A 51,427-nucleotide genomic window follows, 5' to 3' on the forward strand; every position below is an offset into this window, starting at 1 on the left:
CTTTTCCTTCAGAGGAAGCTTCTTGAGTGCTGCCAATTGTAACTTGCATTTCAGTCAAATGCTGAGAGATCATATTGACCCGTTAGGTCAAGATCTTGTTCTGAGCCAATATGGCATTCAGAGTGTCTACTTCAAGAACTCTTTTCTTCTGAGTTACCCCATTATTCACAGGATTTCTCTCAGAAGTGTGCATGAATTGGTTGTTTACAACTATCTTAATGAGTTCTCTTGCTTCTGTAGGTATTTTCTTCAAGTGGAGTGATTCACCTACAGAGTTGTCCAATGATATTTTGGACATCTCAGAGAGACCATCATAGAAGATGCCTAAGATAGACCATTCTGAGAGCATGTCAAAAGGACATCTCCTGATCAGTTGCTTGTATCTTTCCTAAGCTTCATAGAGGGATTCACCTTCTTTTTGTCTGAAGGTTTGAACTTCTACTCTGATTTTGCTCATCTTTTGAGGTGGAAAGAACTTGGCCAAGAAAGCATTGACCAATTTTTCCTAAGAGTCTAGGCTTTCTTTAGGTTGAGAGTCCAACCATATCCTAGCTCTGTCTCTAACCACAAAGGGAAAGAGTATAAGTCTGTAGACCTCAGGATCCACTCCATTGGTCTTAACAATGTCACAGATTTGCAAGAATTCAAATAAGAATTGATATGGATCTTCCAGTGGAAGTCCATGGAACTTGCAATTCTGTTGCATTAGAGAGATTAATTGAGGCTTAAGCTCAAAGTTGTTTGCTCTAATGGCAGGTATGGAAATACTTCTCCATAGAAATCAGAAGTTGGTATGGTGTATGCACCAAGAACCTTTCTTGCATCTCCTTCATTATTAGGCTCGGCTACCATGTTTTCAGCTTCTTGTTCGAAAATCTCTGTGAGGTTTTTTCCGGAGTGTTGTACTTTAGCTTGTGTAAACACCTCCTTAGAGTCTTCTCAGGTTCAATATCAAAATTAAAGAGATGTTCTTTATCTCTGTTCCTGTTCATAAACAAGAAAAGAGAGCAAAGAAAGATAGAAGACTGGGAGCTCTATGTTCAAGAACAGAGGACTCCCTATGAGATGTGAAGAAGAAAGAACAATGGAGATAGAGAGAAGAGAAGAAGATTTCAAATAAAAAGGAAGAAGATTTCAAAAATTAGAAGTAAAAAGAGAAAATATTTTTATTTTTATTTTATTTATTAATTAAATTCAAAAATTAAAGCTAATTAACTAAAAAATTTAAAAATTAAACAATGAATTTCAAAAAAGAAGAGAGAGAAATAGAGAAGATATTTTCGAAAATTAGAAGAGAGAAGAATTAGTTAGGAAGTTTTGAAAAAGAAGAAAGAGAAAACAAGTAACTAATTAAGAAAGATTTGAAAAACAAGATAAGATAGAAGATTAGAAAAGATTTGAAATTAAAATTTAAAATTAGAAAAGATAACATAGAAATTGAAAAGATTTGAAAAAGATTTGAAAAGGATAAGATTTTGAAATATGATTTTTGAAAAAGATTTGTTTTTGAAATTTGAAATAAGATAAGATAAGATTCTTTGAATTTTAAAGAAAGATAAAAAGAAAAGATAGTAATTTGAAAAAGATATGATTTTTGAAAAGATTTGAATTTGAAATTTAAAACTAAGATAAGATAAGATAATGATTTTGAAATTAAAATTTGAAAATTTTGTTGTAATTTTCGAAAATTAAAGTAAAAAGATAGAAAAGATATTTTTTTATTTTTTTGAATTAATGAAGAAAGAGAAAAATAATTAAATGACACTAAACTTAAAATTTTTAGATCTAAAGACACTAGAATTCAAAAATTTTAAAGAAAAACACCTAAAGATACCAAACTTAAAATTTTAAAGATCAAAACAAGAAGAAAAACAAGAACAACTTGAAGACTAGGAAGAACACCAAGAACAAACTCGAAAAATTCAAGGTAATTAAAGAACACACAATAGACACCAAACTTAAGATTTGATACTAGACTCAAACAAAAGACACTATTTTTGAAAATTTTTAGAAAAAGACTCAAGAAAGTTCGAACTCCAACAAGAACAAGAACAAAAGACTCAAACAAAAGATAAAGATTAATAAAGAAAAGAAAATAATTTTGAAATTTTTTTATTTTTTCGAAAAAGAGAACAAAAGACTCAAACAAAATTAAAAATAATACCTAATCTAAGCAACAAGATAATCTGTTAGTTTGTTCAAACTCGAACAATCCCCGACAACGTCGCCAAAAACTTGGTGCACGGATTCTCACACTCCGTACAACTGAACTAGCAAGTGCACTGGGTCGTCCAAGTAATACCTGAGGTGAGTCAGGGTCGATCCCACGAGGATTATCGGCTTGGATCAAACAGTGGTTATCTTGTAAATCTTAGTCAGACGGATAGAAAAGTTGTTTAGTTGTTTAAATGCATAAAAGTAAAATAAAGATAACGTTACTTAGTGGTTGTGAATCTAATGATAAGAAGATGGTTGAGGCCTCGGAGATGCTTTGTTCTTTTGGATCAATCCTTTCTTACTGTCTACTCCAACTATAAATGATTTCTTCTATAGTACGCTGTATGTGATCAACGCCGGTTTGAGCGGCCGCCAATCTTTCTCTAGGCTGAACACCAGGTTTAATGCGCATCCAGTCTGAATGAGGGTGAAGCTCCTGCAGTTCATTCCCTTGGTGATCCTACTTAAAACGCCACAGACAAGGTCGAATCTTCTGGATCAGAGAATGTTGTGCCTTGATTCTAGCCTTTACCACAAAGACCCTAATCTCCTCGTACCTCGATTAAACTGATGTCTCGAGAAGTCCCCAACGAAGTCGTGGATTAGCCGTCTAAGAGAGGTATCCTCAAGCTAGTGGTTCATTGATATCCGATGAAAGACGCTCGCTGAACCCATGTAGAATAGAGATAACTTTTGACGGTTCAACTCATTCATAAGGTTGAAGAACAAAGATACATCTTAGGAGAGAATCAAACACGAATTGAAATAGAACAGTAGTACTTTTATTAATCATAAAACTCAACAGAGCTCCTAACCTTAACCTAGGAGATTTAGGGGCTCATACTGTACATAATGGTGTTTGAAAATATGATATGCTAGAGAGTGATCAAGTGTCTAACAAAGGGTGATCTTCTCCTATAAATACTAACCTAATAACTAAGGATTACAGAAATATGATAGGCTTAGGCTTGTAGTGCAAAAATCCACTTCTGGGGCCCACTTGGTGAGTCTTTGGGCTGAGCTAAGGATGTCTCCACGTGCTAGGACTCCCTAGGGGCGTTGAACGCTGGTCACCTCTCTGTGGGCGTTGGACGCCAGGACTGGGGTAGATAGCTGGCGTTGAACGACTATTTTGGGCCTTCATCTCCAAAGACAAGTATAGACTATTATATATTGCTGAAAAGTCCTGGATGTTAGCTTTCCATAACCATTGAGAACGTTCCATTTGGATATCTATAGCTCTAGAAATGCTTGCTTGAATGCACGAAGTTCAGATCCTGACAGCATCTGCAGTGCTTTCTCTGCCTCTGAATCAGACTTTTGCTTCAGCTCCTCAATTTCAGCCAGAAAATACTTGAAATTACATAAAAACACACAAACTCAAAGTAGAATCCAAAAATGTGAATTTTGTACTAAAACTTATGAAAACTTGATAAAACTTAAATAAAACATAACAAAAACTATATGAAAATGATGCCATAAAGCGTATAAAATATCCGCTCATCAGTGAAGACACGGCTGGAGCCTCGCCAGCGACGCACCAGGTGATTTGATAGGAAGAGAGAGAGGGTCACAGGTGGAAACAGAGGCATGGGTGGGTGCAGCGACGCGGCTGGAGCCTCTTCGGTGACACACCAAATGATATGAAAGGGAAAAAAGGAGGCGCGAGTGAAGACAGATGCGCGGGTGAAGACAGAGGTGTGGGTGGGGCAGCGACGCGGCTAGAGCATCGCCAGTGACGCACCAAGTTGTTTGAGAGGATGAGGGGGAAGGAAAGTGTCTGGGTGATGCAGGGAAAGTGACTGGGTGAGCGAGGTGAGGAAATGACGAGGGAGGCACTGGAGTAGTCAAAAATTAGGTTTTCATATATATATATATATATATATATATATATATATAGGAGGACATTTACGTAATTTCATATAAACGGATATCCAAGGGGTGGGTACCTCTCCCCCCACCCCTCCCTGTTAATTAAACTGGGACCCGTACCCGCCTCCTGCGAGGGAAAAATATCCCCCAATTCTGTCCCTCGGCAGGTAAATTCCCACGGATACTCGCCCTGTTGGAGGAAATTGCCATCCCTTAGTCTATGGTAAGGTCTCTCACTTGCCAGTGGAGTTGGAACACAGAGCATATTGGGCAACAAAGTTCTCGAACTTTGATAGCAAGGCTCCAGGAGAAAAGAGATTGCTCCAACTGAATGAGCTTGATGAGTTTTAAAACTTTACTTATGAGAATGCCAAGCTCTACAAGGAAAAGACTAAGATGTGGCATGAAGAAGATAGCCACAAGAGCTTTTGAGCCAGGCCAGTAAGTGTTATTGTTCAATCCAAGGCTCAAGCTCTTTCCCGGGAAGCTGAAGTCCCAGTGGTCAGGACCTTTCATGGTAACCAGAGTGTCACCATATGGTCATGTGGAACTTCAGGAAGCAAATTTTGATAGAAGATTCACAGTTAATGGCCAAAGGTTGAAACATTATCTTGGAGGCAAGATTGATCGCCAAAGGTCCACTCATCTGCTGACTTAGCAGAACTAACCGTCAAGCTAGTGAGGGTAAAGAAGCGCTTGTTAGGAGGCAATCCAACTATAATATTCTTTGATTTCATGCTCAGTTTACTTTTCTCCTTTATATTTATCTTTTGATGATAACTCTGTAGTTTTCCTTTGTTTTATGTATATTTTGATCATGCAGAGTGATTAGAACAAGAACAGGTACAATCAGAAGGAATTTTGGCCACCCTGGAGGAGTTTGGTTAGAGTTGGGTGGCGCCAAACTTGACCAGTCCAAGTTTGGCGCCACATATGAAGCAAATTGGAGCTATTTTCCTTGGAGGGGTGGTTCCAAACTTGAAATTTCCAAGTTTGGCGCCAGGTGCTACGCAACATTTGAGAAGTTTCGTTGGAAGGGTGGCACCAAACTTAAATTGCTGGAGTTTGGCACCACCAATAAAGGAAAAAAGGCCAAATTCTATGCCAGGGTGGTGCCAAACTTGGCCCCCCTGGCGTTTAGCGCCACCTACCAACGTAAGGAGAAAAAAATGGCGTTTCAGCGCCAAACGCCGCATCACTGGTGTTTGGTGCCAGGAGGGTTGTCTTCAAGTGAAATGGGCACTGGGCATGCAGCGCCAAATGCCAACTTCCCCAAGTTTGGCAATAACTCCATTATTTTTACCCCTTCGTCAAAATCTTTGGGATTTTGCAAACGAATCTCAATGATTCGTTCCCCAACCCCCCGATAGTTGCATATTCCCCAAATCTCCTCCACAATCCCATCCAACCTTCTCTTTTTCCTTCCCTAAACTCCATCCACTCCCATCACAAACCCCTTTCCAACACCCCCACTCTTTGACCGAACTCCCCCCACCAATCCCATCCCTACACTATACCCCCAATCTCTATATAAAGCCCCTCCCCCTTAACCATACCCACACTACCCACACTTTTTCAAACCCCCTTTCCCACCCTAGTAGTGCAAGAAAAGAAACCCCATCCCCTCCTTCTCTCCCTGTAGTTTGAAGTACCCACCCCCTCCCTTCTCCTTATTTTCTTTATTTCTTATATATCTTATTTCATACACATTTTTTATTTATTTCTTATATATCTTCTCCTTCCCCTTTTTATTATTATTTTCTTTTCCTCTTCCTCCCATAGACCCTTCCACCATCCCTCTCATCATTCTCCCCTCTTTCTTCCTCCTAACTCCATTTTATTTTGCTCGACGATGAGCAAAGGTTCAAGTTTGCTGTTGTCGCTTTGCTTGTTTTCTGTTTAATTCTATGACACCGAAGGCCGCTAAGGCCTCAAGAAAGAAGAAAGGAAAGAAACCGGCCACCGGTTCTTATGATTCAAGGAGATTCCACTCTAAATTACATCAGTAGCATTTTTATGAGGTCATATCCAAGAGGACTGTGATTCCAGAAGTGAAAATTGTACTTCAACCGGACGAGTATCCAGAATTATAGTTTCAGATTCAGAGACGAGGTGGCAATTTTTGTGCTATCCACACATTGAGGTCGGAGAATTGATGGTTCAAGAATTTTATGGCAATCTTTGGATCACTTATAAGGATGTTGTCAAGGTCAATAAGAAGAACCACCAAAGCTTTGTGAGAGAAAGAATCCTTGAATTAAGTCCAAGGAGCATCCGACAAACACTCCATTTGCCATCCCCTGATCATATGGCAGAGTGCTACAGCAAAAGGGTGAATCGAGATCAGCAATTAGACCAAGTGTTCGCTGAGATATGCATTCCGGGGGCCCAGTAGAGAATAGGTTCGAAAGGGAGACCGTACCAACTTAAGAGCAGTGACCTTCATCCGGAGGCCTATCGTGCCTACTAGCAACCGGTCCGAATGTACTATAGACCGAGCTATTATGATTCACTGCATTATGATGAGAGAAGAGGTGGAGGTAGATGGCATCATTGCACAGTAAATTTATAGCATTGCCTCTAACTCCTCTTCACATGCTAGGCTGGGCTTCCCACATCTCATCTACCGCCTCTGTGAAACCGCTAGGGTGAATGTGGAAAATGATTTTCCTGTTCTAGTTGAAAGGCCTATCACCAAAAAGACTATGGAATATGTTAGGGAATACCAAAGGATTCACATAGGAGAGCAAGCCGAAGAAGAGCCTCAGTAAGACCAGCCTCCATCACCTCAAGGATACTATTTTCCGCCTCAGGAGTACTGGCAGCAGCTCACATCCTCTCTTGAGCAGATGAGGATGACACAGTATAGCCGCTGGGAGCAGCTAGGGGTGGCAAGCGGGGAAGTCCGCCCCGCCCCACCCCACCCCGCCAGAAGCCCACCCCGCCTAGTGAGGCGGTCCCAGAATCCCAGCCCGCCAAATATCCTCTTTTTTTTTTTACTTTAACTATTAAATAATATATATAAAGGAATAAAAAAATCTCTTCCATTTTTACTTTTAACTATTATAATTTCTAAAAGTATAAACAAATTATAATTTTTATATTCACAAATATTAAAGTCTTTGTAATTATAAATATCTAATAAACATAATTATAAACCAAGTTTTCATCCAAAACATAATTATAAATATTGTTTCCAAAGCAAAATAAACATAATCCAAAACATAATTATAATATTGTCTCTAAAACAAAATAAACATAATCTAAAACACTTAATTTTCATCTTCATTCTCTTGTAAGTTGGGTTGGGGGAAGTTGGATTTTGGCAAAAAAAATTGTAAAAATACCCCTTGCCAAAAAAAATACTAAGCCCGGGGGGAAGCCCGCCCCGTCCCGCCAAAACCCGCAGTGCGGGTTAGGCGGGCTTTTGCTATTTGGCGGTCCCAATTTTTTAGCCCAGCCCACCTTTTTTGGCGGGTTACGCGGGCCAAGCCGGCGGGTTTAGGCCTGCTGCCACCCCTAGGAGCAGCTTACTTCCTCCCTCGATCAGATGAGGGCAGTACAGGACAGTTAGAGCACTCTTCTCCATCAGTTGGCGGCGGAGCAAGATATTCAGCGCCATGAGCTTTTTCAGCTAAGGCATGACTTTGGACACTTGAGAGGACTATATGGACCGCAACCTAAAGAGAGAGAACCTCACCTGGAGGACTGAGGTAGTTTAGTTCCTTTTTCACTTCCTATTTCCTTCCGTTACTGTTATATTAAATTCCTGTTTTCTGTTGCTGTGCTTATTTTGTTGCATGATCTTTAGTATTTTCAATCTCAAGATTTTAGTTTAATTCAGTTGTTTATTTTTAATTTGAGAAGATGTCTCATGTATCGCTCACGGAGCTTGAATCTAAAAAGAAAAAGAAAAGAAGTGATGTATTACATGAGGAATTAAGTTTATATTTAAGAGTAGTCTTATTTACTTAAATGTAGTGGTATTATCTATGACTTTGAATGCATGATATGAACAATGCATATTTGAATTTGGATCAAAGGATGTTGATGCATGAGGAACAGAAATTTAGATAACTATTATGAATTCTTTTAATTAAACAAGAAATTGATCCTTGAAGCAAAAGAAACAGCAAAAAGAAAAAGAAAATAAAAGGCAAGGTCCAAGGCTCTGAGCATCAACTAGGAAGGTCAAGTATGATTTAAAGCTCAAAGAGTTATTTTCCTTGCCATATGCTTGTGGTGTGAATGTGTCAAGTAATCCTTGAGACAGAGCACTAAGAGTCGAGACCAAGTGCAAATACAGAGTATGCCAAAGGCTTTGAGCACTACTGTCTGGGAGCAACTAAAAGAGAAATTAGAACTCAAAGATTTCCCCAGTTAAGTGCTTGTGGTATTTTTGTGTCAAGTAAAGCTTGAGACAAAGCATTTAAAGTCACAGCTAGGCTTAAGGTGCAAAGCACCAGAGAAAAGAAAAGAAAAATGCTGTGTTCAAGGATTAATCCGAAGTAAAAAGGCAAGATAATTTATAATGTTATCCGGATTCTAATTCCGAATGACATTAACACTCCTAAGATTCAAAGGATAGTGATACGCCGAAACTATTCGGTGTTTCAGTATTATTAACCCCACTTTGAGACAAATAGGAGCTTAATTGAACACTCAACTCATGCAAATTCACATCTTAAGCTTATATTATTTTCGGTTGCTTGAGGACAAGCAATAATTCAAGTTTGGTGTTGTGATGCGTGAGCATCTTTCTTATCTTTTTCTACTGAATTTGCATTTGAATTTGTTAAGTTTAATCAAGATTTAAGAATTTTAAGCCACTATGAATGCTATTTTGAGTTGTGTGCAATTTGGTTTATTTCAGGTAGCATTCAAACGAATTTGACAGAGTTTAGAAGGAAGAAACAGAACCTGGACAACACAAGAAGGTGGCGCCAAACTTGACAACCTCCAAGTTTGGTGCCATAATCATCAAGGAAGGCTTCCATTCATGCTGGCATGGTGGCACCAAACTTGGGAATTCCAAGTTTGGTGCTAGGATCAATCATTGACATGTAACTCTCGCAGGTAGGGTGGCACCAAACTTGGCCCGGCCCAAGTTTGGTGCCAGCTTCAGATTCTTTGGTGGTCCCCACATCTCAAAGAGTCCAGCAACGTGATCTTCTAAGGATTTTGATTAAAACTTTATTTTGTTTACAATAAGAATATATATTATTTTGTTTTAGAAAATATATTTTACATTAATTAGGATTAGATAAAAAAGGAGAAGAGATCTTAGCCTAGGATTTATTCTTTTCTTCTTCCGCACTTTTCAGAATCGGACACTTTTTCTCTACTAGGGTTTACTTTCTCCATGAGCAACTAAACCTCCCCTATTAAGTTTAGGAGCTCTGTTTATTCTATGGATTAATACTATTGCCATTCTATTTTGATTAATGTATTTGTTCCAATTTCAAGGATTTGTTTTCCTTCTTCATCTTAGGGATTTGGGTATATCGAAAGAATAACCTTTGTTCTATTTGAGTTCTTGTTAAATCTTGGAAAAGTAATTTACTTGAACAACAGCTCAAAAACAATTCCTCCTAAACACTAATTATCTGGACTTAACGGGATACGTGACATATAATCCTCTTATATTTGCGTAATTAGGATTTTTGTGGTTAATAAACTAGAACTGGACTTAAACCTCTAATCAAAATTAAGTGACCAAGGAATTGGCGATTAACTAGGTTAGAGGAGAATAAATTACTAAGAAATAGGATTTAGTCAAATATAGTTTGCCATGAATTAAATCTTGTATGATTAAAATAGTTGGTAAGAAATAGAATTCCAAAAAATAAATAACTCTGAAACCTTAACTGTTTTCTCTCATAGTTTTCACACCAAGTTTACTGTTTGCCTTCCAATTCTCTGAATTTACTATTTAATGCAATTAAACTCTCAAAATATCATTTTCTGCTTGTTTGACTAAGTAAATCACTCAATCATTGTTTCTTGATCCATCAATCCTCGTGGGATCGAACCTCACTCACCTGAGGTATTACTTAGTACGACTCGGTGCACTTGTCGGTTCAGTTGTGGTATTCTAATTTCGCACCAATAATGTAGACAGATAATAATAACTTAGGTAGTTGCAATTTTGTTAAAGAAATGGTGCAAAAGATTAATAAAGTATAATCACATATATCTAATGTGTAGGACTTGTATTACGTAACTTATTTGGTACAATAACTAGTGTAATCATAGAAGAAGAGAACAGAAGATGGACCACACTAGGCTGGTAAGTTTTATAAATCATATTTTCTTAGTAATTTAGGCTGTAATGGCCATAAACAAGAGGAAACAAACCGCCTGTAACTAGTGAGATAGTTTTCTAAAATACTTAATGTAGTGTATCAGCAGCAATGTCGAAGTTAAATAATAGTGTAACCTACATATTGAGAGTCTTATAAAGTACGAAAAGGATGTATATATTCATTAGCTTCCAACTGCCAAGAAGGTTTGGACCATATGGATTGTCACCGGTCTGAGGATGACAACCTCGAACACTCCAACACATCCGAGCTTGAAGTTGCACAAGCGAGCAAAATCTGCCCACACTCCAGAAATTACCCCAAAGCTACTGTCTCTTCTACAACTGTATCTGGTGTAGCGTGTTGTAACCTCAATGTGGCCATGTGCAAGTTGGATTGAGTGCTTTTGACATGTGAAATGACTCAGGTGCGGCATGTTTGGCTGATTGCAGCACAAGAACAAATTAGTAACAGATAGATAGTAAAGCAAAAAGCACATATATGAGTATAAATTAGTGTAGGCATACAATGTAAAATTAGTATTAAAAAAAGAAGTTGTGGTTAGTTTGACTTACCAACAAGTGTGAGCACAATATGGAGCTAGTTAGATCCATTACAAAGAAGAGGCATTTGGTGTTGAATTTTACGACAATAGCTTTAGCCCTCTCAGATGAAGGATTGATGATACATTTGCTACCCTTGAACTTACCTCTAGTTTCAGAGGGTTGTCCTTCGAACTGGTGGGGCTGGTAGGTATTTTCGAGACTACCAAAATTAAAGATACAGATTTGGAAATCGGAGTTGCCTTTGTGATTAAAAAAGAGAATGGAGTCTTGAATGATTTGTTACATTCGGTAGAACTATGACAAACCTCACGTCAATGCGATGTTGCCATCTTCCTGTAGTATCCAGTAGTACTAAATATGGATACTCCTTCCATCAGGGACTACTAGGTTAATCTAGGGGTTCCAGTTCGGTAGCGCATCTAGAGTGATCAAAAGGGACTGTTCAACAACATACAACTATGGTTAAGACATTGAGCATTGTAGGAAAAACTAATTTTGTTGTGAAGTAGCTTAGCAGGTCATACCAAAGCAGTTTTGGAGGGGAATTACGGTTTGGGGTTATGGCTTGCCAGTTTGAAGGAGCTTAACTTGATTACTGGCTTTAAAAAACACAGATGATCTTATTGGTGGTGACTTTGAACACTTGTTGCTGGTTGCTTACCGCTAGAGGAAGACATGTGCACGTAATACAAATCAGCATGAGAATGGAATTCAAGATCTACTGAAAGCGTAAGAAAAATAAGGAAGGAAAACTCCCGTTTTATTTTTTCAAATAGTGCAATTTGGATTTACTAAAAGCATAAAAAAAATGAGGGAGAGATCCCATTTCATTTCTAAAACACTGCAATTAAGGTTTACTGAAAGTGTAAAAAAAGAAAGAATACAAACAAACATACAACTAAAAATGACTATTGTTGATTAAAAAAAACTAAGAATGAGCCATTATATGTCATATGGGGTTTTGTTTTTTCAATTCTCTATGAAATGGACATGGAGACGAGAAGAGCACAACGATTATGAGATATTAAGTGAGTAAAGCAGCATGGATTACCTGATCAATCGTAGGTGGTGCAGTTACAAAATGGCATCAAGGAGAGTCTAAAAGACTTTTTGGTGGGAGGCAAAGCATTGAAGTAGACTCTTTAGGTGATGAAGATTGTGGATAAAGACAGATAGTCAAAAAGGGGGGCAAGTGTATATAGATTCTCTCTCTTGTGTAGTCTATTCCACTTTGCGTTGTGGACTTGGGCCGAAATAGTTGGTTGTTGGTTTTTTTTATTTGATTTTCACGGGCTTCCTTTTATCGTAGAAAAAAGGCTTGAGCAGACAGCATGAAACCCATTATCTAGTCCAGATAGTCCTAAGAACAATGAAGTGTGTATGATAATTAAAATTTTCTATTAACAATAATTTAAATTAAAAGAAAAAGTAAAGTTGTGACTAATCTATATGAACAACTGTAATGGAGTAGGTAGATTAAACAACTTTTTTTTGTTCTTGTATTTCTCATTTTGTGAAATACTGAGAAAAAGCATTAGTTATAAACTCAAGATAATGTTGAAAGTGTTCCATAAATTCCCTCGGGTTGTACCCATTGTGTATAAACTTTCTTACCACAAAAGGCTATTTGTGAATCGGTCCCTCCTTTTAAAGTAAATTCAATTTGTTATTTGGTCCTTCTGAAGGGCTAAATTATACTTTCATCACTGAAGAAAGCTCCATGAAGTTTTAAACAAAAGATTCCTATCACGTTAAACCAACTCCGTACCAGAATTACCTAATCACCAAGATAAAAACTAAAGAAGTAAATGTTAGATTTTCTTTCTAATCTCTCTTTCTCTTATAGCTTTTTCATGTTTTTCTCATATAGTATATTAGCTTTTTCTTTGTATAGAAAGAAGGAGAAGAAGAAATCCTAAAAACCTAAGACATAAATCAAAAATGAGATTTTTTTAAAATAAATATTTTAAATATTTTATTTATCGATATAGGTAATTTGGACACAATTTATATTTTTGTATTCTATTATTTATTTCATTTATAGTGTAAACAAATTAATTATGAATATATCTCGTTTATACATTATATCTCATTTACACTGTAAACGAGTACAAATTTTAGACAAATAAAAAGGGTGCACCCGTAATATGTGGGAGTTAATGTACTCAATATATCTCTTTTACCGTTTATATTGTAAACGAGATATATGTATTTATAGGTATAAAAATTATATTTTATAGGTATAAAAATATAATTTTTCAAAATTATAAAAAAGTATTAATAATTTAATTTGAATCAATTTAAAAAGTAAAAATCGATATATTTTGTTACTATTTTGAATCTGGTCTAATTTGATCGCGAGTGATTTTTTGTAAGTGAATTGTATCTCTTCACTATTTTAAAACCAGTGATTTGAAACTAGCACATTATTTTCTTATAAACCAACACATTTGAATTAGTATTTAAAAAGAGTACATAAAAATTTTTAAATTAAATTATAAAGTAAATTAAATTGATTTAAATTAAAAAAAAAAGGAAGAAAAAAATGTTCAGGTTCCATGATAAGAAAGGAGTGTGATAATTGTAGCCACTCTTAAAAATTAAAAGATTTAGTGAGTGAAAAAAAATAAGGGGTAGGAAGTTATTAAATTGAATGAAGCGCGAGGTTGATGGGGTAAATAAAATAGAAAAAGAGTGGAGAGTAATAATCTTGTTTTAAAAGAATGAGAGTATGTAGAAACTACTTATTTTTTTAGTACTAATTGCTCAAATATATCCATCGTTTTAATCTCTTCCACAAATTTTTATATTTTTAAGTACTAATTGGATTAAACAAAATTCAAATTGAAAATGTTTTATAAAATTAAATTGTATTGAAACACATAATATAATCATTTTAAGATATTAGTAACTGTGTTAAGATATTAGTAACTACATGCTAAAAGTTTGAATTAATTTAAAAATAAAAAATAAATTGATATTATTTAAATCGTAAATTTTTTTAATAATAATTCACATATTTCCTTTACAGTGTAAACAAGATATTTTTTTCAAACTCTATATATCTGGTTGCAAATGAGATAAAGCTAAATAAAATTATGACTTATCTCGTTTACGCTGTACATAAGATAAATAATAGAGTAATTATTTAAATTAGTCCCCGAAGTTTTTAAGATCGAATACTTTAGTCTCCCAACTTTTTAAAAATGCAAAACAACTTCCTCAAGTTTAACTCCAGCAGACAAATCAATCGCTGGTCTTTTTCTGTCAATGACAAATGAAAAAAGCTGACATGGAGGCATGAACACAAACATATGGCACTTAGTTATCCACGTGTGCAATATGACAAATTAGTCCCTAGGCTTAGGACTTCAAAATTTTATAGTTCTTCCTCCATTTTCCTCCCGGTCACCATTCTCACTTCTGCGGCTCTTTCCCTTATCCAGCTATCTGTTCCGCCATTCTTCCTCTCCCTGAACTTGAAGTCGCGATTTCAGTTCTAGTTTACTGACCTGCAATCGCTGTCGCCTTCTCATCGTCTTCCTCTTCACATCGCGCTCGCCTCCAGACATACCTTCCAGTTCTAGATGTCGCTGCTGGGTTCACGTCATCTAGCCACCTGAATAGGAAGAACATAACAGAAAGATTTTTCGAATGTGGCTTCCCATCTTCCTCCTTTTCCAGCCATTACCATCAAAGCCTTCTTTCTCATGTAAGCCTAACTTCTCGTTCCTTTCCTTCCTTAAGTTTCTCAGAAAGATTTTCAATTGAATTTTTATTTCGTTTTCTTGGGAATAAAACACCATTCCCCCTTGAGAAAACACCTTTGACAGAGAAATAAAATGGACACAATCACAACACAAGAATTTAACGTGGAAACTCCAATTACCGGAGAAAAAACCACGGCCATTGTCAAATGACAACCAGAGAATATCACTATGTGAAAATTGTTACAACACATAGACTTCTTTCTCTCTAACACCGGCACCCCAGTACACCCACACTCTCTCAAAGCAAATATCTAACTACACCTCACAACACTCTCTATTCAAAGAGTACAGAGGAAAAGAAAAATCAGATACAAGCTTAAAGTGTTTCTGACTGGTGCAAAAACAAATGGAGAACTTAGCCTCATATTTATAGCCTAGGCCACCCACTCCATTTGCTATCCTAAGCAATGTGGGACTAATTCAACCAAATCCTAACAATCTCCACCTTGATTGAAATAGTCACACATCTTCAGCTTCCATTGTCAACACCGACAATTCTTTGCTGCCATTGTCTATACCGACAATCATAGTTCAGAGAACTATCATACTCCACCATGAAAGTATACTCACTTGGAATTAGACCACTCCAAGCATTTCACCTTGGTACAGATCGAAACCTTGCTGAAAATTCATGGTGCAACTTCCAAATTGGCTTTTCCTGGAAGTTCTTCAGCCATCGACCTAACTCCGCCACACACCTTGCATCTCAACGCCAACCAATGTCCGTGTGCAATTGTGGACCCGATTGTCACAACTCATCCTTATCCATGGCAGTGCGGTAATACCATGAGGATACTTCTTGTCTTCTAGAGAACATCATCTTCTCTCATAGAGAGAGCAACCAGAGATCTTCTCCTTCAACGCCTTGTGCAAACCTGATTGTATCAACACATCCTTGACTTGTATTTGCCACAAGCCAAAATTGATTCTTCCATCAAATTTCTCTATTTCAAGCTTCACAGCACTTGAATATCCTGACATTGTTGCAACCGTATACTGGAATAGTATAACTCAACCGTGCACTAGGAAGGGTCCCCAGGAAAGAGAGGTGGGTCACAATGGACACACTTAAATATCAAGTCTTTCCTTAGCCAGAACCTTTCCAAACTGCACTCTCACAGTGTCACACTGCCTTCCAGCAACAACAACAGCAACCAAAGATCAACCTCAAGCCACAGGACAAAATTCTTTTCTGATGTGGAAGGTCAGACTAGGCTGCAACTACAAAGCATACTAAGAATAAATCCCACCGAACCGAAGCTCTTGATACCACTTGTTGGGAATAAAACACCATTCCCCCTTGAGAAAACACCTTTGACAGAGGAATAAAATGGACACAATCACAATACAAGAATTTAACGTGAAAACTCCAATTACCGGAGAAAAAACCACGGCCGTTGTCAAATGACAACCAGAGAATATCACTATGTGAAAATTGTTACAACACATAGACTTCTTTCTCTTTAACACCGGCACCCCAGTACACCCACACTCTCTCAAAGCAAATATCTAACTACACCTCACAACACTCTCTATTCAAAGAGTACAGAGGAAAAGAAAAATCAGATACAAGCTTAAAGTGTTTCTGACTGGTGCAAAAACAAATGGAGAACTTAGCCTCATATTTATAGCCTAGGTCACCCACTCCATTTGCTATCCTAAGCAATGTGGGACTAATTCAACCAAATCCTAACACGTTTTTAGTTGTTGATCGGTGGTGATTGCTTGTTTTAAATTGGTTTTTTATTTCTCACGTTAATTGGTGGTGGTTGTTGTATTAGTACTTTGGTTCATTAGTTGTTTCTTTCATTCAAATGTCCTTGTGGTTTGAAAGAGCTTGAGTTTGATGGAAGAGAAGTTTGAATTTATGACAGTGAGATTGGTTTCAGAAGAAAATATTTGATTATTAGAAATGCAGAATCAATGAACGAAGGGTGTTATTATCTTTTTGAGAATGAAAAAAAAAAGCCTAATAATTTGAGATAGATTAAAAACGACATAGTTTTGAAACCTTAAGTTTAGGGACTAATTTATCCTATTTGTATATGCAAACAATTGAACTGTCTATGTGTGCTTATTCATGCCTCCATGTCAGCATTTTTGTTTGTCATTGATGGAGAAACAAAGACAAGAATTAATTTATCTGGCAAAGTTAAATTTGGGAGAATTTTGTATGTGTTTTAAAAATTGAAAGGCTAAAATATCCAATCTTAAAAATTTCGAGAACTAATTTAAGTAATTATTCTAAATAATATTACATAAATTAATAAATATTTCCTAAATTACATATATTGATAAATAATATAAAAAAAAAAAAATTAGCCCTCAAAAAATTAGCCCTCACTTAATAACTTAGAAAAAAGAGGAAGAATGACTCTCATGTGGAGTGTGCTTTAAATCCTGTGTCTCTTCTCAAATTTGTGCTGTTGTTTTTGCTGTTAAGTAACACTCCAACAGTTTCTTTTCGTAATTCAAATTCTGTTCCACAACTCTATCTTTTTCCATTGTTATGCCAGCAACAAAATCACCAATTCTAATATCATTGTTTCCGCTTGATTGGTGCCAAGTGTACTATCTTGATTTCCGATCCCCTTGTCTTTGCTAATGATTAGTGCTCTAATTCTATCATTTTCTTTTCTTTTTCACCAAGTTGGAACTAATATAATCTAAGCCATTATTTTGATCACATTATTGTTGCTTCGTCAGAATGAATTATCTAACAGCTCTTCTCATGAACTTAAGTCATACCTGTAACCTGTTACACTTAACACACACATTAAATCACAAAATAATTTGGGCTATATTCTTAATCCAACAATTATATTTGTCATCACAACAATTATTTCTATAAACTAAACTACATAAAAGCAAATTTGGAAAAAGAATAATGTGAATGGATATGATAAGATCTTATATGCCAAGATCTTAATAATTTTGGAGTTGACTTTGTTGTATCATATATTGTCTTTTTATACTGTTGCATGATTCTCAAAGTTTTGTAATACAAAAAATATCTGAATTCATAACATCTTTTGTTAAAAATTTTGTTACAAAATATACTTATTTTTAAAATATAACATCTTTTTTGTAACAAGAGATTTTTAATTTGTAATAAGGCTTATGTCAATAACTTTGTAACAATTTATTTTTAGTTTTATATATGATGTTGATTCTTGAACATCTAAGGTTTTCAACTTGAGTCTTTTAGCCTTAAAAGTGAAGAACTCAGTTTGACTCGTTATTGTATAAAAGAAATATTAGAGAATTAGTAAAATTTATTTATTTTTTATTAGTAATTAATTAATAATATTTAAAAATATAAATTAAAAATATATTGTTAGATTATTAAATAAAAGAAATTAGATCATTAACTAAAAATGCTAACAAAAAATAATAAAATCTGTTGGCCATTTAGCATTATTAGTTATATAATTCATTAAAGATCATGTCTATATAAATGAGTTATTAAAAGTTTCATATAGGTTTCATCATTATTTTTTTCTACTTCCTTCTTTAGAGATATGTGAATTTGTAATCATAAAAAAAAACATTTCATCGATATTTTTTGTTTCACTGTTATCATATTGGTAGAAGATTAGAAACCAATTTTTAATTAATAATCAACTAATATTTCTTTTTTTTTTTTTTTTTTTTGCTACTTATTACTTTATGCTCATTGTTAGTTAAAGAAGAGTTCACTCTCTATTAAAACCGGATTATATTATGAAAAATATTAGAATTAATTTTTTTTATCAATATTAATGAATATTTTGAATCAATATTTTATTTTTATATTATTAAAATTTATAATTAATTAAATATTGGTTAAAAATGATAAATTTTGTTGATTCTATTGTATTACTCTTTTATACTAACATTTCATGAGTAAAGACCTAGCTTGCGGTTTGTTTTCACAAAGTATAAGGTGTTTATTGTTTATAAAAAAAGGGATATTTCGATCTTCTAACTTTTTTATTTTAGGATAATGTGATTCTTCTGTCAAAATATTTATTAAATAATAATGGAAATTAATTTTGTAGAAGTTTTATTTGTAATTTGTGGGGAGTTTTAAATCTTCCACAAATATTTTTTCAATGATATAATCAACTATGATCACTATTATCACCATCTTCTTTATTCTCATCATTATCAATTTTACCTCTACTATTTATGTTGTATAACCATATTTTGTCACCATTGTTATTTCTTTTACTTTCATCGTCACCAATACAAATATCATCAATATTAATATTATCTTATTTCATTTATTGTTCGATGTTATTTTTTCTCTTTAAAAAGTCTTCGTGCTGCAATTACTTTTTTCTCCTGCGATATCATTTTCAGCAATGATCTTTCTCCACTTAACCATCGGTGAAGGAATTTTTTAAAAATAATTTATTAATAGTTTGTAAGTGTTTAAAACCCCCCAAATTACAAATAAAACTCCCACAAAATTAATTTTGTTACTATTTAACATATTTTTTAATAAAGGAGTCATATTGTCCTAAAATAAAAAGGTTGAGAACTGAAATGTCCCCTTTTTTTTACACAGACGTCTTGTCCTTCGTAAAAATGGACAAGGGTCGGATGGGATATTTACTCAACAGTTTTATACGTACATTTAATTACATATCATTATATTAATAAAAATAATTATTTGTCAATGAATTATAACTCAAATAGCATAGTCTCCTTATATTCATTTAAGAGGTTACGGATTCGAATATCTCTATCTTCGTTAAAAGAAAAATAAAATAAAATGAAAATAACTATTTTTTATCTTGACAATATAAATAGTTATTTAAAAAATTAATGCATTAAAATTAAACTCAGAAAAAAATTATAAATCTTTCACTAATAGAGTTCGACTAAATTAAAAGGAAGGCGTGCCTAATTTGTGAATAATACTCTATTCATTAGAAAGGCTACCAGTCATAACAATGTTCCAGTAGAACAGAAGCCTAAGGGCTAAGGCAATACAGATAATGAAAGATAAAATTGAGGATGTCCCTTGGTGAATGTGGAACTTTTTGGGCCTCTATGATTGTTAGATGTAGGACACCGCCTTAGCAAATTTTTATTCTTGTGGGGCTAATATTCAAGACGTTTTATATCAAAATCAAACCAACACAACTAGAAGGATATGATTAGAACGACAGAACGAATAAGACACTGCTCGAGTGTCATCAACGAATGCGTTAGTGCGTTGCAATCATGAAATAAAAAACAGCCAAACAGGACAACAAATTTTAAAGAAACGGCGACGGTGCGCTGCAACTTGGTCATTAAAGTTATATACCACGTCTGCAAAGTGATCTTGTTCATGTTGCCTTCGTTGTTATCCATTTCCTCCCGAGCACATAATATTGATTGGAAATTTGTCGTATATATTTTGAATTTAAATTCCATATAGAATTAATATAAAATAATTTTTTATATATATCAAATTAAAATTTAATTTTGATGTACTGTATAAAATAATTTTATATTTATATTTAATTATGTAATACTACATAATAAAAATAATTATCTCTTATACCGATTACTGACTGTGTGAATAGTCATTTAAAAAAATAAATATGATTATACGACTTAATAAAACGCTTTATACTATCAGTACATCAAAATTAAACTAATCTAATAATATAATTTATGAATTAAATAATTATATAAAACATTTTATATTATTAATATATTAAAATTAAGCTGATATATTCTAAGTGTACTTATTTTTATTCTTTATTATTTTTAATATCAAATTGACACCATTATTGACTCATCACCTTTAGGCTTTAATGCTCTAACCAATTACGGTTCAATCATATCATATATCTTACATAGTTCCAGCAAAATCTATCAAATGAACGTAGAGGCCCACACACAGATTTATCATACATTTGTTAGGTACATAATATTTATGTGATTTTATTTAATAATTTAATTTTTAAAATAAATAGTTTTATCATATAAAATAACATATAGTTATGTATAATCACACATAAATAATTTTACGACACTCTGTTTTTACAAACAAATTAATTATAAGATACAAAGTTAATCTTGTAGTTCAATGTAACTGTTTTTTGGTTTAGGAGAATTAGTTTGTAATATGATATAAGAATTTTTATAATTAAAATATAAAATAGGTTAAATTTTCTTATTTTTATTCTTCTTAATAAAAATAAATAATTTTAAGCACAAAATACAGAAGAATTTGTGTAGTCTATACCTTAAATTTAGAAAAAGAAAATGAACAAAAAACATGTCAACCAGCATAAAAGTAAAGTAATCACATACATATCTTAATTTATCTAGCAGACTAAAGTTTTGAAAAAGAATTATTTCATAATATTTGAATCAAATGAGTGTGCACCTAATTCAATATGATTTAGGAATTTATCACACAAAATTAAGATGTCATTATCGTAGATTATAATATGGAGGGAAAAAATCGATCAGAAGCAGCAACGTATGGAACATGTTGAAGTCTGCGCCAATTACGAAAAACTGGAAAAGATTGAGAAGAGAATGAGAAACGTCGTTTCGTTGACAAGCTGCAAACATGAAACAACTGGTTGTCGCATCTTGTCTTGCATTAGTCATTAGATAACGATAGAGATAGAAATAACATTTTAAAATTATTTGTTTAATTTAATAATATTTTAATTATTTTAGTAATAATTAATCATTTATAAAATAAAATAATTTTATGTTATTTTAAATTATTTTTTATTGTTTTCTAAATATTTTTGTATAATTAAGAGTAATATTAGGTGTAGAGTTAACTTTTAACCAAATTTTAACTAATAAGAGGCCCGAAATATAGAGAGTAATATTTTTAAAACTTTTGAAAATAAAAAAAGATTTTAATCTATTTAGATTATATATTCAAAAGTTCTAAGATTTAATTAAAATAGTTATATTATAATAAAAGAAAGGTTTAGCTAACAATTTGTTAAAAATAAAGATATCAGATTCTAAATATAGTGAGAAAAAAAAACAAAGAGATGGAGAGAAAAATAGATAATAAAATAAAATTACTTCAAAATTCTTAATATATATTAGTTGTTAAATTTTAATTCTTAAATCATCTAAATTCTCTCTGTCTTGTTTTTTCACTTTTTCACTCTCTCTCTTTCTTCTCAAATCCTCTTAATTCTCTTTGCAATTTTTTTTTCACTTTTTTCGTCTCTCATACCCTCCTCCGATCCATTTCTTTCTGAGTCTCTATCTCAATTGCATAGATAATCCTTCTCTCTCACTGTCTCACATTTTTGTTCTTTTGATTTCTACCGTGCTTCTTGTTCGAGCCTTTTTTTTCTTCTCTGCCCACTACATGTCATCGTCATCATTACAAAAGGGAAAAAATATTTTTTTTTTTTGTGACAATAATGTTACTGTCATAATTTATCTTTTGAAAATCATTTTTTGATAACAAATTAACAATCATACATTTGTCATTAATACTAAAGATTGTAATGACAATTTAAAATTGACACTATAAAAATAAAAGATTTTAAAAATAATAAAAACACTCAACCACTTATTTACAAACAAGTGATTAAGTATTTGTTATTCTCTTTGAAAATAACATATTATCTTTTTCGGATGTTTATCTCCATCCTCTTCTCTACTTTCATCTCCTTCTTTTTTTCTGTCCTTTCTATTACATCTTTATATATGTTACTTTATCTATTTTTTAATTTTTTTTATCTTCGTTATTCCATCTTTTTTATTATAGCTCAAATTTTTTTTGGTTTTCTTTTCAATCTTAATGAATATCTAAATTTTTTTCGCAATCAAACTTTTTCTGTTTTATTAAAATTTGAATCGTGTTTTAGATTCTAATTTTCTTCTCAATGTGAATCTTGATTTTATTAAGCATTTTCTCGTCTTTATTCTATTCAATCTATTTTTCTAACTTCTTGTTAATTTGTGTTGCAACAAATTGATGGTGCAATATTTTGTATTACTATTATTATTTTGTTAGTATTATTACAAATTAATTTGTTTTGCAACTAATTATATGAAGCTAGTATATATTATTATGGAAAAATTAAAATTCAATAAAGTAATGGAGTAACTTTTTGAGACAAAGTATTACTATGCAACTATTATTAAAAACTTATTATAAAAGCTAGGTAGCTCCGTCCTAAGGTTACAAAGGTAATTTGCTCATTACTACCTTGTGCTTAGTTTCTCCTCTAATATGATTTATATATCTCATGAATAAATATGACATGATGCCTTACTATGTATTTGCTGTTTTTATCATAGTTGTAAAAATTAGATCGGATTGATCGATTCGACCGAAAAATTAGTAAATCAAACTGTCAAATGGTCCGATCCAATTTTAAAACTATTTAAGGATAAGAATCAATCAAAATCGATTCAATTAAACTGTTTGAAACAAAATTCTAAAATTAATAAAAATGTGGTTTAAATTTAAGTCTTTTTTATAATTGTATGCTTTCTTGGCCACTAAATTATGTTCTTCTTTATTATTTTATATGCTAATGATTAATTATTTTAGATGTTATTTTAATTTTTTTATACTCACTTATATTTAAATTAATTATATTTTTTATTATCCATAGCTATTAATATAAATATTTTTAAATATGTATAAATAAAAAATATCAAATATTTTTATTAATTATAATATAATTATTTTTTATTTATATGATATTTATAAATATTATTTTTCAAAAAATACATATATTATATAACATTATAATAAATATAAACTAATTAGTTAGTTATTAAAATAAAAAATAGTTACTTTAATATAAAAATAAAATAAAAAATTTTTATTATGAAAAATACTAAAATTTTATATACTTATTTAATAATTATCAGATTATAATTTATTGATTATAATTTGTTAAAATTTGACTAATTTAAAAAAAATTAATGAATATATATATTTTAAATTTTAATTTTAAATTTTTAATTATTTTATATTTTTTATTTATGTAAAATTAATTTTATCAGTTTAACTAATACCAATTAAATCAATAAATTAATAAACTAATAATTTAATCGGTTCGATTACCTATTCGATTTTAACCACCATCATTTTTACTAATTGCATTAACCGATGATATTTCCTTGTTTTGTTTTTCTCATTGAGGATTTGTTACATTTTTGTACCGATATATAAGTTATATTGGTGATTTACTATCTTTCATATCTAAAGAGTTCTTATCCTCTACGATTCATATATCCAAATCCATTAGAAAATTTTTCTTGTGACATAATTAATGTAACATACTAACATCATCAGTGTTCAATGTTTTGTGCTTCCGTCAAGTATCTAAATGTGTGCAACTTCCTTGATACTAACATAGTTAAATTAATAAGCATTACTATCAATATGATCCTAATAATTTCATTTACCTCGATCGGCATTATATAAAATCTAAGACATGTCAAATTAATTTAGTCAAGGGGAATTGTCAATTTCTTATAACTCTAGCAACGGAAATAATTTACACAATGAATAGTACAAGTGTTTGATTGCTCCGACACGCCATAAAGTAGTCTCTGATTGCTTTAATTAAAGGTATACAGAATAAACCAAATTACTCTCAAATTATTTGATATGCAGAGACAAAAATTTGTTGATTGCATAACGGACCAGAAAATCTTTGTAGTGTTCTGTGAGTATCTATTAGTTCAAAAAGTTGTAAACTCGTGGGTCGTGGCAATCAATGCTCCTCTCTTTTAAGTCTTTAATATTTAATGGGTTTAGCTCATTTATATTCTAAGAACACAAGTTAAAATTGCTAGATTTGGTATTTTAATATGATCTTCCTTCAGCTTGTCTTCAATTCTCATAGCATTTTAAAGGCTTTTTTATTGAAATAAATAATCAAAAAACATTATTTCCCTAAATACGCATCCCTGAAAATTATTATCTAAATACGCAGCACCACCTCTTGATCATCAGCCACAAAATGGGTTTAGCATCCATTTCATAAATGCCATCCACGAAATGAAACCAAGACTCACATGAGAAGCATTGACCACCATTTCAATTCTGTCACCCACGAAATGGAGAACTGCACATCATTGGAGGCAGCAGCGAAATGGCGACATCAAGGGCGGCGCATGCGAAATGGAGCATCCCGCTCCTGACATATTCGAGTTGGTGTAGTTCTACCATTACCGTAGCATATTATATCATTTTAGGAAAATGCTAATTGTAGAACAAAATTTAGTGTTTGGTCAGTCTTTAATATTATTTAATTAAAACATATTCCTATTTTTTAGGATACACATTTATAATTAAAATTAATTTAAATTTTAAAAACTAAAATTTCTCTAACTTCCTACCTACTTCATAATTAGTTATTATTTTCTTTTTTTACGTTTTTTCTTTCGTCTGTTGTGCTACAATATTCTAATTTGTATCTGGAGAAAAAAAGAATTCAAAGTCAGTGCATTTAAAAAAAAATTAATCCCTTACTTATTGTACCTTTGATAAAATGCAGGATCTGTTTTACGATTTTGTAGTGATGAATGATCGAATACAATTATTTATACAAACTAAAATATTTTTAATTGTAATTTTTTTAATTGTAACACATCTAAAATTATTAAATTATACAAAAAATATTTTTAAAACACATCCAAAATCATAAATCTAAAATTATGAAGTTATATAGAAATTATTTTTAAAACACATCCAAAATCATAAATCTAAAATTTAAACTTAAACATTAAAAAATAATTGTAACACATCTAAAATTATAAAGTTATACAAAAAATATTTTTGAAACACTTCCAAAATATAGAAATTACACAGTAAATTTAAAATTTCAGTTTTATTTAGTTTGTATTTTGAATGTGTATTAATTTTAAAAAGATAGTAAATCTATTCATAATTTTTAGATGTGTTTATTTTAATTTTTTTAATTATTGTAATAAAAGGCTGAATATTGTGTCATTTTTAAAGGATACCTAGTTGAAAAAATATATTATTTTTAAAAAAAATATCTATTAACAAAAGTTTTATTTTTCTTCATTAAATTTTGCTTACTAAAATACTTCTTAATAAATTATCATTTTATTGATTAAATTGTATTTTTAAAAAAATTTAATAATTATATTATTTTTTTTCTAAAATATCCTTCTATAATGTTTTAATTATTAAATTATAATTTTACTAAAATACCCTTTAAATTTTTTTTTTATATTTTACTATTAACTTTTGATATCTATATATATTATTTTAACATTAAATAAAAAATTTTAATAAGATTATTTTTGAATATCAATATATATTAATTGTTATACATATTAATAATAATAAAAAAACTTTTATTTAATGTTAAAATAATATATATTGATATCGAAAATTAATAGTAAAATATAAAAATAATTATTAACAAAAATTTTAGTAAAATCATAATTTAATAATTAAAAAATTATTAAAAAATAGGTATTTTAAAAAAAATAATTTAATTATTAATTTTTTAAAAATATTTTATTATGAAGTCTGGTGATAAAAATATTTATGTGCAAGGGGGTAAAATGGTGAAACTAAATGGAATGGGAGTGAAAAAATAATTGCGTGGTGGGAGAAAAAGGACACTTGGCTCATGTCAGCTTTGGCTCCATTTCGCGGGTTGCAGGATTGAGATGGTGGTCAACACTTCTTATATCAGTTTTGGCTCCATTTCGTGGGTGGCATATATGAAATAGAGACTAAATTCATTTTGTGGGTGGTGACCAAGAAATGGTAGTGCGTATTTAAGTAATAATTTTCAGAGGTGCGTATTTAAAGAAATAATGTTTTTTGTTTATTTATTTCAATAAAAAAGCCGCATTTTAAATGTGCACTAAGCATGTTCTGTAACTTGATTCACTTTAAGCAACGATAAAGATTGAAGTAAAACTCAACAGGAAAGATATTTAGATTTGGTGACAAATTACAATGTTACTTGAAAATTAATGAAATTTTCTATTCAGTTATAATTATTTTATTTGTATATTTTTTTTATGTAAAAACAATTACTATAATATAATTAAAAGGTTTTTAAAGTTTTAGATAAAATAATAATAATAACTAAAAGTGAACAAAATGAAAAATTCTACAATTAGTTTTAGTGGCCATATAAATTTGTGAGAATAATGGTTGCTAAAAATGATAGGATTTGTAGCTATTAAAAAATTTTTTATCGACACTAAAATCTTTTAGCGATAAAAAGTAATACAACTCATGTTTAATTGTTGATAAAAGTGTTAGTATATATTGCCGCTAAAGACAATTTTTTTTACAACTCTGATAGAGAGACAATAGAAAATCTAAACAATGTAAACAATGAGCTGTAGATTTAGCCCAATACATGTAAAAAATAAAAAATACACCATAAATTATCTAAATAAAAAAATCTACTTAGTTATTAAAAAAATAACCATCCCAAACCTTAATTTACCAAAGCATTTCACTCTAATATCCTCTTCTTTCTCAACCGACTACCATCCTCACATTCATCAATAATTATCCAACTTCACCGTCGCTGCTTGACTTGCCACATGTTGCCACCGATGTCGCTCACCCCTAGTAAAAATAACCATCCACTTAAGTATAAAAATAATCATTTGTGTAACTAATAAAATGAACATCCAACATATTTTAATTATATATAACTAAACCCAATCCAATCAAAATAATCATTCACATCAAATGACCATCCTAAACTAGCCATTGAAATATAAGAAGAAGGAAATGAATAGACAAAAGAAGCAACCATGATCAAGCCCCCTTCACTCCACACCCTCCTCATTGGATATGAGACATTGTTAACCCTTGGACAGCTTGTGGGTGCACGTGCCACCTCCGTTACCGGAGTTGCTATGCAGCGTGCTCCTTTACTTTAGCATTGGCGGCGTCACTCATATTAGCTACAACTGTTGCTCTACAATCACCCTCATCACGCATAATTGCTAGCCTGCGTTGCTCACTTCCTTGGGCATCACTCCTCAGGAAGCCCATTATTTACGTGGTTATTGTGATGCTTCTGCTTCTTTTTCTACCTTCGTCCCTTCCCCTTTTTCTGATGTTCAAATTTCACTTAGAACTTAGCTAGCAACAATGCTCAATCATCAATTATAGTGTTTTTATGTGTAAGAGCAATGGAACTTACATAATATAGAGTTTGTCAGCCTTTGCTACGGAAGGAGGCTGCGGCCGCATCGGTGCGGCCGGCGGAGTACAGTGGCGCGACGTGAAGATCAGAGAACGATGACGGCGACGGTGAGATTAGAAATAATCGTATCTAATATGAATGCATTTAAATATTAATCCTAATTTTTCAAATTTTAAAATTTGAAATTAAATAATTAATTAATAATCTAATTTTTTATTTTAATTTTTTTAATTCATTGTTCACAATTATTTTTGTTTTTCTATATTTTTTTTTCTTTTTCTTTTTCGGTCTGCGCATAAATCGTAGCAAGACGGAATATATGGAATGTAAGTTCAGTCTGAAAAGGAAAAACCCTAATATAGAGGTGAAAATTGGAAAAAACATCCTACGAAAAGTTAAAAGTTTTAAGTATCTTGGGTGCATCATATAGGATAATGGAGAGATTGAACAGGATGTAAATCATAGGATCCAAGCAGGTTGGTCAAAATGGCGAAGTGCATTTGGTTTTATATGCGACAAAAAAATGTCTTTAAAACTTAAAGGTAAATTCTATTGCACCGGCTATGCTTTTTGGTACGGAGTGTTGGGCAGTCAAAAAGGAGCACGAACATAAGCGGATGAGTGTGGCAGAGATGAAGATGTTGAGATGGATGAATAGTCATATGCGATTGGATAAAATAAGAAACGAAGATATAAGGGAGAGAGTTGGAGTAGCATCAATTGTGAAAAAAGATGGTTGAATCACGTCTCAGGTGGTTTGGACATGTAAGAAGAAGACCGACAGAACACCCAGTCAGGAGGGTGGATGAGATGGACGATGGACAAATGGTGAAAGGCAAAGGAAGACTTGAAAAGACCATCCATGAGATAGTCAAACGAGATCTACACGTAAACAATTTCTCTCTAAACATGATACATAACAGAACATAACAGCATCATTTGATTCATGTAGCCGACCCCACCTGATGGGACAAGATTTTGTTGTTATTGTTATTCTTATTGTGCACTACCTCAACACCTCCGCATGTCATCGCCACTCCCTAGCACCCTTGCCTATACAAATGCCTCTGCCTCTATCTCACGCAGATCTGCCTTTTGCGGTGCCCATACCTCTATACCGTTGCCTCCGTCTCTCATACTCCGCCTTTGCCTCATTTGTGTAGATTGCCACGATCACCACTTCTCATTTCCTCACTCTTTTTTTTTTTTTTAAATATTTCATTTTCGATTTAGTTTTTTTTATACCAATTTGGCTATTTAGGTTGTTTTGATGTTTACTTTTGATATTAAGTAAAATTTCTTAGATTAATTTATCTGGCCGAATAAAATTAATTTGATTTGACTTTTTCATTTTTTTTGAAACCCACAAATATCGTGAGGATTTTAGTATTCGAGAGGTGACGGATACCCATTACCCATCATGATTATTACATGACGAGATGGAAAGAGTCTTGTTACAAGGGGATGGGGTCATGGGGAGTAACCCACTACCCATGTGGAACCGTAAAGAAATGGTTAGGGTAACCTTACTTTAAAGAGGGCGATCTATTGAATTTTTTTTGTTACATCACTGAAATTTCTTTTATGAGCCCAATTAGTTGCATTTTGTTTTATATTAGTTCTAGATGCTGACCCATTAATGTTGGAAGGTGAGGCCCAATAAACCCTAAATAATATGAGCTCACAGCCACCCTTACGACTCGCAAACCCTAAATAACAGGTGCTCACAGTCACTCTCATTTCTCTATAAATTGCAAAATGGAGAAGCCAATCTCAATTTTTATCGGCTCTGGAAGGGCGAAAACCCCAAATTCGGTTGATACGTTGAGATAGTTCTTCAATCTCTTTGTTCTCCCCTCCCTCCCATCGCCTTTTTCTTTTTCTTTTTCCGTCTATTTTTTTATTTGATTCTTTTTATTCTTTCTGAATATTATAGTTTTGTGCAAGTTTTGAACGAACACGATGAGTGTTGTGTGGTATTCTCAGTGATGATTAAATTATTGATGACGAGTCCGATATCCATTCTTAACAAAGCTGACGACAAATCGAGGCATTTGTCTGAGAGGATTCCACTCTTCCATTTCCTTCTGTTTTTGCATTTTCTTTTTTTCCTTTCATTTCTTTTTTCTTTTTTGAATACTTTTTTTCGTATTTCTTTTCCGGCATGATGAGGAATATGTTTATTGTCATCTTATGATTATTCATGTGATGAAAGATAATCCTCCTACTCATTCTGAATGCCATTTTATTTTAATATCATTTTTATTGGATAATATCTTTCTATGAACGCTTCAATTAAGATTCTGTGATGTTTTAGTTTCTTAGTACTTTAGAAACCTTTTTTATTATAAGTTTATAACACGTTGATTTATATCAATATATTGTTCTGTATCAAATTATTCCGTATTTAATCCTTTAATTAATAGTTTTATTAAAAGAAGAGTGTAATTATCCTCTATAAATGATTGAAAAAGTTACCATCTTGTATGATTTTAACAATATGAAAAAATATTATTTTTTTTCCTTTTGGTTTAATATAAATACCATTTGGTCATATGTAAGTATAATACTTGAGTTAATTGCTTCCAAAATCACTTATATAAATAATGTTATTATATTTTTCAATTTTTTAAATTTACTAATACTCATAAAATAAAGGACTATTTCTCGATTCTCATAAAACTTATTATTTAGAACACAGCATAATACACAAAGCATCTGTAGTTTTATATAGACTAAATTTAATAAAATAATTTTTTTTCTTAACAACTAAGATTACATAGGTGATGATTATGAATATAATTATTAAAATCTATCCATTCAATATAATTAAATTTATAGAATCAAATCACAAAATAAAAAAATTAGTAATAGAAAACTAAATTTAAATATTCAATAGGAATAATATATTTAGATTTATATATTTTATTAATCTATGAATTTATTAAATTTTAAATTTATTTGAAATCTTTTATAAAGATTTTCAAATTATATAAATTCTCAAATTATATATAGATTTAATTATATATTTATATCTTTAAATTAATTAAATTTATATAAAATAAAATTTTTTAATTTATATACAGAATGAATTGTAAAAAGTAATTATTAATTTGATATCTCTATTGAATTTTTATTTTATTTGAAATAATTAAAAGAATATTCCAATTACTAACTGAAAGAAAGAGAAAGAATTGATCTTTCGAGTATTACAAATTGTATAAAAAAAGATTATAGAAGGTGGTTTAAAAAAAATATAGATAGATGGTATTTATTTATATTAAATTGCGAATATAGAAATAATACAATTATTTTAGATTTTACAAAATCTGGATATCCAATATAGATGAAATAAAGTAAATAAAATGGGTGAAAATATTTTTCAATAGTGAAATATATTTCTAATAAATTCTACCATTCTGACATAATTCTAAAAAAAATATCTTAATGCGATTCTAAAGAAGGAAGTGGCTCAACTTTTTAGTGTTTTTTTATTTCTTACGTGTTTATACTATTTAGGCCAAACACTCCTTTGCCCTTTGTTATTAAAAAGTAACGTTCAAAAAGTAAAGAAAGGAAATTGAAAAATACAATTAATGTTAGAAAGAATTTCAAAAATAACAGAACTGGAAAAAAAAAAGATATCTTCAGAAATCTATACTTCTTATCTTTTTGCAAAGAAGGGTAAGAATTCAAAAAAAGATATCAGTATCAAAGAAATCCCTTGTAATGATTTTTTTTAGATTTGTTTTTATGTTTCACAATATACCATAACAATATACTTTCCCGATATATAAATTCTTCTTAGCCAAATACAATATACCATAACAATATACTCTCCCGATATATAAATTCTTCTTAGCCAATATACTCTCCCGATATATAAATTCTTCTTAGCCAAATTGTTGCACAACTTGCTGTTATATATTTACTTTTGTTGTAGAAAGAGCAACTATTGATTGTTTTCTTTTTAAATCATGAAATTACACCAGAACCAAGATGAAATATAAACCCAATCACTATCAGTGTAACTGACAAGATTCACTTCATTAATATTTTCATAATAAATACCATCATTTAAAGTACTTTTGATATATTGAAGAATTTGTTTTGCCGTTTGTAAATGGTTGGTACAAGGTTCCTCCATGAATTTGCTAAGCAAACCAACTCCAAACACAATATTTGATCTAGTTGCAGTTAAGTACCTCAGACTTTCAATTGAGTTTTTGTAATATGTAGAATTTACTATTCTTTCTTTATTTTCTCTCAACAATTTGAACTTCTCTTCGACCGGAGTAGAAATTGGTTTTCAGTGTTCCATTTGAAATTTCTTCAATATATCATTTGCATATTTCCTTTGAGAAATGAAAATTTTATCATCTTTTTGAAAAACTTCGATGCCAAAAAAATAAAACATCAAGTCCATATCTGTCATTTCAAAGTGTTTTATCATAGCCTCCCTGAATTCTGTAATTATCTTCAAATTTTTGCCAGTAAAGATGAAATCGTCAACTTAAAGACACACGATCAAGATAAAATATCTCCAGGTTCAACGAACTTGATATAAAGAGTATGTTCAAATGGACATATTTTGAAACCATTCTGAGTGAAATAAGAATCAATCTTATTGTACCACACTCTTGGTGCTTGCTTTAACCCATACAAAGCTTTCTTCAATTTGTAAACTTTATCTTCTTCTTCAAGAACTTTACATTCTGCAGGTTGCTCAATGTACACTTTCTCTTCTGACTTTTGTTTGTATTCCTTAGCAACTAATCTTGCTTTAAAACGATCAACTTCACCGTTGGATTTGTACTTAGTTTTGTAAACCCACTTTATTCCAATCTACTTCTTTTGTGCTGGTAAATCTGTCAGCTCCCATGTGTTATTCTTCTCAATGGCATGAATCTCTTCATCCATTGCTTTCTTCCAATTGTTGTCATTAGAGGCTTCTTCAAAGTTCAATGGCTTACAATATGAAAATAGAGCAAATATTATGATTTCTTCATTAGACGAATCGTTGTCATTGCCAACTTCATAATATGCTAATCTAGCAGGTAGTCTCCGCTCTCTTTGAGGTCTTCTAGATGATTCTGATGGTTGGGTTGTACCCGGTTATCTTTCTTCTTCATTATCACATGTATTTGAAATTACAATCGATTGCTTTTTTGTCTTTATGTCCTAGTCCCACATGGCTTTCTCATCAAATGTCACGTCTCTACTGATGATTACTTTTTTTGTTTTTGAATTGTACAACTTGTATGCTTGAGTCTATGCTATAGCCGATAAAGATATACTTTTCGCCTTTGTCATCTAACTTCTTTCTTAATTGATATGGTACGTGGGGATAAGCTATACACCCAAAGACTCTGAAATGATGGATGGAAGGACGCTTTCCACTCCAAGCTTCCTCTAGAGTTTTATCTCGAACACTCTTTGTTGGACACCTGTTTAAAATATGAACTGCCGTTGCGACTGCTTTTGCCCAAAACTCTTTCGGCATTTGTTTTGACTTGAGCATGCATCTGACCATATCCATGATGGTTCTATTCTTTCTTTCAGAAATTCCATTTTGTTGAGGAGTATATCTAGTTGTTAGTTGATGTTGAATTCTGTGTTGCTTAAAGTAATCTGAACACGCAAGATATTCTGTTTCTCTGTTTGTTCTGAAAATTTTGATTTTACAGCCACTTTGTTTTTCGACAAACGGCTTGAATGTCTTGAAGGTATCACATGCTTCTGATTTTTGTTTCAGAAAGTATACCCATATATATCTACTAAAATCATCAGTAAAAGTGATAAAATACCTGCTACCACTATTGCTTGAAACTTCAACAGAACAGATATCTGAATGCATAATTTCAAGTAATCTTTTGGCTCTTTATGACTTTCCTGTAGGAAATGGATCACTGTGCTTCTTTTCCAATTGACAAATCTTACAAACACAATTAGGAATATGAACACGTGGTAGTCCAGAAACAAGTCTTTTTCTTGACAGGTAGTTTATGCCAGAAAAATAAAAATGCCCAAACCACATGTGCCACAACCAATTATCATCAAGTATCACAGAACTCAAGCAAGAGGGATTAACATGTTGAACTTTTAACGAAAATATTATGTTTTAAGTCATCTTTGCTTTATCTATGAACCTTCCGTTGTTGTCAAACACAGTGCAGTATCCACGATAAGTTATCATCTTATATTCCTTCTCAGATAATTGCCATATACTTAGTAAATTGTAATCAAATTCAGGAGCATAGAAAATATCAGAAATATAACTCAGAGAACCATCGTTCAATCTAATTGGTATGTGCCTTTTTCCTTCAATAGGGATCTTTATACTATTACCAAAATTCAATAATAGTTTAACTGAATCATCTAATGAAGAAAACAACTCCTTTCTACCAGATATATGATTACTACATGCATTATCCAAATACCATATATTTTTATTTTCAGTACATGAATTACTTGTAAAAAATAAAGTCTGAGTACTCGGATTATCATCAGTATTTTGAATCTACAATCTGCTGCTTTGTGTCCATACTTTCCACAATAAAAGCAGTTGAAATTGGCTCTTTCTTGATAAAAATGGTCTCGACCTCTTCCTCGGTTGATAGGCCTGAAATTCGTTCCACCTCTTCATTGATTAGGTGGTATAAAATTATTATAACTTCCTTGGTTATAATTGCCACGACCTCTACCTTTGAAACTTCCTCTACCTCTATTTTGAAGATTGAAATCACGACATCGTCCTTCTTGTGTGTAGCTTGATTTTGCAACATTGTTTAAATTCATCCGACTTTTCAGGACTTCTTCGGTTGATTTTTCTAACTTCTCCAATGTCCTGCTGATGTGGCTTTCTATGTTTCTTTGAAACTCTACAATCGTCATGGTATCCATATCGTGGGACTCTAGTATCATAGTCAGGGACGGATACATGGGGGCAAGTGGAGGCCTGGGCCCCCCTGCTTTTTACAAAAAAAAAAATTAGTAGTAAAATTTAAGAAGCCCAATCCATAAAATATAATAATTTTTAAAATTTTTTTAAAAACCTAAATTGACTAAACAAAAACAGTGAAAACACTATTCTTCTTTTATTCCTTTTGGTTTTGACGCTTAGCATTCCTTTTGAATTGAAGCCATAGTGACGACTGACGCGCGATGCCCTCTAGTCCTCTACTCCACTCAGTTAGTGACTACTATCTCACAAGGTACATTTTATTATATATTTTAAATTTTAAATTTGTTATTATATATCTTAAATAATTACTATGCAGATTTATTGTTCTTGTTGATATATCTGAATATCTCTATGACTCTATGTACTGTACTACGGTGTGATTGTGTATATTATTAATTTGTCTAGTAGTTTTTTTATTTTTTATTTTTAGTAAAATTGATAGTGATTTAGTAAAAAAAATATTATTAATTTTTTATTGATGTTTAATTAATAAAAAATATTTAGACTTTATTTATTTATATGAGTATATAATTATTTGAATTTTTTTCAGGTAAAAAGAAACTAGAACATTTTATGATGAAAAAGCAAAGTAAAATTGATGCAATTTTTAAGAGAAAAGCTGCTGATAATGTTGGAGTTCAAACAAGTCAACCCTCTAATCTTATTTCACAAGAAGTTCAAGTAAGTGAACTCTCTAATCTTACTCAAAATGCACATCAACATGAATCCAAAGTTCCAAGATTAGAAAGAGATGTTGATATCTCTTTACTAGAAAGGGATCCAGGAAAGCGACGTCCAATTTGGCAGTATAATGTCAATGAACATGATAAGATTCGTAGAGCATACATAATAGCTGGGCCATACCAACCAACAAATATTAGTTATCCAGCTTCTGGTAATAACAATCACCGTCGATATTTTCAATCTTCTTGGTTTAAGAAATTTTCAAGTTGGTTAGAATATTCACCAGAAAAAGATGCTGCTTATTGTTTGCCTTGCTACTTGTTTAGTAAACATTATGGTGCTCGCAATGATGGAAAAAATGCATTTTCAGAGTTAGGATTTAGTAATTGGAAGAAAGTAAACAATGGAGTGAATTGTGCATTTGTATGTCACGAGGGTTCTATTCCTAATTCTCCCCATAATTTATGTGTGAAATCTTGTGATGATTTAATGGCTCATTCTAAGCATATAGACAAAGTTCTTGATAGGCATAGTGATGAAACTATTGCAAATAATCGCTTAAGGTTGAAGACATCTATTGATGCTATTCGATGGCTTGCATTTCAAGCATGTGCATTTAGAGGCGACGATGAAAGTCCTGGATCTTTGAATAGAGGAAATTTTATTGAGTTAATTAAGCTTTTAGCTTCATGCAATCAGAATGTTAATAATGTTGTCCTTGAAAATGCTCTTGGAAATGCTCAATATATATCTCCCGGTGTTCAAAAAGATATATTGCATATCTTTGCTAGAAAAGTGCGTGCAACAATTCGAGAAGAAATTGGTGATTCTAAATTTTGTATAATTATTGATGAAGCAAGAGATGAGTCAAAGCGAGAACAAATGTCTGTGGTTTTGAGATTTGTAGACAAGCACGGTTGTGTTCAAGAAAGATTTTTTGATCTTATACATGTTTCTGATACGTGTTCTTTGACATTGAAAACAGAAATTTCATCAGTTCTTTCTCGTCATAATCTTGATGTTCAAAATCTTAGGGGGCAAGGGTATGATGGAGCTAGTAATATGCGTGGTGAATGGAATGGATTGCAAGCTCTATTTTTGAAAGATTGCCCTTTTGCTTATTACATTCATTGTCTTGCTCATCGATTACAATTAGCACTTGTTTCTGCAGCCAAAGAAGTTTGTTATGTTCATCAATTCTTTTCAAAACTTACCCTAATTGTGAATGTTGTGACTGTTTCTCCTAAACGTCATGATCAGTTAAGGGTTGCTCAAGCAAATAATGTTGCAAACTTAATTGCCAATGATCAAATTGTGACAGGTAGTGGACTTAATCAAATTGGTACTTTGCAAAGAGCTGGAGATACTAGATGGGGGTCTCATTTGAATTCTGTACGTAGCTTGCTATGCATGTTTGATGCTACTTGTGAAGTTCTTGAAAAAAGCAGTAAAGAAGGTAATTTCTCCACTCGTGGTGATGCTAGTGCTGCTTATGATGCTATCACATCCTTTGAATTTGTCTTTGTTTTGCATTTGATGAGAAATATTTTGGAAGTTAGTCATGATCTTTGTCAAGCTTTGCAACGAAAAAATCAAGACATATTGAATGCTTTAACTCTGGTTTCTACTACCAAGACTTTAATCCAACGAATGAGAGAATCAAGTTGGGAAGCTTTCACAAAAGAAGTTATATTATTTTGTGAGAAACATGAAGTTGAAGTTCCTGATATGAATGCAATGCATATTCCTAGAAGAGGCCGAACTCGCAAAATTGTTGACCGAATTTCAGTGGAGCATCATTACCGTGTTAATTTATTTCTGGCTGTAATTGATACACAGTTGCAAGAGATTAATGGAAGATTCAATGATAATATGGTGGAATTGCTTACTTTAAGTTCAACTTTAGATCCCAGAGAAAATTATAAGCTCTTCAGTGTCAACAAAGTATGTGAATTAGTAGAACGGTTTTATCCAGGCGACTTCAGTGACCAAGAGAAATTTCACATTAGAATGCAAGCTCAACATTATAAACTTGATGTTCCTAATCATATTGAGTTAACTAACTTGTGCACAATTTCGGAGTTATGTCAAGGATTAACGAAGACAGGAAAGTCTTTAACATATCCTTTGATTGATCGTTTGATTCGCTTGGTATTAACTCTCCCTGTTTCAACTGCTACAACTGAGAGATCTTTTTCAGCTATGAATATTGTGAAGAATAGACTCAGAAACAAAATGGAAGATGAATTTCGTGCTAATTGTCTTTTGATTTATATTGAGAAGAAGATTGCTGAAAGATTTGACACCGATTCTATTATCGATGAATTTTATGATATGAAGAATCGACGTGTACCACTTCGTTAGTAAAAAGTATACATATTTTTTTGTACTTTAAATATATTCTCTATCGGTATATTTTTGTAATGCATCTTACATTATAATTTATTTATATATATTTTTAATATTATATATATTATTGGCCCCCATGACAACATTTCTGGATCCGTCCCTGATCATAGTCATTACATGATCATACTTCATCAGCATGGTGCGAAGAATTTTCTCTACCACTTTGCTATCGGACATATCTTCTCCATAGATTCTCATCTTATTGACAAGATCTGTAACACGAGCAAAATATTGCTCAACAGTTTCTGAGCTAGACATCTCGTACCATTCATATTCTCTTCCGAAAGACTGTAATTTTGCTTTCTGAGCTATTTCAATGCCTTTATATGACAGCTTCAACGTGTTCCATGCCTCTTTTGTACTTTTGGCATTTGCTATTTTGTCAAACATCGTATAATCTACACTTTGATGAATTTGAGATAGCGTCGATTGATCTCTCCTCTGTTGGGCAGCATCTGCTCCTTCTTGCAAATCCGATTCAATGAAATTCTACAGGTTCTGGACTTTCAAATGGGTAGACATCAAAGTCTCTCAATAACTATAATCAAGTTTTTCATCTAACTTGGGACTGAACCACACAATATTAAAAATATTTGCTATACTGACTCTATGAATAAACAACTATGTGAGAACTCTCTCACACCTCACAAACTCTCAAATACCAAACACTAGATTAATCAGCTCTGATACCAAATATTAGTATAATACCCACACTTAATTGCTCCAGAATCACTCACTCACATAAATAATGCTATCATATTTTTCTTCTCTCAAACTAACTAACAATCATAAAACAAAAGAGGTGCTCTCAATTCTCATAACACAATTTTATTATTTGGAATACGCATAATACACAAAGCATGTATAGCTTTATATAGACTAAAATTCATAATAAAATAATAATTTCTTTTTCTTAACAACTAAGACTACATTGATGATGATCATGAATCTTGTAGAGCTTGCATGTTTTGTTATCATTCTTTTAATAATCAAATACCTCTCTTGAATATTTTTGATAATTCTTTAAATTTTTAACATCTTCTAGTAAATAGATGATTATTGTTTTTAATTCAAACTTTGTTTCTTCAATTTTTTAACCATGTTTCATGAAGATTCTAATCCATACAAATTGATTTAAAATTTTTAATAAATATCATATATTGTAATGTACTATTGAAGTTTCGTGCAGTGATATGTTATTCCAATTCATCAATTGGTGCGGTTTTGAATGATGGTTATGAGTATGTTCAACATGATTAACCATTTGCTTTAGGCACATGTTAATAATACTATAAAAGAACATATTTTTATTAAAAATTATTAAAATTATATATTTTTTATATTTTTAGTATATGAAAAATTTAAAATATTTTTTTGACATTTTTCGTATATGAAAAATTAAAAAAATGTTATTATTATATTTTAAAAATATGTCTTGATAGTTTAAATTAGTGAAATTCAAAATTTCAGATATTTATAATAATTTATTAAAATAGGCTAAAAATTTAGATATGGAAGTGGGATGATTAATATACTTTAATATTGTAATTTTTTGTGTTTTTTAAAATTATGGAAGGTACACAAATTGGACCCTTCGATTTGTGTTTAAAAAATTAAAAAATTTTGGGTACACAAATCGGAGGGTTCGAGTACAAAAATCAGACGGTTCGATTTTTGTACTTGAAAATCAGACGGTCCGATTTCTGTGCCTCTTAAAAATCGGACAATTCGATTTCTATGCCTCTTAAAAATCGAACAATTGGATTTCTACTCCCTAAATTAACTCATTCCACATTTTAGAAAAATATCTAAACAATTTATAATTTAAAAAAATACCATTATTAATCTAATATTAAAAATAAAAATATGACTAAAATACTCTAAAATCTTTCTTAAGATCGATTTAAGCATGATGGATAAAAAGTAAATTAGTCATTTCTATTTAAGTCCAACCAAGAAAAAGCAAAGTCACACTTAGAGGATATAACTAATGCAATTTAAAATTGATTAGTACAATTCAGGGTGGCTTGGCAAAGCGAATTGAGAATAGATTATGATTAAGGAAGTCAATGGGTCTTTACTCTTTTTTTTTTGTTATTGGTCTGTGATTATTTTTTTTCTTATGGGGGAGATGGATATTTGTGAATATTATTGATATTAAATTTTATTTTTTTAAAAATATTAATATAATTATAATAAAATATAATTTAATTAAATGTATTAAATTAAAGAGCAAATATTTACTGTCTGTTATGTATTAATTTTTTATGTGTTGCGTTGGTAATTCCAAATGTTCGCGTTGGTAAGTGGGTGAATTATCTGCTATGTGCGGTGTTGTTATACTTGTTCAGTTGTTTCCATTGGAGAATATAAAAAAAGAGGTTGTTCCCATTGGAGAATATTAAAAAAGAAAAATTGTCATGAGAGAAGAAAATAAGTGAAAAAGAATTGGAATTTGATTTGAATCTTTGTGTCGAAAAATTATTACATAAGGAAGCGTTTGTTTAGTGTATGTGTCTCTGACCAAGATATAGATACGGTAGAACGTGTCACTTGTTTGGTTTATGAGACATAAAAATGAAAGAGACACAGATATCTATAAACATACACAATATACATGTTCTTTATGTCTCACTAAAATAATGAGACATGAAATTGAAATCATAAACACAGATCTGAATTTTTTCTTTTAGATTATTTATTTTCATTGATTTTTCAAAATTCTAAATATCTTTTTCTCCTTTTATAAACCCTAATCAATTCTCACTTCTTCTTTTCTGTTTCTGAAACTTCGTGCATTCTTCATTGTGTGTATGTGTTGGTTGATTTTGTGAAACTTTTTATTATTTTATGACAATTTTCTTCTCTTTTTTTACAAATTTTAACTAGTTATAATCTCTTCTCTTTTGTTTCTGGCTTTTTGTAGCTTTGTGTCTTTTTCATTTGTGTGTGTTGCTTGATTTTGTGAAACTTTTTATTATTTTATCACAATCTTTCTTCTTTATCTGTGCTAGAAAACTCAACTCAAGGTTTGATGATAATAAATAGAAAGAGAAGGTGAGAGTATTATGTTTCAATTTGAATTAGTTTGATGATAGAAAAATATAGGTTTGAGTCCATTTGAGAGCTTCTTGTACTTGTTCTCAATTCTGAACTTGCTCTGATAATGGAGTTTTGTGTATCTTCACTTGATGACCATCTACGAAGGAGAAGAGCAATTAAAGAGAAGGAAATTTTTTGAAGGTAGGGATAAGTGACGAGAAACTCTAAAGAGAAGAGTTCTCATTTCAGTTTTTTTTTAATATTAATTACTTTTTAATTTATGAGGATAAAATAGTCATTTTAGTTATATAGTGTTCTTGTATTTTGCAACCAAACATAATATTAGACACTACACTAGTGTCATGTCTATTATTTCCAAATACTATACACAAACACAAATATTTTATGTCTTTGTTTCAAGTGTATATATTTTAATGTCTATGTCTCAATCATATACAAACCAAACGGAACCTAACATCAAGAAAACCTACATATATGCATATTCTTTCTTTTAGTTGGAAAAAATTATGTCTAAAAGTCACACGTCAATGAAGATGAATAAAGATCTAATTCGATCCCTGTTCAATTTTACTAAGTACAAGGCTCCTCTTGTTAAAAAAAAAGAGACACTTTGGTCTTTAATTTTTTTTTTATTTTAGGACAATACGACTCTTATCTTAAAAAATTCATTAAATAATAACAAAAATTAGTTTTGTGAAAGTTTTATTTGTAATTTGTGGGGGATTTAAACTCCCACAGAATTTTTTCAAAAATATAACCAATAATGACTATTATTACCATCAGTGTCTTCATTTTTATCATTATCACTTCTACCTCTATTATTTTTATTATGTAACCATACTTTATTACCATGGTTATCTTCTCTATATCATCATCATCAATATAAATATCTTCAACATTAATGTTATCTTATTTCATTTCTTGTTCTATGCTATTTTTTTCCTTTAAAAATTTTTCGTACAACAATTACATATTTTTTCTTCGACATTATTTTCAACAATGGACTTTCTCCATTTAACCACCATTGGTGAAGAAATTTTTCAAAAATAAACTTATTAATAGTTTGTGGGAGTAAAACTCCCAACAAATTACAAATGAAACACCTACAAACTAATTTTCATTATTAGTTAACAGATTTTTTAATAGGTTAAATTACACAGTTGGTCCCTACACTTTCAGTAAAATTATAAATTGGTCCTTACACTTTAAAAGTTTATAATTGGGTTCCTAAAGAAAATTAAAATTTACAATTTAGTCACTGCCGTTCAAAGAATGTTTGATTTAAAAGAATATTCTTAGCATATTCTCTATTTTAAACATGTGAACTACACATGTTTGACAATATGGACCAATTTGTAATTTTAGTGAAAGTATGGGATTAAATGTGTAATTTAACCATTTGAAAATGACCAAAAACTCTCTAGACTATCTGAACCCACCCCGCCCCTCCCCAACTCTCTCACTCTCACTTTCTCATTTTCCAAAACGACACCCCAACCCCAGTGCTCTTTGTCTCTCACCTTGGTTCACCGTCGCCACGCTAGATCCACCGTATTTGTGCTCACGAATTGGGTCTCGTCTCCTTCTTCCATCTCGCCTCTCTCATCCGACGACTTTTTCTTTTCTTCCAATCCCAATACTGAACACCGATAAATGGAAGGGAACAATTTCAATCCCAAACATGCTCAAAACGAACAATTCAATGTCTAAGAAAAATAGCAACAAATCAACATAAAAATAGCAACTCATTAGTGAATCCAGTGCGGCGACGGAGGCGAGAGGCACAGCGATGGTGAGTCGAGGTGAGAGACAGAGAGCGCTAGAGTTGGGGTGCCATTTTGAAAAGTGAGAGTGAGAGAGTTGGGGAGGGGCCGGTGGGTTTAGATAGCCTATGGAGTTTTTGGTCATTTTTAAATGGTTAAATTACATAGTTGGTCTCCATAATTTTATTAAAATTACAAATTGGTCCTTATTGTCAAACATGTGCAGCTCAAATGTTTAAAATAGAGAATATGTTGAAAATATTCTATTAAATCAAACACTTTTTGAACTTCAGGGACTAAATTATAAATTTTAATTCTCTTTAGGGATCCAATTACAAACTTTTAAAGTGTAAGGACCAATTTACAATTTCAGTAAAAGTACAGAGACCAACTGTGTAATTTAACATTTTTTAATAAAAAGACCGTATTATCCTAAAATAAAAAAGTTAAAGGCCTAAGTATCCCTTTTTTTTTTTGGAACAAAAGACACCTTGTTTTTGGTGAAAATGGACAAGGGACGGATTAGGTCTTCCATAAATAGTGAATGGGTTTACCTTTAAAGTGATGCGTGCATGGCAGCACTTGCCAAATGGACCGCACATTATAGGAGACCGTTACAGATGGTTATTTCTTTTCCATTTTTGATATGTTTGATTACTAGTATTAATGAGGTATTTATATTAGTAGCGTGATTAGACTGGACATGATTTGTATGTTACTGGACCATGGATTGTAGACTTCCTAGTTGATTTTTAAGGTGGTTGAATTTGGAGACCAAGTAATTTTGTGATGCGGTTTGTATGTGGTGTGACTTTAAAGTGACACGTGTATAGCAGCACTTGCCAAGAGAACTGCGTATAATAGGAGACCGTTATGGATGATTATTTTTTTGTTGTTTTTAATATGTTTGATTAATAGTATTAATGAGGGGTTTATATTAGTGGCATGATTGGACTGGACATGATTTATATGTTACTGGGCTATGAATTGTAGACCAGACTAGTTAATTGTTAAGGTTGTTGAATTTGGAGACCAAGTAATTTTGCCTAATTTCCGTCAGAAAGAGAAATGAGTTTGTTGTTGGAAAAAGGACATTGTGTGCTCTTCAAAGGCAGCTGAAGATAATGAAAATAGGAACCCAACCAATTTTAATATACATAATCAACATTTATAACTAACTTCCATATAACATAACAATTACCCCTATTTATCCATTAAATTGCAACAAATTGTAATTATAGTACATAATTAAATCTTTTAGAAGTTTTTTTCTTTATCTCACACTTCCTGTTTTTCTGTATCCATTCCTTTAATACAATAACATAATTCTACTTCCATCTTTGGTTAAAATTAAAACAATATTTAAAATAATTTATTTTTGTTCTCATCATCAAAAAGCACATGTAAAAATGATTTATTTTCTCTTTTATATTTTTGGATATTAAAATGAACCTAAATTCTTTGACAACACTTTTTCTTTCATAAGGCCTAATTCTAAGTCTGTACAACTACCCATTGCACATGCAATTTCAAGGTGAGTGGCATGTAATTTCAACTAATAAGAACAATTGAGTTTACTTAGATAAATGGAGAAAGATGGCATATGATTTTTTTGGTTATATGATTTTTTTGGTCTATCTGATACATAATTTTTTGGAAAATTTGTATGTTTTGACTCTAGTGAATATACTGTATATCTACTGATAATGTAAGGGTAGAGTTTTCGTTTTTGGATCATGGAGGATAGAGTTTGGAATAGTATGTTGAGTGATAATGATATTTGAATTGGTTGATGTATTTTGAGTGATAATGATATTTGAATTGGCTAATGCCACTAGCCTTATTTTTGCTTGAACCTTAAACTTATAAAAAAACTATCCAGTGCACCTTTCACCAAAAAAAAAAAAAAACGAAGTTCGCACAATCGTCTATGCGACCCAATCCACTTATATTACACAACTTAATTATACCTAATTAATAACCATCCAAATAACAGAAAAAGCAACCTTGGTCCCACATCACGCTGTAGCACTAAACGGCGATCCAGAGGGACCCTAAACCCACACACGCAGCAACTTTAAAATATGCTACCTATTGAAAGCATAACAAGTTGATTTTTTGTGTCAGTACTAGGGGTGTACATGGAGCCGGGTTCGTGTTGACCCGGACTCGACTCTAAATAATGACCGGGTCTATTTATGAGACTCTTATCCGGTTTTAGATCCGATGAAATCGTTAGGGCTGCACATGGATCGGATAATATCCGCATATCCGCGGTAATTATCCGCATCTGATCCGAATTTTGCGGATATTATCCGATCCGCACTATGGTTGGATCGGATTGCGGATTTGGCAGTGATATCCGCGGATCTGATCCGCAAATCCGCAAATCCGCATATCCGCACATCACATATAAATAGCATAGTTTAAGAAAATAAACCCTAATGTGATATGAATTTTAGTGTGTTATTTATGAATTTTATGATATTTTGTTTTTAATTTTTTATGTTGTACTTCAACTTAGAATAATTAAACTTAAATCTTGTGTTATTATTTTGTTTTTGTTATTCAAAAAAATTATTATTGATAATATTTTAGGAGTAAATAGGCTTAAACAGATAAAAAATAAATTTTTTAGATTTTTTTTTATAAAAACAGTCAAATAGAATCTTAAAATAAATTTTTTTTTAATTATGCGGATATACCCGATATCCGATCCGACCTAAAAAAATGTGGATATCATATCCGATCCGATCCGATGAATGCAGTACGGATCGGATAGAATTTTAGGCTATATCCGATCCGATCCGATCCGTGTGCAGCCCTAGAAATCGTGTTACTTTCGGGCCACACTAAAACCGAGTCTAGACCGGGTGAAACCCGGGTCTTGATCAACTTTATCACGACATCACCAAAAGTTGGATTCTACATCTCTTAAACCTCTAAGTTTTGAAAAATAATTATTCCATAACATCGCAACATTCACATAATAATTTAGAATCTAATAATAATAATTTAAACTTTCACAATAATAATTATGTCAATTACACACTAAACATTCAAAGTTCAAAAGACAATTAAAATAAAGTTAACAACCAACACAAGATTAACATAATAATTTATAGTGTCATACCAACCAATAACGACAAAATATTAAGTAGCAAACAACTACAGAATAAAATGCATTTGATTCATAGTTTGCTCTCAAGGTTGTGAACTTGATTCTTGTTGTGTGGATGTTTTAGTAACATCCGCAAAACATAAAAATTAGTCTCTCAAGATTATTATATGAATTAAATTAAGCAATAAAGAAGGAATAAAAATATCATAAAGTAAATATACCATTAACAATCTTGTCACTACCGTCAAATTGATCAAACTCAAGTTCTTCAAATATCTGCTTAGATGGATACAATCAATTTTGAGTGCAGATTAAAGCTTCTGCCATTTTTGGTGACAAAGAGCTACGGTAAAGATCAACCACACAACTACCGGTACTAAAGCATGACTCAGATGCGACAGTTGAAACTGGAATACCAAAGACATCACGAGCTATGGGAGAAAGAATTCTATATTTTGATCCATTTAATTTCTACCAAACCAATATATCAAAATTCTCATCTTCCACGTCCATAGGATCTTTGGCCAAATATTTCTCAACGTCTGATTTGCTATCTGCATTAGCTTTTTTCTTCTTTTGTTTTTTTCCACAAATTCATTCTATTTGTAATAACACCCTTAGCACTAGACTGATCAGTATCTTTATCATCCAAAACATCTCTAGAGGGACCGCCAACATCATTAAGAACTTTATCATCTACAATTTCTTTTGAATATAATTTGTACAATGTCTCCAATGTAAATTTCACAAAACTAGTCATACTAGTAGCCACTTCCTTATCATATATATCCTCCAAACACCATGAAAGATAATCAAGTTTGTATCGAAGATCTGAAACAACGGCAACAAGTATCAAAGGATTAAACTTGTCAACTGGTCCCAAATATTTATCGTATTTAGCCTTCATAGAGCATGCCATAGTTTCCAATAATTTAGAATTGTTGGGGCTCCAAGATGTTAGTTGAGAATGTATAGATGCAATTTCATGAAAGCATTTGTTTGAAGTAACATGTAAAGAAGATGAGAAACACAAAGTAATCTCATAGAAAATTCTCAAAAAATCAATGAATAGCCTAGTATGTTGCCAATCAAGTGCCGTAGGTGGATCAACTTTCTTTTTACCCCCACTATCCTCTCCAAACCATCTAAAGATGTCAGTTTCTTGATCATAAAATCTATCAAAAGTTTTTTCAAATTTTCAGCATGTTCCAACATTAGATAGATAGAATTCCATCTAGTTGGAACATTCAAACAAACAAGACTTTTAGACTCTATCAACTCAGCTTCAATGCATTCTTTAAATTTTTTAATTCTTTGGGGAGAAGATCTAACATACCTAACAGCATTCCAAATGCTTTCAATGGAGGCATGTTGCTCTTTAATCCCGTCATTCAATATAATGAAACAAAGCATATTATAAGACTTAAAAGAAAGCTTACCTATTATAACATGGCATGTTGAACTAATTTTCCTATCTCCTTCAAACTCTAAAACAAAGGAATTAGTTCACTTTATTATCCTTTCTCCTTATTTTCCTATCTCCCAACCATATTATAAGACTTAAAAGAAAGCTTGTATACCCCTTTTTACTTAACTTTTGTTCTAAAAAAGACAATATAATGCAGGATAACTTCTTTTGATTATCTTAGTATTGATTATGTCACTAGCCTAGTTCTTACTGGAATATTTCATTGCTGAACAGGGTGGCATTTATTATATTTTTTAATATTGACATGAATTAGAAATATTTATTGGCATTTATTCACAATAACATAAAGTGCACAAATCAAGAAATTTGATTTTTAAACAACATCAAATTTGAAATTGAAAGAATCAATTATAATTATCGGTGGTATAAATTACAAAAATTAAATTATTGTTCCTACTTCCTAAATAGAGATTCACAATATATCCAAATTTCTCTGATTTGCTAACTGCTATTTCTAATCAACAACTTTTTCCTACTTTCGTTTAACCTGTGACTCTCATCATTGAAGTATTTAAAATATAAACAAAAAAATTAAACAAAAAAAAAAATCAATTTTGTTAATTTTTTCCAAAATTAAACTAATTATGGCAAGAACAATATCAACAATTTTATTAGTTCTCTCCCAAAAAATAACAAAGCAAACAAAATCGGTGAAGTATTTACTATTTAGCACCCAGTAGGCCAGTAGTTGCAAGAAAAAAAATAAAAATCAATGGTTTTTAACAAAAAAATTACCTACTCTATGTCTTGCGATGAACACTGCGTCGGTGAGAACTCTGAGTCTCTGAAAGGAGGTTGACGGCGAGTTGCTGGCACGCGTGGTGATTGACGGTGAGTTGCTGTGGTGGTTGATCTAACGTGGTGCAGAAAGAGGAAGAAGGTGAAAAAAGGATAGTGAAAAACTAAAGAAGATTGGTGGTGAAGGAGAGAGTGAGGTAAGATTAAGAAGCAGAAATGGCATAGAAGTGTAAAGGAGGAGCTCTTCACTGGCCGTTGGGGATGCGGCGCTGCGCCTCAGGGAAAAGAGTTTGAGTGAGAGAGAGTATGGGTTGTGCCCTAGCACCTGAGCATTGTGGACTGTGAAGTGTGAAGTGTGAAGTGTGAAGAGTGAACATTGAACACAAAGCCAAATAGAATGCATATTTTTTTTAACTACACACCTATACGGGTCCAACGGGCCGGGTCGGGTGACCCGAGCCTTGGCCCGAACCCGATTTAATAAATAACCGGGACTATCTATTGAAATCTCGGGTCTGACCGGACCATAACGAAACCGGGCCAAATTAGCTTCGAAGTCGCCAGGCTCGGTCCAGGTTTTCGGACCAGACCGGGTCTTGTGCACCCCTAGTCAGTACACTTGAATTATCATTTTAGAAATACTTGTACATAATATTACGGATGTTCAAATCCAAACCAATTTAAATAAAATTGTATGTAATCTAATCCAAATAAAAACCCGATTAGTATCGGACTAATTTGGATTGAATCAAACTCTGCTCTTAGTTGATTATAAGAATTTGATTGGATTTTATATCTATTTCTCAAAATCGACCTGATTTAATCAAATTCAAACTACACAATGTGAATATGTTATTATTATTATTATTATTATTATTATTATGCCGGTGTCTATAGTTTTACCGAATTTTCAATTAGGTCTTTATACTTTTTTTTTCTTTTCAATTGAGTCCCTATACCATATTAGATTTTTTAATTAAGTCCTTATGAAGTATAAATTTACTAATTTACCTTCACCATTTCCCTTCTTTCTTTCACTTTCACCGCCTTCCACCATCTTCTCACCCTCTTTTTTCGTCACCACCCTCTCTCTACCAACAAGCTCCCTTTTTTCATGACAGATTTTTTGTCATAATCAATACAAATTTAAAACTAAAATTTTTTTCATAATTAATTAATTTTTAGCATGATCAGAAGTTGAATTTTTGTCATAACATAACCATTTTAAGTACAAGTAAACACACATAATCAGAATCTTTTAGCACAATCAAATTTTTTTAACATAATCATTGGGCAGAAGTAAAACCAATTCAAAAACAAAAGTAGAAGTAGATGAAGAAAAAGCAAAATGAAACAGAAATAGAAGTAGAATGAAGTAGAAAAAAAAGTAAAAACAAAACGAAGCAAAACGGAGGCCGGATCTGAGACGGCAAACACCAACAACGAATGGGAAGGAAGCGGCTCGTTAGTGACCTCTTCCAACAATGATGGCAGCAGCAGTGTCACCCTCGCTGCCTCACTCTTTCTCGATCCCGCAACATGATTTCTCTTTCGGTGTCTCTCTCGTTCTGTCTTTCTCTCTCTTAAGGCGTGGAGGGTGACCAAAGAAGGATTCGACGATGTTCCTGCTAGATCGAAGTAGCGGACTCGTGATTACAATGAAAGTGGAGAAGTCGAAGATGACAATGTCGCACTCATGTTGGTCAAGATCGCATAGTAGACGAATTCAAGATTCCAAAATTCACTTACCTCAAATACGTTATCAACGAGACACTTTATTTATACATAGCACTCTTACTGCTATCATACTCCTCTACCGAAGAGTACACCATAGGAGGCTACACGGTCCCAAAAGACACCATAATCCTTATCAACGGTTGGGCTATTCACCGGGACCCCAAGAACTGGGATAAAGCAACGAGTTTCAAGTCAGAAAAGTTAAAAAAAAAATGGCAGTTGAAAAAGTTGATTGCGTTTGGGCTTCACTTTGTCTAAGAAGGTTTTATTGGTGGCCTTGTGTTCTGGTCATCAAGGTCGAGCTTGAGAGGTAGAAGGAGAGGTCGTCGGGGATAGAATTGGAGAGGAGGGAGGGGGAAGGAGGGTGCGGCAGAGGTGGGAGGAGTGAGGATGGGAGAGGGAGAGGCAGGAGTAGAGGAGGAGACCGAGAGGAGGAAAAAGAGGAGTGAGAGGGTTAATTTTGTCTTTATGAAAATAAAAGAGTGATACAATTAGGGATTTAGAAAAAATTGAGAGTATCTTTAATTTGGGAACAGAATATTCCGTTAAACCAAACAGTTTTGTCATGGTAGGGACCTAATTGAAAAAAAATTATTACTTCTGGAACTCAATTAAAAAAATATGATAGAAATCTAATTGAAAATTCAATAAAATTATAGAGGCAAAATAATTAAATCTTATTATTATTATTATTATTATTACTTAGTGATGGTTTTATGAATATATAATTGGATTTATTTATTTCAATAAAAAACTACTTCTATATTTTAATAATAAAATTTTTAAATCTTATATTTTTAAAAAATTGAATAAACTAAATTAATTCAAATCGTAATAGTTTAGATTTGATTTTATTGGATTTAAAAATAAAATAAAATTAATTCATTTCAAACTGTACCACGGATTAAATAAATTATAGGGGTGTATGCGGCTGGATTGGATCGGATATAGCCGAATATTCGATCCGATCCGCACAATTTTCATCGGATCGGATCCAAGGACGGATTCAGAAATGATATTATGGGGGGCCAATAACATATAATATTAAAAATTATGTAAAAAAATTATATAATATAAGATGTATTATAAGAATATACGGATAGAGAATATATTTGAAAGTAAAAAAAATATATGTATACTTTTTACTAACGAAGTGGTCGATTCTTCGTATCATAAAATTCACCGATAATAGAATTTGTATCAAAATTTTTAATAATTTTCTTTTCAATATAATTAAAAGACAATTAGCAAGAAATTCATCTTTTATTTTGTTTCTTAAGTTATTTTTCACAATATTCATAGTTGAAAAAGATTTCTTAATTGTAGTAGTTGAAACAGAAAGAATTAATACCAAACGAATAAAAAAAAGGCCACAAGAAGAAAAAGAATTCACTTTATGAGATTTAAAAATTTTTATTTAATTAAAAAATATTAGTAATAATATCTTTTTCAGATTTTTTTAATATTGTTACTTATTTTTTTAGATATTAAAAATTATTAATATTTAAATTAGACTGAACTTTTATTTATATTAGACTAAATACTAAATATTTTTTTAAAAAAATTAAATTATAC

At 31.7% G+C, this 51,427-nt stretch overlaps 1 protein-coding gene, 1 long non-coding RNA gene and 3 other non-coding genes across 5 annotated transcripts; 4 read left to right on the forward strand and 1 right to left on the reverse strand.

The window, feature by feature from the left end:
• The first annotated feature begins 342 nt into the window (after positions 1-342).
• LOC112725471 (small nucleolar RNA R71) lies at positions 343-451 on the forward strand. The gene has a single exon (XR_003164577.1). It is a non-coding gene; the product is annotated as a small nucleolar RNA R71 (small nucleolar RNA).
• Positions 452-10,265: 9,814 nt separating this feature from the next.
• LOC112723801 (uncharacterized) lies at positions 10,266-12,115 on the reverse strand. Its single transcript, XR_003163173.3, has 4 exons — positions 12,009-12,115; positions 11,482-11,620; positions 10,967-11,395; positions 10,266-10,833 (listed from the first exon to the last, which is right to left on the reverse strand). It is a non-coding gene; the product is annotated as an uncharacterized lncRNA (long non-coding RNA).
• A 17,749-nt stretch (positions 12,116-29,864) lies between these two features.
• On the forward strand, positions 29,865-29,951 carry LOC112725768 (small nucleolar RNA SNOR75). The gene has a single exon (XR_003164853.1). It is a non-coding gene; the product is annotated as a small nucleolar RNA SNOR75 (small nucleolar RNA).
• A 92-nt stretch (positions 29,952-30,043) lies between these two features.
• LOC112725737 (small nucleolar RNA Z105) lies at positions 30,044-30,121 on the forward strand. The gene has a single exon (XR_003164824.1). It is a non-coding gene; the product is annotated as a small nucleolar RNA Z105 (small nucleolar RNA).
• Positions 30,122-35,424: 5,303 nt separating this feature from the next.
• Positions 35,425-39,201, forward strand: LOC112721053 (uncharacterized). The gene is made up of 2 exons (XM_025772133.1): positions 35,425-37,683; positions 39,121-39,201. The coding sequence occupies exons 1-2, from the start codon at positions 35,425-35,427 to the stop codon at positions 39,199-39,201; spliced, it is 2,340 nt and encodes a 779-aa protein (XP_025627918.1).
• Positions 39,202-51,427: the final 12,226 nt, after the last annotated feature.

Source organism: Arachis hypogaea, chromosome 11 (genome assembly GCF_003086295.3).
Source record: "Arachis hypogaea cultivar Tifrunner chromosome 11, arahy.Tifrunner.gnm2.J5K5, whole genome shotgun sequence".
Taxonomy (NCBI): domain Eukaryota; kingdom Viridiplantae; phylum Streptophyta; class Magnoliopsida; order Fabales; family Fabaceae; genus Arachis; species Arachis hypogaea.

Bases quoted from the DNA above. Each gene is read 5' to 3' on its own strand.
- LOC112721053 (XM_025772133.1), top strand. From the start codon at position 35,425: ATGAAAAAGCAAAGTAAAATTGATGCAATTTTTAAGAGAAAAGCTGCT. The intron at 37,684-39,120 runs GTATTAACTCTC...GTACTATTGAAG, and splicing joins TTGATCGTTTGATTCGCTTG to TTTCGTGCAGTGATATGTTA.